The sequence below is a fragment of the Thamnophis sirtalis genome, unplaced genomic scaffold (assembly GCF_051295495.1).
Source record: "Thamnophis sirtalis isolate CommonGarterSnake01/CBP01778 unplaced genomic scaffold, rThaSir2_p1.2 scaffold_12, whole genome shotgun sequence".
NCBI lineage: Eukaryota > Metazoa > Chordata > Lepidosauria > Squamata > Natricidae > Thamnophis > Thamnophis sirtalis.
Window position 1 is genome coordinate 390,732 of NW_028261392.1, and position 53,854 is coordinate 444,585.

Sequence of the window (53,854 nt, forward strand, 5' to 3'; positions counted from 1 at the left end):
CACGCCCACCATCCTGGCTACCTGGACCCCCCTTTTCCCACAGATGCTGCTTTTCTGGAGTCACTGAGTCACCGAGAAGGATCCCCCGCCAATTCTCCTCTGCATCCAGTTCCTCAACCGGGACTCCTGCCCTTCTTCCATCTGAGGAAATTGTACTTTGGTATTAAAGACGTTGGACTGAAAATAGAACTTAAGTCACACCTCCTAATCATATTGCAATAAATGAAATCTTGCTTTCTTATTTATTTTTGCTTCATTGATCAGTTGATCTACTGATGCTTCCCTTTTCCGATGAACGTCTCGGTGGAAGCCCTTCGCATCTTTCACCCGCCTGGATCCATTCCCAGCCTTTGCTTCCCTGGCTCGTTCCTCCCGTCCTCAGCCGCCTGTGTCCGCCTTTCTCCTTGACCAGGCCCGTCTTTCCACTATGTCGGCTCTCTTGTCTCCGGATCTGCATCAAGCCCATTGTAACTTTGGGCGGTCACTGAGCAGATGGTCGTAACTCAAGGATTACCTGTACCTTTGCTTTCTTTCACCACTGTCATTCTACTCCTCTTTGCAGGCTCTTTATATTTTATGGCTTCTCCACTTCTTCTTCTTCTTCTTTTCCTTTTGCCGTCTCCAGATGTTACGACGTCTGCTACCCAGACCTTTCTCTTTTTTGTCTTTCTTATCCATTGTTTCACTCCAGGTGTTTTGGGATGCTGCTGTTATAATGGAGTGGTGATGTCATGCTCCATACCGTGTGGGGAAAATGCTTGTTTGGTGCGAGAGGCAGAGTTTTTAAAGCACTTTAAACGTGGCAGCCTTTATCTGGAAGCTTAGTTTTAGCTTTCTTGTTTCCTATCCAAAATCCCCGGGCTGAATTTCTGCAGTTTGCTACTGAATCTCAGCCCTGGATTCTCAGAGGCCTCCGGGGTCACGTGCAGCAAAAGAGCGACTCACTTCTCCCCTCTGGGATGAAACTAAAATAAATGAACGAACGAACCCTAAACTTTCCTAAACCATCTGGAAAAATTGGTCGGATGGAACAATGGGGGGTTTGGTTAATGCCTTGTGTGGAGAAACTCCCCCCCCCCCCGGTCTGTTTAGGCTGGTGGAATATCCGAGCGGGCCCTGATTTCTAAAATGATGGTGATGAACTGGGAATCAAACGAAGCTTAGCCTGTGCTACCCTCGCTTCTTTTCATGACATATTGAAGCAATCACTTACTTTATTGTTTCACAAGATCAAAATATGTGAATCTGGCCATATCGCGCCAGATGAAAAATATGGAGCGGGATGATGAGGAGGGGGGAGGATGGGCAGGTTTTTCTTTTGGCCCAGAGTCAGAAATTGTTTTGAGCTGGAGTTTCCCAGGGCAGGAAGGCTGGACGTGCCAATGCCTTACCTCCCATTTGCTACAGAAAGGCAGAAAGCAGGTTTAAAGTTAAGCCACGGGAAGGGAGGGAGGGAGGGAGGGGAGGCGTACCAAGCTTAAATTCAAGGGGCTCTAAGAGATGGGCTGAGGCCCTGGCTGTCAGAATGGTTGGGAGTGAGTGGAGGTCCGGTGGTCTGACCAGGCTAGGAAGCCGGGAAGCCAAAAGCACCAGGAGAGCCGTATTTGAAAGGAAACATTTCACCTCCTGAAGACTTGGGCCCGTTACTGAGGCAGTGATGCCTATCAGAAAGGGTGCACCAAAACTTCTTCCCCTGCGAGGATTTAAAGGAAAATGGTTGCCTTAAGACCAGCAAAGGTCTTACGAATTTTCAGTGTGGTTTTCTTAATTAAGAAATAAAAGACCAAGAGTCTTGCCCGCAAAGTTTGACCCTTCAGTTTGGGGCTGAAACTAGGAGGTCACATATGGCTTGAGGCTGTCCAGCTTTCCTCCAAGCATACAGAAGACCAGCAAAAATAGTCTGCAGACACGCAGTAACTTCTGACCTGCAGGAGATTATCTTAGTCCTTCTGACCTGGACCTCCGGGGATTGTAGCTTGCTTGAATCCTTCATGGGTCGGGATTAGACAGCTATCCCTAATAAAAGAAAAAGAAATTGAACACTGTTAATTCCTTGTTTGGAATGCTGGAGAGCAGAAGGCAGCTGGAAGTGCCAGAGGAGACCTTAAGCTCCTGAGATCTGCGCTGCTCTTTCTTCCAGAAACCCTGGTCTTAGGATGTCTGGGAAAAAAGCAAACAAAACATCTGCGAGGAAGAGAAAAATAATTTGTCTGGCAAATAGGCCATCTCACCCGCGGTGTCCCGTAAGTAGAACGGCCCTTCTCTTAAAGCAGAATTACAAATCCGAAGCAACAGATCAAATTACGCCTTCTACTATCCAAGGGTTCGGTTGGGAAAACATTCCTCGTGTTTGAAATAAGGCTTTATTTTCTTCTGAGTAATTCTATCGGTCCACCTTTTGTTGACCTATTTCAACTTTTATTTAGGATTTTCTTGTGACGGATGGCACAGAATAAGAGAAAATGATTCTGTTTCCATTCATGCCAACAACTAGTTGAGCGGTTCAGAAGACTGAGTTAAAAAGAAGGAAAGACATGAAGAGAGGAGAGAATCTGCCACTGAAACGATAATTGAGACCAAATCCACTTGGGTGCAGTTTGATCCCCCTTTGCGCTCTTAGTTTTTCCCTGGCAATTCAATCCTGATTTCACAAAGAGGATCTGAATGTCACAGCTTGTTCCTCGGTGGAAAGTCCTGACAACATGCGGTTCCTGCCTCCTGAGAGCCCTTTTACCACTGAAATTCCTTCAATGAACTTGAGTTGCACTTCTAGCCAGAAATTTTGCCACAGAATTGTTAAATTCCCAACAGTTTTGCAATTCCTTGTGGTGATCACACACACACACACACACACACACACACACACACACACACACACGGATCCATTGATGGATGTGCACAGAGTGTGCTATTTCTTCCTTAGGTTGAAGAGCCTGAATTTCAGTTGCAAAATATTAATGTATATGTAATTAATGTGTATCTTATTGAAATAGAAAGGCATGCATTTCTGTCAATTATAAAGGTCTTCCAAAATTATCTCCTTCACACATACTCACACTTAAATTGAATTCCTTTGCTGTGTCCTGAGGACCCCTGAGAATCTTTTAGTGTTGAGTCTGTATTCTTATTTTAACCTTGTGCCGAGGATGCTTCCTGTGGTTCCACCCTCCAATTTCATTTTCTTACCTATCTACGGTTCAGGTGAGGCCCTCTTGGGTAAACCTGTATCGGAAAACCTTCGGCCAGATCCGATCCACTTTATCGGACATGGGAAAAGACGAGGTTTCCACTCTACAGCCTGAACCTCAAGTAGGAATTATTTGCTTGCAGCAATTAAGCTACTCAAAACTAAAATGATTAGGGTTTTTTTTCCTTGCTACATAGTGTGTGGGTAAGGATGCTTAGAGAGGATTTTGGACTCCAGGTTCAGGAAGACATGAATTTTTGGTTCCTAAAGAAAATTCCTGGTGCCCACCGCAGGGACATGGCAAGACGGAGGGGGGGGGCTCAAGGGGGCTGGGACGGGGGCCGAGATGACATTCAGAACAGAATTCCTTTTGCTTACAGGATGTTCTGCACCCAATTTTTGGTCTCTGGAAAGGAAAACTCATGATGCTGCAGTAGGCGAAGGGCAGTGGGTCCTCAGAGGAAAGAATTTAAAAGTGGCCAAGCTGTGGTGTCTCCTTCTAATTGTGCCATGGTAGTTTCTAGGCCTGATTACTTGCATTCTATAAAGAAACAGAAGTCAAACCATACGTATAACAATAAAACTGAAAATATGAAAAGCTATAACTCCCACTATTATATGCTAGCTGAAATCTGGACAATCTTAGGGTTTATCCTCCCTGTATAAAAATAATTTCGTGGTCTGGTGAAATAACTTAAAAGGATCAATGTGGTTATACCTCCAAATACTCTTACCCGAAGCAGAAGTAATTTTTCATTTTATAAACTTCCCTTTCCTCATAAACTTACTCAGATTATAGGTCACCCATTTAAAATATCAATACTGGGCAAGGAGATGAGGTGCCACCGTGCACGATCAGGAGAATATTTACCAGACTGCAAAATCAGAAGGATGGAATCTCATCAAAGGAAGTTGGAAAAAAGTTGTTCCAAAACCCATTATTACAGACGCCCAACAACGTGGGAGCTAAGAAAGTAACCCTATATATAACTCCTGCCATTCAATCGGATGGCCAGTGGGACAAGCAGCTCTTCCTGTTTTCATAGGTTTAATAATATCTATTATTTCCTGAAGAGATAACAGTGCAGCAACAGCTCAATTATCTGTAATGTTTGGAAGAAGCGCATTATTTTAAAATTTATTCAGGGTCATAAAGTTGACAGTGTGTGTCATGTATGTGATTTATTAGTTGAGGGTCTGTTACAGACTTCTCCCTGAATCTTAATGACAGTAGAAATAATAATACTTTGTTGATGAGGTTTCATTTAGGAGGCTAATAAAGGATCAGACTTTCCACCTCACATCTAAGATCTGTGTCACACACTAGATTAAGTGTGTGTCTAGTTGATCCCAACTAGACAACCAAGTCTTAAACTGGTCTTTCCAACACTGCACCCATCACCACTGCAACTGAGACTATCCACATTAATACTGGTCCTCCTCCTCCTCCTCCTCCTCCCACCTTTCCCAGCTTTAGAGCTTCTCCAGAGAGCTGGATCTCCACATAATGTGCCCAAAATAGGATTATTTGAGCCTGGTCGTTTGTGCCTCTAATTAGAATTTTGTGTTGCTTTGTTTGATGAGCCATTCGTTTGTCTTCTTGGCTACGCACAACATTCTCCAGTGTCTATCCCAACCCAAAGTTGAAAAGCATCACGACTCTTTCCTGCTTCTGAAAGTCCAACTTTCCCATAAAGAATCGCACAGCCAAGGTGGCGCAGTGGTTAAATGCAGCACTGCAGGCTACTGCTAGATCAGCAGGTCAGCGGTTCAAATCTCACCGGCTCAGGGTTGACTCAGCCTTCCATCCTTCCGAGGTGGGTAAAATGAGGACCCAGATTGTTGGGGGCAATATGCTGACTCTCTGTAAACCGCTTAGAGAGGCCTGAAAGGCCTATGAAGCGGTATATAAGTCTACTGCTATTGCTATTGCTATTGCTGATCTTTGTGACTGTAGTTGCATCACAGCATAGAATAGAAACCCGTCTAATTTTACATGTCTTATCATATTGAGAAGATTGAATCTGGCAGATCCAAAATACTCCTGCTCAGATGTGTTTGCGTTGTAACGAGTACGACAATTAGCAGTACCTAGAACACCAACCTGAACATTTGGATGACCTAGGACAGGTTGAGACCCTGCTTATCTTTGTTCTGACATTATTCTCAGAGTAACAGGAAACAGTTCTGTGTTAAAAGTTGTCCTATTCTCGGGAGAATCACAGAAAAGCGACTTCAAGGCAGATCCGGCCTGTTTGAAAAATAGCATCTCCAGAACTTCTGAAGGGAACGAAATGGGTCATGAAGTGGCCCTGTGTGGCAAGAGAAAAATGTTCTGAAGGATTCTTTGAATTGGACCACAAAGACGGAGGGCAGGAGGGGAAAAGGCCCCTTGCAAAGCACACTTGGACTTTCTCCATCTCGGACCATCCTGAGGGACAGCAACCCGCAGCAGAGTCAGCCTGAGGTTTCTGCCCTGGGGGAAATCCTCGCCAGGCCCTCAAAGTCCCATCAGGACAATAAAAGAAGCCAAAAGATTTCGGACTCAGGAAGCACTGAAACAATGTCAGATTGTTTGCAAGGCCGCTTGGCATTGTGCTGCGGTGCTCGCGGCAGACTGAGTGGAAGCTTCCCAACCGCTTACAAAAGACTTACATCTGGTCCACTCTGGGGAGAGCGAGAATTTTACACCCAGGAGCCAAGCGGGATCACCTTGACGGCTGCCCTGTCTCCTCGCCACTTACTCCTCTCTTTTGCAGGATACAATTATAATTGTGTTTTTAGAGTGACTTCAGTGGCAAAGACTTCTGCAGCAAGAAACTATATTTACACTCGACATTCAACAAATTAATTTCCAAATTAGAAATTTCAGGAAGGCTCCTACTGGGGCTTCCTCCGAAGAGGAAATAAATATGCATGATGCCCTTAGAAGGGAAAAAGGAGGACAATGCCTTCATGTAAAGAACCCCTCCCTCCCTTTTCACATAATGCATAAGAATTTTAACAGAAGGGCCGAGACTCTGAATTATCGCTCTGGGTGTACGAATTATAATGAATGACTCTGCTACTTGCTCCCTATCAGAAAAACAAAACAAAACCACTTCACTTCCTCTCCCTTATTTTAAAATTATAATAAGACTGGCCTAATTTTACCTCAAGGCTGTCCTCAGTCACGTAACCCTTGTAACAATTAGAAATCTTTTCTCAAATTGTTGCCCTTTTCTGTCACCTTTCATTATACATTTAGAGGGGAATCTGGGCTTTATGATCTTTTCTGTATTTCCCATCTGGGCTTCTGAAAACTCAAGATGGAGCCCAGTTTCCACAAACTCTCTTTCCACAAGGACAGAAGAAAATGCCAAGAATGGACATTTTCAGGCCGCCTTTATTCATAACGCCAGACTTTCCCCAGGAGAAAAACCCTGTGAATGAGTGGGGGGGGGGGCTGAGGGAGAGGGGTTGGTCCAAGGCCGCCTAGTTTTCCATGCCTAGAGTGGGACTAGAACTCACCGTCTCCTGGGCTTTGGCCCACAGTCCCCCGGAGGCTTTCATGCCGCTGGAAGGGAAACGTCCTTCTGGGTTCGGCTCCAAGTGGGGGGAAAGAAGGGACTCTGGAGACACGGAGGCCGCTCAGGAAGGGGGTTTAATGGTGGACAGGACCACCAGGTGGCTTGAGCTCCTGGGCAGAAAAGGGGGGTCACCAGATGCTTCCAGATGTTGGGAGAAGAAGAAAGGAGAGAAAAGAGGGGGCTTGCTGGGCTTTTTATACTCTCTGTTCGGCCCCCACCTCTCCGTTTCCTGTTCCCGTGTAAGAAATGTATTCTGATTGGTTGTCAGACTCCCATGGGGCCATGCGGGGGCCACTCTCTAGGCTGTGCTTTGAGTCCAAGTTTGGTTGAGCATCGCTTCTTCCCAGGGGCCCTGCGGGGAGATGGGTAAAGAGCTAATACTACCATGCCTTAATCCAGTGTTTTTCAACCACTAGTGTGCCGTGACATAGTGTAAGGTGTGCCATGGGAAAAACACTTTATATATAGTCAATATAGGCACAGAGTTAAATTTTTGTAACATTTTCTAATGGTGGTGTGCCTCGTGATTTTTTTTCATGAAAAAAGTGTGCCTTTGCACAAAAAAGGTTGAAAAACACTGCCTTAATCCCATCATCCTGGAGCTGAAGGGGGAGGTCTTTGTTATGTAGAATAGACTGGCCCAGGCCTTTTAGTGGCCCATTGACAAAGGTGGGGGGCTATTAAGAGAGAGTCTGTTTCCTGCCTAAAAACACGTTTCTCCATTTCTGATCCAGGGAAATAGAATATTCTGCCTTTTCAATATTTCCCACGATATTTCATTTTTCTAAGAGAGGGATGGGTGCTAACTCCCTACAGTGGCTAAAGTGGGACTAGAACTCACCCCCTCCTGGTTTCTAGACTGCTCCCTTTGCCCCTGGACCAAACATCTTACAAATTGCTCAACTCCACGGGTGGCTCAGGTTGAGGAGCATTGATCTGGTCTCCTTCAGCACCCGGTGCCTGCGTTCCTCGTTCACTCCAGGCCAGCGAGTCTTCCCAATGCAGGAAAGGGGGATGAATTCAGCACCTTGACAGGCACACAAAGCCCCTCCACCGGGTGCTTCCATGTGTCCCTGCCTCCCGCCATGCCCAGAACAAGCGGGGAAAACCCAGGCCACCATTAATCCGGTCAGGAGAGGCAATGGGATAACCTGCCATCTAGTGGCCACATCTGGACTCTCCTGCCCAAATGGGGCGGCCTTTGCCTTCACAAAGGCCGTCGGCCGTTCAGGAGGGCTGTTTTCTTAAGGTATCGTATGACGAGGACTTTGGCCCAGGGTGCCTGAGGAATTTGGAAGACCTCCCGCAGGACTGGCTTTGCTGTCCTATTCCATCCCCTGGGGGTGGGGGGGGAGAGAATCTGGAGCCCCTTCGGAAGGGGAAAGGCTCCTGGCCTAATTCTCCTAGAAAGAAACGTCTATTGTGGAGGCCGGTAAGCTTCACTCGAGTGGCTGCAAAACAGAGAAATGTTTTCCATCAAAAGCTTTTGCAATTAGCTTTTTATTTACTTAAGCAATTGCTGTGCTAACCATGTTGTGTTAAGTTTTAACTGATTTATATGTATTCTAATTATGGTTGCCTGCCATTCTGCCTCACTCGGTGTTATCTGCGATGACCTCAGGTTGAAACAATAAACAGTGTGGCTGATTGACAGGGCAGAGCCGGCTCCAGTCGGGGCACCAGGGAAGAACCATGTCTCTGTGTTGGGGGGGGGGGGACGGGACCCTGTCTGAGTCGGCTGCTGCTGGCAGTTTCCCTGGGAATCTCTTCCTCTTCCTGATTGGGACGGAACAAGGGAAGAGAGAAGCATCTCCCATAAAGCACCACTAGATGGCAGCAAGCAGTTTCGAGGTTCTGCATTTCTCTGCTGCCATCTAATGCAGGGCTGGAGTTTTCCCACCCAAATATTGTATGCTTGAAAGAGTTTTGGGGGAGACAGCCAGGGTGTGGGTGTGTGTGTGCAGCTGTGTGAGTGGGAGGCCAGTGGTTCCTCCCCCTCTTCTACTGATTGAGCAGGAAAGCTGAAGAGTTACAGGGGAGGTCAGAGGAGATCAAGCCAGGCTCCGGACACTCACAGCCATCACTGAGGGGCAGCTGTAAGAGTCTCTTCCCTTTACGCTCCCTCTCGTCCTTAACTAAGCTGGGTGGGGAGGGGTCCCTGCACTCTTTGGGGAGCCCCATCTGTGGAATCTGCCTCCCGGTCCAGCAAATTCTGCTGATGTCCCAGAGCACCCGCAGGTTCTGTTCCTATCAACCCCCAGGCGGAATCCTCTCCTCCTCCCAGCTTTCCTGCCTGACCTGTGGGGTCCTCCTTCCTCCTCGGAAGCTTTGCTCGGCTTCAGCTCCACCTCTGCTGACTTCACCAACGTCTCCCTTAGCAGAGCAGCTTGTGGGTTGCCCTGCCAGGGCCTTTGATTAGGTGCTGCCACCTTCTCGGGAGACCAAAGTGGGAAAAGAAACGGGGCCCTTTCGCCTCCGCTGTCCTTCAGCCATTTCCCCCCGAGAGGCAGATTCTCTTTCCCTCTGGTTTTGAACCCATCTGAAGAACCGGAAGGACTTTTCGGTTCTTTGTAAACTTTATCAACCTTAAATCACCTTCAACTCTACCGTCGTAACCCCATCCCCTTGCTTTCCCTCTTCCTTGTGTCCTGGCCACCTGTCTGTCCATCCTCCTCCATGGCTGCCGTTTTTGGTCCTGCTTTATGACCTTCACGAAGCTCTAAGTGTAGCCATGTCGGCTTCTCCTGCTGACCTCCATTATTTGCCTTACTGTAATTGTTTCCAATTACTTCTCTTAATACCCCCCCCCTCGTCTCTCTTTTATTCTTTTGAAATTATTACTCAGTTTGGACTGTTTCCTCCACTTGTTTCTTCCAAAGAATCCTAATAATTATTGCTATGGGTTTATTAATCTCTGTTTCCTTGAAGTCCAAGTGGCTTTTAGCTGGCACTCTTTTTGATTGAAGCCACATATAAATTTAAGTAGCAAATAGATACATAAAATTCGACTATGTTCAATTTTATTTTCTCTTCGTACGTTGACTGCGCCTTCTGTATTGGTTAAGATCAAGTTAAGAGTAGTTGATCCCTTCGCGTCTTCCTCTCTCCTCTGAAGGATTTCCCATGTCTTGTGGGAAGGGGAGAGATTTTAGCTAGGAATTTGTACTTCCTGAATCTGCATCGATATCTGGGTTAAAGGAAGTGATAAATAACAATATCTGTTTGTGTTTGAATTCTCTTCCATGGATTTTGCTCTCTGTACTTTATCTACTTGTTTATCTAGCAAGAGTTTTCCCAACATTAAGTTTTTTTTAAAACATTAAAGCATTAGAAAAAGGCCAGCAGTGCATCGCAGAGCTCAAATGTTATGAAATGTCAATATTCTCCCATTCTCATGAATGTGCGAGTCTTGCAAATTGGGGGGTGGGGTGGGGTAAAAAAGTACATTGCCAATTGTGATCGGGGGGGATTAAAAAAAATACATTGCCATTTGTGATCAGGGGGGGGGGGACAGAGGTTGGGGGCCTCCTGGGCCCTACTTAGTATTGACCTAAATGTAAATATTTCTGACCAGGCATTTGTTGAATGCCTTCCGGCAGTCTTGGCCCTTCGGCCTCTGACCCAAGTAGAGGACGGGCGGAACTTCGCTGCGTGTCCAGTTCAGAACCAACCATTCTATTTTAAAGAGAAAAGGCAAATTCCTATGTTTTCAGGCCCAAAATTGGGTGAACTGATTCGTGAGACTTTTTGAAGTCTTATGAATTCCAAATCACGTTCCTCCCCCACTCCATGACTTCAGGGAAACATCTTCCGAGGGGCGTCGGAAGACGGGAAACTCAGCGGCAGGACAAGAGAGAGGCTGCAGTGGATCCGGGCTGCAAAGGCCTCCATCGTCTTTTGCAGGAACCTTTGCTCTCTTCGCTCTCTTGGCCTCGTCCGACACCTCCACCGCTACGTCCCCCCCCCCAAGGACATTTCAGTGGGGGAAACCTTTGGTTTCTGCTGACCCAAACTTTGAGCTGGAAATTAGGCCATTGCCAAACTCTTGTGAGTTGCGAGCGGGAGGTCCTCCGTGTATGTCAACAACAATTATGTGGTTGTGATGGAGACACGGGAGACCTTCCACTGGACACCACATTCTCCTTTTCAGAAATGAATATTTCACAATGTTTATTATCCTGTGACCAAACTGGGGCAGGGTGCTGAAATACGTGGCCGGTTCCTCCTCCAGCCGTTTGCATCGGAGGCTCCGGGAGGAAACTGTGAAAATAAGCAAAAACAAATAAATATTTTGAAAGGAAAAGTCTTTGGGTTTTGCCCTTGGAAGACCAACCCAGGGGTCGCAATGGCAGCATTGGTTACAGGGAACTAATTCATTGCAGATGCAATTAGCAGGGCTACAATTTTAAAAATCAATCCGCTGCTCAAGATAAAAGACCTTAAAAGTCTGATACCTGGAATCATTTGCAAAAGTAGCAAAGGCGGGACACACCGAAAATGAAGCATAAACAAGAGAAATAAACTGGGTGTGGAGAGAGCCTGGGGCCGATGGCTCTCCTTTCCTCCGCTTTGGCCACCCAAGGAGGCTGCCTGGAAGAAGGGCGGGGGGGGGGGGCTGCCTGCTTCTCTCACTGCCCAGGAAGCCTCCCGCTTAGGGCCACAGCTGGGACCGGGATTTCCGTTGCTAAGGCTGGCGGTGTTGAGTGAATCACACCCGATGTGGTGACCATTTTTGCCTTGGTTCTTGAGTGAGCCCGGCTTTGCTTATCAGAGGCCAACAGAGGTGGCGCAGTGGTTAAATGCAACACTGCAGGCTACTTCAGCTGACTGCAGTTCTGCAGTTCGGCTGTTCAAATCTCACCGGCTCAGGGTTGACTCAGCCTTCCATCCTTCCGAGGTGGGTGAAATGAGGACCCAGATTGTTGTTGGGGGCGATATGCTGACTCTGTAAACCGCTTAGAGAGGTCTGAAAGCCCTATGAAGCGGTATATAAGTCGAACTGCTATTGCTATAAAAAAAAAAAAACTGCCTCCCAGGACCCTCGGACGCTGCAACCCTTGTAAAGATACCTGAGGTTTGATCCCAGCAGTTGTAAGGGCGAGGAGAGCAACCATCAGTCACTTTGTCCAGGGCCGTTGTAAATTCAAACGGTTGTGGTAAATGGACGGTCATAAGTCAAGGACTACCTGCGTCCTAAGGGGCCATGGCTAATCCAGCAGGGCTCAGAACGGAAGCAGTGCCTGCGGTTGGCTTTGGCAAGAGATCCGCTGGTTTTCTTGCCCTTGAGAAGGCAGCCACAGGGTCTCCAGGCCATGCGGGAGCAGAAGCTGCCATGCGCCGGGTTCCTAGAAAGGGGACTCAGTAGAATTGCTACTCAGTGGAAGGAGAAAAGATTCCCCCCCCCCCCCGCTAGGAAAATGAACTGGAGTTGAATCCAAGAGTTTCCCCCACTGACCAACTACCAGCCAGGCCGGTGTTTCTCAGCCTCAAAACCTTAAGCGGCTTAGTCCTTAAAATTGCCGAGGAAAGATATAATTCCCAGGCTCCTCAGCCAGCGGCCGTGTCCCCCCCTGCAGGAGGAGGGTTCCCGGTCGCCCACTCGGCTTTCATTTGAAGATCTGTCTGGGGGTCTCCAGGAAGCAAACAGAGGTGAATAAGGAGGGTCCATTTAGGGGACGGATAAAAATATCCAAGTGCAGCTGAGCCATTAAAGTCAAGATTTTAATCCCCCACTGAGAATGTGGCTCGGAGCCATCTTTAAAATCTTCAGAGACTAGAAGAACATAGAGGGAAACCGTAGCTGTTCTGAAAATCCCTTCCCCTCATCCACTGGGGAACCTTTCCTGAAACCCCCGGTCTAGGACCCTTTCCATGCCAGGAAACACTGGGAAAAGGGGGAGCACCAGAGTGGTGACGCCTGGACCCCAAATTAAATTTGCCCTGGGCCACGAAGCGAAGGGGATGCAGAGGGGATGCAGAGTTCTTCCGTTGAAGGGAATTCCATTTTGTCTTCACACAGACTCTGCACGTGCTCATGTCCACCGGGTGTCTTCAGAAGGAGCCTGGGCAATCAAGGCTGAGATGGGAGGAGGGCTCATGCCAGCTCTATGATTGGCTGGTGGTAAGAAACTTTATCCTTCCTTTATTCATTTGGGGCTAAAAAACCAGAATCTCCACCTTTGGAATCAGTGGCGGAAGGAGGGCTGCCAACGTCTCAAGAGCCCTCAGCGCATGCAGCGACCTTAAATGCACCCAGAGGTCAGGAGGTCCAAGGATCCCGGGCTTTTCTCCTGCTTGCCCTGGAGTGGATTGGCTTCCTTTGGAGCCACAGTCTTCTTTGCTCAGATCCAGGACAGCCTAAGTTGCAAGGGGAGACAAAGTCACAACGGCCCCTTCGACCCCCATGCCTCCCTCCCTCCTCCTCCACCTCCTCCAGCCCTGCTTGGGACCCCGAGGGCTCCTCCTTTTCTCCTCACCCAAGGAAAAGGCTCCATCGCCATGCACAGAAAAAGATGCAGCCGCCTTCAACGTTGCGGCCTTCTTGGAAGGGCTCTGGGGAGGAAGGGGGCAGATGGAAGGAGGACCAGCCCACCTTGATTTGTTCTCTGCGAAGGCATCTGGGGGGGGGGGGGGTTTACCTCGGCTGCTCCTTCACCCGCCAGCCTTCTCCTGCACAGAGAGCAGGCTAAAGTAAAGCCTGAGTCTGTTTGTTCCCCAGATGTTGCTGCCAGCATTTTGCTGTCCAAACATCTGCAAGCCAAAAGCATCAAAAACAAACAAGCCAGGCCCCTTCGATGGATTCTAGAAGCAACGGGAGGTGTAATTCCTCCCTTTGTCCTTTTTCTTCAGCTGTGCAAACACGAGCAAGAGGGCCGTGCACCTGTGCTACCTGAGGGAGCCCACTTCCTGTGATGAAGCTGATCAGAGACCGGCAGGTAAGGAAGGAGGAGGAGGAGGCCCTCTTGGAGAGGAGCCGGCTGTCACCTGTCCACCAAGACGGTTGTTTCCTCAACATTGCAAAGGGAGCCAAGCAAGAAACAGCTGCTTTGGGTGAGGATCGGATGTAGGGTGGTGGGAGGTGCTAAAGGTGGCGCAGTGGTTAGGGTGCAGTACTGCAGGCTACTTCAGCTGACTGCTATCTGCAGTTCAGCGGTTCAAATCTCACCGGCTCAGGGTTGACTCAGCCTTCCATCCTTCCGAAGTGGGTAAAATGAAGACCCAGACTGTGGGGGCAATGTGCTGACTCTGTAAACCGCTTAGAGAGGGCTGAAAGCCTTAGGAAGAGGTGTATAAGTCTAACTGCTATTGCTATTGCTGAATGACAGGCTAGCAAGTTTGAACCTTTGGACACATTAAGTTCCCTCTCTGCTTTTGAAAGGACGCCTCTCTTTCCCCAGACTCTCAAAGGGAAGAGAGATCTCAGAGGGTTGCTATACCTGGGGTGGGGGGGAGAGGAGGGGGGAGGAGGAATGTCTATTGAGTCCAAACCAGAGTTGGACCTTTAGTAGATTCAGCCATGAAGCTCTCCAAGAAAGGAAAAAATGAATTGCTGTGGTTGGCGGAGAAGCCGGCTACCGAAACCCTGAGGAGTCTGGGGACGAAACACATGAAACGTTGCTGGGGTTGCATCTTCGTCCTGGGAACGAAGGATGTGGGAGAATCCTGGATGGGGAATTTGAGCCGTCTTCCTTCAGGGCCTGCTACTCCACAGCCAGGTGCCCCAGCAGCCAGCAAAAGCCAGCGAAGTCTTCGCCCTTTGAAGAGCCCAGGGAGGTCTTCGTTCTTCGCTCTCTTTTTTTTAAAAGACTGAAATACAGCCCCCTCCCCCCCTCACTGGACTGGCTTAGGCCCAAGGCCGGAAGTGAAGCCGAGAAGGTCCCAGCAGAGACGGAAGGAGAGAAATGGGCCCCCAGGATAGAAAAGGCCTTAAGAAAAGCATTTGAGTGCAGTGACCTTCAGCAACCTGTGAAAGCAGCTGACCCAGGCCGGCCCTCGTGCTTAGGCTGGCCCTGGCCAAGGACTCCCCTCTTCTTCCAAGGACTCGCCTGAGCTCTCGCCCACCATCATTCCAGAGAGAGACAAAGGCAGATGGAGCATCAGGCAGAGGGCAAAGTCCCAGGTTCAGCTGATGGGAAGCAGGTGCTGGAGGAACAGCTCCCCCCCCCCCCCCCAATATCCCTGCCCTGAACTCTCCAGGGTTCTGACAAGCACCAAGACACCAGCGTCTCACTTGGGCTGGCCTTGCTCTTCCCCAGCCGCCTCTTCACAACCGGCCCCCTTGTTGGGTCAGGAGACTGGTTCATTTTGCTTACTTGATTCAATGTTGAGGTTGCCCCAAAGGACTCTCGGGGGCTTTCGGTTCAAAGCAAAGAGCAGGGTCTTTTCAGCTACCAACGGACTCTGGTCTGCAGCTAAGATCCTTCTTTTCCCTTCTTTTGAGGTTTGTTCCCCTAGGATCCCTCCGTCATGATACGTCAAAGACTTATGATCCCCTCTCCCCGATATCCATCCCTCGGTTGCTTATGGATTCTGAGAGGGGATTCATCTGGTCTCGGAGATCGTAGGAAGCTCTTTCTTCTGCCTCTCTTCTCCTCCTCCTCCTCCTCCTCAACGGAGGGCTCCACGCCTGTCTTTTCCTTCCCCCCTTCCCAGGCCCTGGGTGGGATTCATGGGTTTGGCCCTTCTTTCCCTGTTGCCCTGATCAATAATTAAATACACGGCTTATTAAATAAGCGATTTAATCAAATAAAATAAGAAGAAAAATAATTAAAACAATAGTTTAATTAAAAAGGGAAAGGGGAGAAGCAAAACAGCAAAAAACTAAAATAAGAAACGATAAATATGTAATATGTATAATATATGTAGATAAAATGTGCACATAAAAATGTTCGCCTTAGAAACCTCTGAACGGCCAGAATAGGAGTTGAGCAGTTTTGCTGTCCTGGGGCAGAAAGAGGCCAATTGCTGAAGGCTCCACCCTCAGGAACCGTCCAGGCGTCCTGCTTAGCTCGGCTTTTGAAGAACCTCCGGGCCAGCCGAGGGCTGCAGCCCCCTTGGGCTCTCCTTCCACAAGGCCGGGGGGGCTGCGGAGAGCAGAGACCCACATCTGACCAGGCCTTTCCCTGGCGCCATTGGGGGAACCCGGCCCTTCCGCCTCTACAGATCCTTTTCTCCTGCCTGCTGCTCTTAGAGGAGACCCGGCTCCTTTGTATTTAGGGCCCTTTCCTCAAACGCCAACCGTTCAACATGTGTTGCCAAGTGGTGAGTGGATGACCTTAAGGGAGAAGGGAACGAGGTGCTGCCCAAGAAGCAGTCAGACAAGAGGAGGAAGAGCCCCCAAGGGCTTCATGGCCAAAGAAAGAAAAGGGATCAGGCAGTGAAAAGTGGTGGTGGGAAGTTTGTGCTTCGGACTTGCAAGACTGTGTTAATGTATCCTTAAAGCAGATTTAACTCATCTTCTTGTGCTTCCTGCCAGGGTCACACCAGAGGGCTAATATCTATTCAAGGTTCCACTTCAGCTGCACAAATCGGGTAACCACTAGATGGCAGCCAAGGGATTTTAAAAATAACCTTTAAATCTTTGCTGACTCCTAGTGGTCAATGAATAATAAAATTTAAAATGTTCAGTGAGTAATAGGAAGTATTGTGTTGTGGGGGTGGGGGACACAACATAGTGTACAGAACACACTGCATGCCAACTGAAAGAGGGTTTTCACCCAATAGTTGATGTTGGAAAGAACTGGAGTTCTTTTCAACTATTGAAGCTTTTTCCTATCCAATAATATACAAAAGGAACAAACAGTTAGATATGGTGAAATATTGAATGCAGAGGGTGAACTTAAATCTATGCAAGAGTTGAAACAAGAAGGAATAGGAATGAATTGGTTTTCATATGTGCAAATACAATCTAGATATGACAAAGATCGGAAAACGGAAGGTTTCTATGATAAAATGACTGAATTAGACAAAATGTTGACAGGTACTGATGAAAAAGTAATTAAAAATTATATGGACACTTACTAGAGGTTAAGTTAAAGGAAGAACAAGTTAAAGAAACTATGATAGCTTGGGGAGAGGAATTTTGGACTTGGGATTGAACTAGAGAAATGGCAGAAATTGTGGTCTCAAAATTATAAAATGACAATGTCAACAGCTTATAAGGAAAATTTGTATAAGGTGTTTTACAGGTGGCACCTACCCCCAACAAGAATAGCAAGAATGTTCAAGAACAAGTCGGAAAAGTGTTAGAAATGTCATCAGACACCGGGCTCATATTACCATATGTGGTGGACTTGCATAGAAGCTAAAAGATACTGGACTAAAATCCACACGTGGTTGGAGAAAATGATACAAAAACACATAGACTTTAAACCAGAGATTTTTTTATTGGGAATCATATCAGAAACATATAATAAAGATCTGAAATATTTGATTGTAAATGTTTAACGGCAGCTAGAATTGTATTTGCAAAAAAAATTGGGAAAATGAGAAAATACCAACACAGGAGGAAGTTATTCGAAAAATAATGGAATGTGCTGAAATGAGTAAATTGACATTTGAAATTAGAGAACAAGAAGATGAATAATTTTATAAAGTATGGGATTTGTTCCTGGTTAGATAAAAAAACATGGAAATGAAAAAATTTGGAGAAGTCTTTCACATTGTAAGAATAATAGAACGAGATAGGTGATATCATAAAGACATATTATTATTAGATTTATAATGATGCAATGGAATATATATATAGTTGTATTTGTGCTGATAAATAAATAAAGGGCATACCAGGGGTTGTGACACTAAATATATGTATGTATGTATGTATGTATGTATGTATGTATGTATGTATGTATGTATGTATGTAATCTCTAGAATATTTGTTTAAAATGAAGGAGTAACAATTGGAGCTGAACGTATGATCTATAATGATAATAATGTACCTATGAATACCTGATGGACCATCTGTGACCTCATATATCATTGAAAGCGGTGATGCACAAATGCTTGTAACCAAACGACATGCTAGATGTATATGTAATTGATGATGGTTTTATGTTTTATGCCTTGTTTGTCTTTGTCTGTCTAAAAATAGAAAACTTTTATACAAAAAAAACCAAGAACTGGAGTTTTGGTTAAGTGACCCACCAATTATGGGCCTCAGAGCATCACATTAAAACTGTACACATAGCAGCACAACGTACGCCATCCTCAGTGTGGAAGAAGAGCCCATTCTGAGAGCAGCAGGAGTTTTGACAGCTTCAGGATGGGGACTAAACAAGTTCTGCGGATATGATGGAGACCAAGGTTTTTTTTTTTCAAACTTGGCAAATTTAAGCTCCCAGAATTTCTCATCTCCCCTCGGCTTCCATCAACTGTGGGAGATGAAGCTCACATATCCTAAAGTGGCTTATTTGGGAAAAGCCTGGTCTACATCTACAACATCAGTGCAACTCAGGGAAATTGTGGTCCTTAAAAATGCCCTTGAAAAGGAATAGTGGTGAAAAATACACCGTCTTTTAGCAAAAACCGTAACGTTATCCTTTGAAGAAAGGTTTGTCTGTAGAGATCTGACACAGAGACATAAACGACTTCAAGGGCGAGAACACGGAAAACTGAATACAAACTTTATTAAGAAAATTAACAAGTGCTTACATACTTTGCAAAAATATATATTTACAAAAAAAGTTGCATGAAGTAGTTAATACATTTTTCTTTTCACAATGAAAAGTATTTTTCACATTATTTTGGGAAAACCTGTGGGCCTGCTAACTGGACCCTCCGTAGAACGATAGCACGAATCACTGCTTGCCCTGAAAACGATCCAGGTGTCAAAGCCGGATCTGATCTTCCTCCAGGCCGAGAGAGCCGCCTTTCCCTTAGGGAGTCCTCGCCGGGCTGCCTCAAGATGGGGCGGAGATGGGCCCCGGGGCCTCACCTGAGCCCCTCTTTCCCCTCTCTCTCACGCCTCCTTTCTCTCTCTCTGCTAAGCCACAGCAGGGCAGGAAGGCTAACTGGTTTCTGACGGAGGGATTTCGGAACTGCTGCCTGAGCGCAGCCGAGGGGCATCAGCAGGAACCCCTCGTAAGCATCACACGCGGCGGGACGCTCCCGGTGGAATCCGCGTGATTTCTGCCATCCAGCAATCAGCCGGTTTTTCACTTCCTCTAAGAGTCTGCAGAGGCCTCTGGCCTCCTGCAGTTTCCATGCCTTTTTAAAAATAGGGTTACTGAGATACCTTTGGGGGCATCTGGAATTTGAACCCTAACTCTTGTGTGTGTCCCTCGATGGTTTTTGAAAGTTAAATTCATTTTCTCCTTAGTAAAAGCGTATATTAAGAATAGGAAGTATTAATTAGCACTCCCAATATGTAGCATAGCCTCCAAAAGTAACACCTGCCCAGCAAGTTCCTGTTACTAACAGAATCCTCCACGATCCAAAGGAAGGTGGGACTACTCTCAGTTGAACAGCGTTTAGCTTTGCCAAAGGTATTTAGGAACATAGCATAATATGCGGAATACTCTTATTATTATATCCGGAAGCAGGTCATTGTGCGTGGAATGGGTAGGACTAGAAGGTTGTGAGTGTGTATGTGATGCGCGTGTGCCTGCAGTGTTAGATATAATTGAACCCCCAGCAGTCCACAGTGATACACCCCCTCCCAACGTCCCATTATTTAAGTTATTGCTTCTCCACCTTGTCAACTGTAATCTCTTTGGACTTCAACTTCCAGAATTCTCCAGCCAGTCATGTTGGCTAAGGAATTCTGGGAGATGAAGTGCGGTGATCTTAAAGTTGCACGTTGAAGAAGCTCTGATTTAAGTCATTGCTGGGCAATCTGGAGCTGCCTTGATAGCTACTGAAAGCTCATTGCATCTTTTATTTTGAGGGGGGGGGGATGCACAAAACTAAACCATACTAGCAAAACATCTTACGATCCTCCCAATAGTAACCAGCTGATGTGTCTCCTCTTTGGTACACTGAATTTGGAGATGGGGAAATATATCTGAAGAAGCCGATTAAGACTGGCGACCTAGTGCTAATTGGAGTTTATCTTTGGCATTTCAATTTGAACAAGAAAGTAAATATTTTTGCATTCTAGCTGCACTGAAAGGCCACCGGAGTCCTGAGTCTCCACTCTCGTATCCCGGATGGCAATTTGTTGTTGCTATTTGGGTGGTTAAAAGTGGGAGAAAAGATCGGGAGAACCTCTCTGTTGGCTGTGGTGCGGATTGTGTGAGGAGGTGCGGGGTTCCCTTTCTACGGGAAGGGAGGTGGCTGTGAAGGCAGCTCGTTTTCCATTTAATGTAATAAAGTCTGATTTTCAAAAGCTACTTTTTACCACAACTAAAAAAAAAATGTTCTGCTATTTGGTCCAGGAGCAAACTCCACAGGGCTCACTTGTAAAAGTGTTTATAATAATTCATAGTATCCTAGAAATGATTACAATAAAAAATCTTTTAAGCTTGTGAGACATAAAATTTGGTCGCTTACGGCACAGATAGGGTTCCCTGAGAAGAAATAGAAATATCCGCCATGCGCTCCTTCTCCCGATTCTGAATGTGGAGACCGGAAATCCTTCTTTCCATCTCTCTCACTCTCTGAAAATTATCTTTTGGCTGCCTGGAGGCCTCCCTCGCTGCCTGAAACCACTGTAGCAGAAGACAGCGTTGGCCATCACACACACACACACACACACACACACACACACACACCCTTTGAATGATTCTCCCCAAAGTCTCCCCCCTCCCCCCTCCTCTCCCATGCAAACGTATCAAGGGGTCACTGCCCGGATTCTGCACAGCAGAAGAAGAGGATTAATGCTCTGTTCATACAAGTTGCTGCTCTTGAAGTTAGTGACACAAAAATAAAATTAAAAAAAACCAAGCGGTTCCTGCTACATCAGACGATATCGGCAAAGACAAGGCGTTTCTGTGCAAATAAGGAACTCGGGGGGGGGGGAGGGGGGCAAGCGTGGAGCCTCGGGGGGCGCCGAGAACTTCACCGTGGAGCCCTGAGCCCGAGGCTCTCCTCTGCCGAGGACCGGGGGGGGGGTGCTGGTGCCTGGAAGAGGGTGCTGCGTACGGAGCCATTTCCTACGTGGGGGACGGAGGGATCCGGCTCCTACGGAGAAGCATCCCGCAGGCAGGCAGTGCTGCTCCTCGCTTACAGCTTGACTCTCCTGTGGGTAAAGAACAGAGGGGGACTCCATCAAGCCAGCTCTCCACGGGACGAGGTCGGGGCTATCAAAACGAACATGCCAACTCCAGGCCCACCCGGGGCCCCTCGGCAGGAAGCCAGCTTGCCACCCCCATTTACAAAACAGGAAGTCGTTGCTCGCTAAGGTCGATTCCAATAGTGTTCATAGTACAAAATCAGAATTAGGCTTGGGAATATCTTAGGCCCCCTTTAAGTTGTTTTCTGCTGCCTTTCCAAACTGGAGGGCTTCTTTACGGAACCTTCTAGATCTAGCTATGAAGACCCCCTCCGAGCAAACAGGGCCAGTGCACGCCAGGAGGGCAAAGTGATGCATGAAATCAAAGCGAAGAGTCTTTCATGCCTTCCCATCTGGCCAAGCGAAGACCCTCGGCTGATCCTGGCTGGGGCAAAAAACTAAGATAAGCAGCGTTCGACCTCTTGTAGGTGAATGCAGGGTGAATACTGGACTCAAAGTAGCAGCCCAAAAGCTTTCAAAAGGAAGCTGCTTCCGTATCTAGAAAACCATCTGGATGTGTCCTTCAAGTCAGCCCGAAGATGTGCTCAACTCAACAGAAGTTTCTACATTTTGGGAGGTGGTTTCAACTGTGGATGAAACCCGGAAGGAGTTCTAGCCTGACGGGACACCTAATTACAACAGAGAACCAGCACAACAACAGGGGCCTTTCTGGGAAGGTAGCAGAGAACTGAATTCTAACCGTGGCCAAAGTTTTATTTCTACCGCTTGCTAATTTTAAGTTCTGAAGTATCAGACATTTAATACTGAAGTATTAAAATTTTAAGTGGGGAAAGCAAAGCTTTTCCTTTGTTGGGATTGGACTTTGTGGTATCCTGGGTCATTAAAACAGGAGTGCTTGCCTGCCTAACCTCCCCCCCCCCCCACACACACAATGGGAGTCCAATGTTGAAGGCAACAAAGTTCCAGGGAGGGAGAAAGAGGCTCCTGGAGCAAAGAGAAGAAACTGCAGAGAGGAGAGGAGAGTTTCTGCCTGCCTAGCTGCTTCCTGGAAGCCCTCCTATCGACACGGCTCGCCTGGGACCTTCCTCCCACGGAGCAACACAAGGCGGCTGTGCCTTTTGCCTGAGCCTCCCGATTCCTGTGCCAGGGAAAGGCCTGCCGAGCTCAAGTGGAGCCGCTTGGATTCCCTTTTATTGCCAGCGCTGCTTTCTCACTTGACAAGGAGGGTTTGCGGTGCAACGGACACAAAGCTGAAGAATAGCAACAGCACTTAAGACGCACACACCGCTTTGCAGTGCTTTTACAGCCCTCTCTAAGCGGCTTACAGAGTCCGGCTGTTGCCCCCAAGAATCTGGGTCCTCATTTTACCCACTTGGGAAGGATGGATGGACGGCTGAGTCAACCTTGAGCCGGTCAGGATCGAACTGCTGGCTGCGGGCAGAGTCAGCCTGCCATCCTGCATTCCAGCCACTGCGCCAGCAGGGCTCTTCACAATATACAGGATAACAGTAGAGGAACCATGGGAAGCTAATTCAATGGCAGCCAAAGAATCTTAACCTAATACCCCCCCAAAAGCACCACCCCCTCCTCTCCCTCCGTTCAGGGGCAACAAGCATGAATGCGGTTTACTTGGATTTTTAACCCACGACTGCCTGGGAAGAAAGGACGTTGTCCTGAGCAGAAAAGTCCCTTTGACATGAACTAGCCGAAATCTGTTGATCTTGGTGCAATCTCATTCCCCTCTCTGAGACTTGCTAGGCCAGGGGCTTCCTTAACTGGCCTTGTAGATCCCTATTAACGTTATTTTGAAATACGCAGCTGACTTTTTTGCATCTTTCCAGGCATGGCTCCCTTGTGACCTTTATTTTGGAACCCTGGGATATGTCATAATGGAGGCGAAACAGATACGCTGGCCCGCCTGGGCCGTTGGGGGCCCTGTTGAAGTCAGTGCAGCCCCAGAGGCTGCCAACTGGATCACAAGGGCAATTTGGAAGCGGGGGGGGGGGGGGGGGGAGTCAGCAGGTGCAGTGATAGATAACTCTTATCTGGGATTCTAAATCAGTCCTAAAATGTTCAGAAGCCGAGCCAAAGGTTTGAGCAGTTGACCCTTTCCTTCTGCTCTGCCTTACGCCCGCTGTCATTCAGTTGGGCTGTTTTTAGTGGGACTTTTTGGAGCATGAAAAGACTCCGGGGGGGGGGTTAAACACCCACCAGAGTCCTGCTGTCACCCTCTTGGAGTCACAGCTTCACAAAGGGCTCCGGGGAAAAGCGTCAGTCCCAACGTTTTCGGGATTTGCAGAGGTTGATTGGCAGCTCCAACTGAACAGCTACGAGGCCAACTGGGAGTCAGGTGTAGGAAAGGTTGACAATCCCCTGTTGCTCTGAGCGGCAGGACAAAGTGGCTGGGACTGTGGAGCAGGGGAGGTGAAACCATCCTCCCCTCTCAGCCACCGTATTGGGGCACCCGCTGTGTGGAATCGGCCGTAGTCCATGGGTGCCATCTGCATTATTTGGGGTAATAGGGGTACTGCTCTGGGTTGACGGGATTTGGGACGGTGCAAAGGGCGTAGATTAGGAGACTCCCCAGGTCACTTCCAGCCCTCCAGGATCCATGGGACGACAAATTAAAACGGAAACTGGTCAGCCCCAAAACAACCTTTATCCAGTATGCAGCTATTTAATAACACAACTTAAATAGTTTGGTTTAGCACGACCAAGAACTGACTGTGGCGCTTTCAGCTAGTTGTGGGTCGCTGAATCTGTCTTCTTGGTCCCCTGCACCCACAACATGGAGAAGAAGTAAGAAAACAGGCAAAAGAGATTAGTGAGCAGTGAGCTGATATTTTAGCAGGAACCTTCAAGACTTCAAAATAAGTCTTGAACTTCCCAAAACTGCATCCTTGCGACAGCCTGGTTAACACAAGAAGAAAGCTGAGAAGATGAAACCACGGACGACAGCCCATCTAAAAAAGCATAAATTTTATTATTTAAAAAGCATTTTTTAATAAATCCCCATATACAGTAGGGCTTTTATAGTATTAAACTAGCCACTTTTTTGCATGTACAGTGCATAATACATGCAGTACACTGTTAGAGCAAGGGAAAAGTAGATAGGCTGCTACATTAATGTAGATTTAGATATTCGTGTTACATCTGGCCACCTGTGGGCAAGGATGCCTTGAAGCAGCCGAGAGAGTTAAGTGGAGAGAGGGGATCTTACTTGGGGTTGGCTTGAAATGTGGCCTTAAGCAGAGAGGAAAAATAGATCTCCGGGGTGCATGGGGCGGGGGGGGGGGTTCAAAGGCTCAGTTCGGCAAGGACAGCTATGGGGCCAACTCTTTTGAAGTCCAGCGCCTACAAAGACCCTGGTCGTTCCAGTAAAAACATTCATATATAAGGTTGCTGCCAAGAGGCTACCCTCACTGCATCTGGGGTCAACGTCTTCCTTCAACTGCTGGAAATGAAAAGCCTGGATGAAAACATATTTAAGCAGAGACCCTCTGAACAGATCCGGGAGCACAGGGATAAAGAGCTTCCAAAACTGGCTCTGGGGCAACTTCAGAAGAATGGGCAAAAAAGGTCCAGGAAATCTGGTGCGTGACATTCACAAGTCCTCCACTTGTGAGGACTACTGTGGGGTAACCGATGGGCACCTTGTCACCTGGTCCACCTGAGTCTTATCTCTTTTGGCCCCAAAACTGAGAATCTCTCTTGGTGACAGACGTGAAGCAGCCTCCAAAAACTGAGCTGAAGCCAAGGCCTCAGTCTCTGCCCATCACGGTTTCCCCCAGGGGGGTTTTGTGGCGAGGCCTTTAGGATTGCGGCTTACTTTTGAAAGTATTTCTCCAGGTACTCCTGGATCCACTTTAACTTGGAGTCGATGCAGATCTGCTTACTGCTGTTTTTCAGTCTTGCGCTGCCGAAAAATAGGGGAGAGGAAAAAAAGAGAGAATAGAAAATAAACTCGCGTACATAAACCAAACCAGAATTTGCTAGTTCAACTTTTGCGACAGGGACAATAAAGGCATCTGCTCCTTATAACATTACACAATGAAGGAAAGTTTTTTATTATTATGGTGAAATTAAAACCATTAAAAACATTTGTGGCCGTTACCACAAATTGACACAAAGCAGCCCTCTTGAGCGATAGCTGGGCCACCTTCAAACCAAGGTCATGGTGGCCGGAAGTTAAATGCCCCCAAAGCTTTTGAGTTGCCTTCGGGAGGCGCGTGGTAAGTTACACTGTTTTTATTTCCATTTGGCCAATTTGGGAAATTTTGAACCTCTTCCACCCTCTCTATGGAAAAAAAAACTCCTTATACAGAGCGAAGAACAATAGGGCATAGTTTTGTGAGTGACACTTCTGGCTGCTAAGCAGAAAACGCCGGAGAAGGGATCTCAAATGATCATACTTTTTGGAGGTGAACTGAAAGAACAAACTCAACAACATTTTGTACTCTCTGACAGCAACAATATTCAGCAACTCTGCAATGGGAGAAGAGCCTGAGAGTCAACGATTGATAGAGCAATGTAATTGCTTGTCTGAACTCCTTCATTGGTACCAAACCATCTTTAACAGACAAGCACATCTAGATGAGTAGACCAAAAGAGCTTTTCTGAACCCCTAGCCCAGAAAAGGCTATTTTCAATGGAAATTTCAATCTGCTGGTTTCCTCATCACACGAAATACCCTGAAAATAGGTTGTTCCAGCTACAGTGTCTCACCAGTGAAGTGATAAGGGAAGTCCGAAACTGCTTTTTGTGTTAGCCCCACACTCTATAATGAGTGCTTCATTACGCTGCAGGAAAGCCTTTCAGCAGGACACGTAATTAATCTGTCTTGCTTAATCTTTTCTATTTAGCAATCCACGTTCTCAGGCAGAATTCCCTTTATAAACAATATAAGCAGAATACAAATCAATTTCCAAAACCTATCAGTTGAAAATGCAAATATAAAACATTTCATTTTCACATACTTTTCTCTTTCCCAAGAAAGTGTATACTTTTGCTTCATTTCAACCACATTTAATGGTAGAAGAGAAAGAAGTTAATTATAAAGCTTCTCTATAAAATCACCCAAGTTGAAGTACTTATGACCAATTTTAATTTTTCTTCAAATACACAACCATGCTTATAAATAAACTGTGGCTCTGTTTAGCATAAGGGAAGCATGTAAGGTTTCGCCCTCTCTTCCTGTGTGGTTTTAACGTTTATCTTGTTTATATTAGAGGGATGCTTTAAGGGGAAAGGATAATGAGGATAAAGGAGACGGGTTCTTCTGCATTTTGAAGGCCCAGGATGGAAGCAGGATAACAAGGAAGCTCGCGCTTTTGAGCTCTGGTGCTGGAGAAAATTCCTGGTGATGCCACAGGCAGCCACAGAAGTAAACAAAGGGGTTGTTGAACAAATCAGCTGAAAGAGTTCTCGTTTGAGACACGGATGACTCGGCTCAAGCGATCCTACTTTGCTCAACTCTCGTGCTGGGAAGGGTGGAAGGAAAGGAGGCCAGCATCAAAGTCCCCGTGCCCAAATCATGAGCATCCAACCGACCGACCGTGGGGATGATGCTGGGGATGATGCGATGGCCAGGCCACTCACAAGTTGTAAACCTGAACAATCGCTAAACGAGAGGTCGGTAAGCGAGGTCTAGAGAACAAAGGGCATAAAGCCACAAAACCCATCCCGCCTGAAGGACAAATCCAGCCCCGAGAACAACTTTTCTACTTCCCCACCGTCAGAACTGATCCTGCCAGAGCTGAGCCTCGAGGGCCCTCTGGCAGACTGCGGAAGGGCACTGCCCTCATCACCCAGGCACACTGGATGGGCAACTGGTACCCTGAGGTTGGTGGCCCTGCAGATGCCAAGCTGGGCCCAAGAGATTCAAAGCAGCGGTTCCCCACCACCACCGGTGAACTTTGCCTCTTTTGATCCGTGGGAACAAAAACCCCCGAGGACCCTCTTAGTCCGGGGACGGAGGGTCCCCAGGAGATCAGTGTTTGCAACCCCCGAGTGCCAGGATCCTTTCCTTGCCCGCTGCCCTTTGCACTGCGTCAATCACCAAGCCCTCTCCGGTTCCAACCTCCGCGACTTCTCAGGTCCCTGCGGACACCCAAATGGTGCCGCTTTTTAGGCTCCGGCCTCTTCCACACAAACACCGTTATTTTAAAATCCCGAAAACAGGAAACCTGAGGTGAAACCGAGGAGGCCGTGTTCTTTCGGAAAGCTCCCTCAAACATGTTTGCCAATTTTGATCCATTCTGCCATTAAATCTGCCAAACAAAATTTACAATTTCCTCCGTAAAAGAAGAACAAAACCAGAACTTAGCATATTGGAAGAATTAATCTGCTCAGAAAAAAAATGGCTACTCCTGACGGACGTGATCCAGTTCTGTCAAACCGGTAAACAAAAGGAAAGTAATGCCTTATTTCCAATTAAGAGTCGATGGGAGGCAGGGCTCGGATTTCAAAATCACAATTAGAGACTAAATTGAATCGAGGGGCTAATCTGAGGTAGAAAAAGTCATTTTCTGAGTTTTTAACTCAGGGTTTGCTAACTTTAAGGCGCCGGCTGGGGAATTCTGAGAGTCCTAAAGACATCTTAAAGTTGCCAGAGTTGGAAAAGTCTCATGGCCTAAACTAGGGTTTCTCAACCATGGCACCTTTAACATGGGTGGACTTCAACTCCCAGAATTCCCCAGCCAGCTGTAGTAGGCTGGCTGGGGAATTCTGGGAGTTGAAGTCCACCCATCTAAAATTCACCAAAGTTGAGAAACCCCAAGGCTAAACCACCCATAAATTATAACTTGCTGCCGAGGCGTAAAACTCTTCCTCAAACAGATGCAAGTACTTATGGATTTGTTTTTATAGCTGCATCGTTTTTATTTCCCAGAAGACCCAGGATAGTTTACAAAAGGAGAATTATAAATGAAAAATAAAACAAAATCATAATACAGTAAAATAGAAAATAGCAGCAAACACAACTGAATCAGGAACCCACAAGATAAAAGCTAAAAGAAAACAAGGCTTCCTGGAGGCCTCCAAAAATAGAAAGATTTGCCCACTGGGGCCGGCAGAGGCTGCAAGAAAAACGGGGCCACCAGGCACCTTCCAGGCCATGAAATCGGATTCTGAAGGCTCCATTCTAATTTGCTTCCATCAAGTCTGTTCCTTGTTCTTTTTCTTTTTCTTAAAAAAAACCTGTTTCATATAAAACACACCTTGAAGCACAAATGAAGCATTCAGCTGACATTACCAAGGATTAACCTGCAGACTAGCAGAGAAGCATCGTTTACTCTATTTTTACAGTAAATAGAGCAAAAAAGAGCAAAAAGCGAAAGAGAGGAAATATTACAGATGTTAACCACAAACCCTCATCATTATTCACGAGGGAAAAAACGCATGCAAAATAAAATACAAAATTTTCACTGGAACAGCGACAGCAATTGAGCAACATTATTGGCCATTACCAAGACTATAATTTTCCCATGCAGTTCATTTAATCATCTTCTTGAATTAGACCTAAATTTCTAGGCAACACAAAGCATTTATGCCAAGGAGCCACAAGGGGGCAGAAAAACTTCTCCTGTCCCTTTTCTGATAGTTTTTTTCTGTTTACATTCAGGAAGATTTCATTGGAGTTTCATAAAAAGCAGGAGGATTCGGGTCTTTTTTTAAAAAAAAAAGTGGACCGCTGAACTCTCTCCAAATCTCAGTCTCCGCTTCCGCCATTTCAAAGACAAAGACCGTTTTTCTAGACTTAACACCATTCTCTTTTCCAGCTAGATTAAAATCACGTTTCCTAAAAACGCTGCAACCCAAAATAAAAATCATAGCAATAGTAATGTTTTTAAATCATAAACACCACTGAAAATAAACGGAGTGCCCTCAAATTTCACAATAGCTGGAGGGAGGAGGAGAACGTGCTAATCGGATCTAGAATGAAAACTGACCTGCTTTTCCACTCGGACACTAGTTTACATCTTTTATTGCAGACTAATTAAACAGCGTATCTCGAACTCGAGGCAGAGCGAGCGAGCGCCGGCCTTCTGAGGATGGAGCCCCAGTGCTTCCGACCGGCATCCCAGGTGTGCGAAGGAGACACTTACATGACCTGAAGGGGGCATCCAGGGACGGTCAGGATCTTCAGGTGCTTGATCTGGGACTTGGAGACGTGGCTCTCAAAATACCTGCAAGGGCACCGGTACGTCAGGCTGATGGGCTTCCCTGCAGGGCAGAAGAAGAAAGGAGGCGCTCAGGTTCCCTGCCCGACGGGCACAGATAATCCCAGCCCTTCATTCTGGTTGATGGTTTTTAGGAGACAAAAGTGGGGCGAGAACCTGGAACAGGCATTAGCGGGTTTTTTAAAAGGAGCCGGCTAATTGTCCTGGCACTGGCGGCGATTACCCAAGATAAAGGGGGCAGCTGAAAGGCACTTGGCCTCCCCAGTGTTATTCCTGCTAAATAATTTGACCCCGGGGCAGCATGAGAAGGCAGACAAGAAAGAAATCGCAATGCAACACCCCCCTCCCCACATATGCAGAGCCTCCTGGGCAGGGAGGGAGGGCCAGGGGAGGGGAGGGGGGAGGGCTCGCTCCAAGTTTGCAATCACAAATCTTATGGGGGGGCGGCAATTACTGCAAACTGGGCTGCAGGTAGAGAGGTTCAGTCTCACTGCCAATTAGTTTTCGGGGCAGCTGTGAATGTTTGAAGTTTTCACCCCCTTTCTCCCCCCCTCCCTCCCCCCAGCACTGGCAGAGGAATCCTGATGGTCCCAACTTCATCATCAAAGATAGGAGGGATACTCTTACAAGTCGGTTTCTTTGAACAAGGAATCCTTAGGAGCTGCTCCTTCGCTGCTACAAGCGCATTGGAAGCGTCTTCCTCCTGTTGCCTCGTGGCAGAAGCAGCAGATAACCGGTTCCCCCCACGCACCACCCTTATCAGTCAGAAAACCTGGCTGGCTTTAAGGTCAAAGGAAGGAGGAAGGAATTCCTTAGGAGAGCCCAAAGCTACCAGCAGCACAAAGGAGCCCAAGTGAACAGAAAAGTCTTGGCAATAAGGCAACATGCAACAAAAGAGAAACACAGAAGCAACGGAGAGTATCTGGCAGCCCAGGAGGCCAGAGAGATTGCAGCGTTTCCTTATCTACGGGGCAGGCAGCCTGTAGTTGCTACGTAAAAGAAGCTGCTACAATGTGAGAAGCAGCTGCCTGCGACCCACAACGAAAGCCACGGGGGCGTTGGATGGGGAAGCGTGCGGCATCGTGTCATTGCACGAATAACACAACTGGGATTGTTCAGATCAGGTTGTCTTCAAAGCAGGTCACTTCATTATGGGCTGCACTGGATGCCTATGAAGGGATTGCACAAGGGGGTGGGGCTGGAATATGTGTTAAAAGGGGCGCAGTGTGATGATTAGAAAGATACCTTATAAAACGCACAATAGATTTTGTCCGGAAGGGCATTTTCTGAGCTCATTGTTTTTCCAAAAGAGGAGGAATTGGGGGGGGGAGGGGGGAGGAGATCAAACCAGAGACAGAAACATTTAAGCCTTGGCCTTGGTTTCCAAAAACTTTCTGAACATCCTGATAACTCTCCTCTAAACTCTCCCGTGAGCAAGGGGTGTGATGGGGTTTAGTTTAATTTTTATTAAACTAAACTAACAGGCCGATGCGAACAGGGGCGCTGCTGGCCCAAATCAGGAGAAGAGAGCCACCATGCCGTTGTCAATGGCCCTGGGGATGTGGGGTCCGGCTGCAGGGGCCGCTCTTTTGAAGGGAAACAGGGTCCTTCCGTGAAGCAGGTGTGCAAAAGCCCCCCTGGGGGATGCGAGAGCCTGGGAGGGTCTCATTTCCAATGCAAGGGGGGGTCTGTTTTGTGGTGAAACAGGACAAGCAGGACAGGGACCCATTTGTGGTGTAATTCAAACAGGGATTTAAGAGGAAGTATTAGGTCTCCCCAATCAAAAACAAATGTTGCACATCAGCCCCTTGGATTTGCCCCAATGCTGGAGCTTTCCAAGGCCATTTGGAGTTGCGATTCCTCCCCTCCGAGGTATTAAATACGTTTAATACGTTTCCCTCCAGCTTGCAATGCTCTGCAAATTTGATAAGCATCCTTCTGGTTCCATCCAATATCGAGCTGCTTAAAGGGAGCCTGGCAAAGGACCAGCCCCACCTGGTATTCCCTGCTCCCTGGGAACAGATCCTCAAGCAGATGCAACTCCAACACGTTCACATCCATCCATCTCTGACACAAAGACATTATGGGGGGGGGGAGTGTCCGACTCTTTGCTGACAACAAGGTGGGCCAAATTCCTTCTTCCCCGGTGGCTCTACCAAGCTCTGAACGTTAGGAGGAGTTTATGAAGGTGAGCTTGGTGCAACTTACTGGCTCCTAAGTTGGCAATGCTCTGCCCTCAAAAGCTTGGCCAACTCGATTGAGCTGTAGCTCCCGTCTTCCAAAACCCTGGTCACCCCGGCCTCCTCCTTTCGCTTCCTGGGAGCCAACGGGGGGGGGGGAGGCAAAGGGGCTGCTCCTCAGCAAGGACACCGGGAGTCTTGTCACCTGTGGATGCTCAACCGTTACTTACAGCTTGTAGCTGTTGTCCCAACCTACCTTGCAGGGTTATAAGGACAGGAGTAAATGCGCTGCCCTGGGCTGCAAATAGATAATATTTCTTGGTTTGGAGGGTTGAATTTGCTAAATGGGGGTTCTTGCAGCGCTTTGATCGATCTGCAGCTCTCTTTGCCTCCCTTCAATCATGCCAGGAATGGTTTCTCTTCCAAGGAAAAGAAATCCAGGCAATGCAAATGGAAGTGTCCAAACAATTCCGCCTTTCCTCGTTTTTATTTTCCCTCCCCTTCTATACCTTCCCACAGCACCCTCCAAAAATTTCCTTACCTCTTCTGAGCTTTACCTTTTTTTGACTCCAACCTTGCCATCCTGCTACGGGTTTAACCCCTTCTAGTCCTTAGTCCCTGCGTCTATTTCCTTGTGATTAATCTATTTGAATATGTTAATAGCGCAAGGAGTTTTAAAATTTAATAGACAATAACTGAAGATATCCAACCTAACATCTTACATTAAACCTTCATGATTTGGCTAATGCAAGGGACCCACCCTTGGTCTGGGTGTGAAGATCCCTGGGGAATCCCTTGGAGCAGGCATGGAGGGCTGGTTTTACCCAATGCCCTTTCTGGCTCCCCCCCCCCCCCCACAAGGCATGCATACCTCTCTGAGCCACCTGCGCCCCTGGGCTTAAGAGGAGCAGCCCAAGGAATAAAAAGAAGGGGTGCACTGGATTCATCTCCAAACTGAATTATTTTTAAAACCATAGAGAAGCACCGATTGTCCGTCCAGATTGAAAAAAATGTATCCTCTCAGTTTGTTCTCTAATGCAACTTTGAGACATGCAAACAATTTTCAAAACATGGAAGAATTTAGCCTTTCGATACATGAAGTGGGCTGCAGATAGAAAACAATGGGACACCCTGGAGCTTCTCTCAACCTTAGCAACATCAAGACCTGTGGACCTCAACTCTCAGAATTCTGGGGGCAGAAGTCCAGAGATATTAAAAGAAGCGCAGCTCTGGAGTGCCAAACTTTATACAAATCTTTCTTGCACCTTTCCTCAAAAGCACCCCCCCCTTTATAGTTATGCAAAGTCTTTTCCACAAGGACCCAGCCAGATCCTGTCAAGATGAACTCTTCAGAAAAAATTTTGGATTAATTAAGGTAACAAGAAGCAGCCCCGTATTTAGTCCTCTTTTCTTACTGATAGAGTATTATTCAGCTATTTTTCCTAATGCCTAATTTCCTAATGAAAAGAAAAGCTCCTTTGGAAAAAAATATGCCTAGAGAAGCAATGGCTCATCCATTGTTAGGGAAGGTCTAAAATTAAGGATGTAAGCTCATGCAACTTAATCATAATTATAGCCTCCGCTGGGTTGGAAATCCTGTGCAATCAGGATTCCCAATTTTGCAGATTACAAAGTTAATCAGACCTTCACAAGGGGAAAGACAAAGAGGGAAGTGAAGGAGGGGGCAGAGGGGGGGCAAGAGAAAGGTGTGAAATGCTCTATCTGTGTGCGACCTATTAAAGCAGGTCTGTCTATTTGCAGGATTACACAGTTGTGGTATATGCTCTTCTGCACATCCAGAAACACCTTCTTGTGAATCTTACTGAAGCACCGCACAACGCTGGAGTGTGGAGTGTAGCTTTCTTGCTCCATAGCTAGAAGAAGCTGGAGGTGCAGAATAATTCAGGGAACAGGACTAAATGTTATTAGATTCCTCTCTAGAGTAAGAAGTTGTGGTTCTACAAGTCACATTCAGCCAAAAAGGACATTAAAATCGATTCAGTAATGTATGTATGTATGTATGTATGTATGTATGTATGTATGTATGTATGTATGTATGTATGTATTAGCATTAGCATTGTATATTTGTCACATATAACATAACATTGAAAGTGGAATCATTTTTAAAGGTTGTTTTATGATGCAAACCATCTGCAGACCAAAGAATATTTACGCCTCCTTCTTTCAATCTTGTGCTTTTTATCCTAACTTGGTGAGAAGGTGAGGCACAAGCCACCTCCAGCCCAAGTGAGCCCCTCCAGGGGGGAGAGTGCCCTCTTCCCTGCTTCTTCCTCTCTGCAATTAAAAAGTGGGAGCCCAGGAAGGAGCTTTCTCATCTATCTTCTACAAAGGGTGGATCTAAAATCCAGAACTGATTGATCCTCCGCATTAACCTTGAGGAAATCTGATTTGCCCCGTTAAAAACATTTTCTCCTAAAACTCTAAACACGCCCCTCCCCCCCTTTTTGTAGGTCGGAGCTGGCTCTCAAGCTGTGCCCCTACCACATTTCCTGAGGGCACCCATGCAAAGTCCCTGCGGAATAATGTAGACTGAGGAGGAGGGGAGGAGGAGACCGCTGGCAGCTTCAAAATAACTTCATTTTTAAGCTGCCATCCAGAGCAAGAAATGGAAAGGAAACTTGGGTATCTTGTGTGCAGGTGTGAACTGAAATTCCTCCCAAGAGCCTCCTGAGTGAAGCCGTCTCCGTGTTTCAGAAATGAACATGGATCTCAGCTGGAAGGCTGAACCACCTTTGACCGGGACCCCTGGAAGACCCTCCCCTGGAAGCAGGAATCCTCCAGAGTGAGGGGGAAAAAGGAGTAGAAACAGAGCTGAGGGAAAGAAAAGGGGAATAGAAAGCAAGGGGAGGGAGCCTCGCTGAGAAGCCTCCAAGCTGCCCCCTAACAGTCCTGAGACCCAGAAGAAAACTCTCTGGAGGGGAGCGGCAGGCAGAGAGCTCCCACCCTTTCTGAAAGAGGAGCCCGATCTCTCTCTCTCTCACACACACACACACACACACAGACACCCACAGCAGGGACCCCCTGCGCCCCACAGCAGAAGCGCTGGAGGCTTCCAGGGCAAAGATGCCAACTCTTCCCGGGGCCATCGGGGTCTCTGCCTGATGCCAGCAGGCCCACAGACGGGCTCCAAACTTTTATCTTTGCGGGAGAAGGGACCGAAAGCCCCCTCCTCTGCACCCCCAACCCTCTTTCTTCAGGGGATTTGGGGGGGGGGGCTGTGGCGGAGCTTTCTGGGCAGAATAAGGGGAAAGTCGGGAAGCCAGGAGCCCCGCAGAGGCCGAAGCACCGGCAGGCCAAGCGGCTCCCTCCACCCGGTGCCCACCTAGAGGAGGCGGGAGCCCCGCCAGGCACTTTCTGCCCACTTTCCCGGAGAATCCGCGCGCCCCTTTCGCTCCGGCGCTCAGCAGTCCCCGCCGGAGCAACGCGGAGTCCAGCGGCTCACACACACCCCGGGCTCCCCCTGCGGGCTCAGCCGACCCGGCCCGGCTCCAGCGCTTCCCTCGCTCGCTGCCCCTTCGGGGGTCGCCGCAGCGGAAAGGCGCCCAGCGGCTTCTCGGCCCACATCGCGCGGCTCCCTCCCCGCCCGCCTCCCATTCCCCCCGCGGCGCCCAGCCTTTCCACGCGGGCAGCCCCTGCCCGGGGGAGCCCGAGAGCCCCGCCGCCGCCGCCCGCCTCCCTCCAAAGCAGGCGCGGCGCGTGGCGGGGAGGCGGCGGTGGGCGGCGGGAGCGGCGCGGGGGCTCCGGCGGGCACTCACCGCGGGTGCCGTGCAGGGCGGCGAGCAGGAGCAGCAGCAGGAGGGCGAGCGGGCGGCGGTCCATGGCGGAGCTGGGCTGCGTGTGGCCAGGCGAAGGAGAGCCGCTCTGGACGGCCCTCCGCCCGGCCGGCCTCTATAGAGGCTGGGGGCCCGGGGGAGGGGGCTTCGGGGGGCGGGGAAGGAGGCCGGGGCGGCTGCCTCCACCAGGACCCTCCTGCCTCCGAAGGGGCGGGAAGGCAGCCAAGCCCCCCCCCCTCGCCCGCCCCCCGCCCGCCTTCCCCCGACGGCTGAGGAGCCGGCCCGATGCCTCCCCGCTCCCCCCCTTCGGCTTCTGCTGGCGCTGCTGTCCCGGCGGCCGCCTTGAACTTCGGGGGCTCCTTGCCAGCCTCCGCCGCCCCCCCCTCGCAGCGTCCAGGGACGGAGCGGGGGGAGACCCAGCGGGGAGCAGCGCTGCAGCCCCCTCCCCCCCCGTGGCTCCCTGCGCGTCTCCTCTGGGAAGGGAAGGCGGAGCGGATCCCCGGTGGGGGCCGGGGGAGGTCGGGGGTCGCACTCCGACGGCTAAGGAGGCGCAGGGCTGGCTTGGGGCGCCCGGCCTGGGAGGGCGAGCCACGGAGCGGCTGGAGGGAGCCTGGGAGTCGCAGCTGCTGCGCCCGGAGGCTCCCGCTGCCAAAGCCCCGCTCGGCCCTGCGCTGCGTAAAGGGCCGCGGAGGGTCTTCACCCGCCGCCCCCCACCAGCCGCCCTCCGCAGCAGCCCCGGGCTCCGACTCCGGCCAGCCCGGCTTCCTCACGCCCTCCCTCCCTCCGCAAGGCCCCTTTCTGGCACCCGGCAGCCTTTCCCCCCTCAGCTCCTAGGATTCCCCAGCAGCTCTCTGGACGTTGGGGGAATCCTGACCACTTTTCAGAAACCAGCCCAGAATTGCAGCCTTGGGGGGGGGGGCAAAGGTCATGCATGCTACACGGTGGCCCCTTTCATTTGGAGGCCTTTGGTGAGGCTCCATGCGTCCCTGTGGCAAGGAGAGGATTCCGGCTCCCTGTAGAAGACTTTGGACGCAGCCAAAGGGCCCATTAGAAGCCTACGAACCCATCAACCAGAGCCAGTTTGCAGGTAAAGAGGAAGGTTATTCTGTGGAAACCCCTCAGGTCTCCCTGAGGTTGAGGCTGGTATCCACCTGCAGACCTCTGGGCAGCGGAATGGGGGTGCTTGGCCAAGGCCAGCCCCCCCCCCCCCTGAGATGCCCCACTGGCCACCTCTGAAGAGAATCCAAGGACGAAGCTATTTGGGGGGGGGTGAGAAAGACTAAGGCTTCAGGAAGAAACCCCAGAGGGAAAGAGGGGGCTTCTCTCCTGCTTAGCTCTTCTGTGGGAGCCAAAGCTGGCTAGCTACTGGTCTCTAGGGAGGAGATGCAAAAATTGATCTCTTAGGGGAAAAATAGCAGAATTATTCTTATTTTTTGGACTAATTTTATCCACAAATGGGAACCTTCTGTCTTGTTGGGGTACCTGGAACTTCACGGAGGGCTGCAGAAATTGGGCAGAGCCATTGATCTCAAAGAGGGGTGGTTTTCCTATTAAGCCCCCTTGCTGAGATGGACCAGGAGAGTGTTCTGAGCAGATGACAAAGGGGCCTGATTCCAGGCAGAGAAGGAGGAGGAGGAGGAGGAGGCCCTCCGGATGGACTCTCGGCCATGACTTTGCCTAGGAGGGAGCCAGGAGAGAATCTGCACAGACCGCAAAGCACGTCCCTTGGGAGAGAGCAGATGAAGCGAAGCTCCCCCTTCTCCCAGTGGGGAGGGAAGGGCCCCCCCGTCTCCCAGTCATGGAAAGGGAGTCCGTGGAAGTGGCTTCGGTGCAGATGAATCTAATCAGAGTCCAGTCCTGGAAGCCAGGAATTGAAACCAGAGAATCCGAGGAGTCCCAACAATGGGCCTTAAGTGATCCAACTCCAGGCAAGCTGAAGGATTTGGCAGGCCCAGGCTGAGGTGGCTGTAAACAAAAGGGAACCAATTAAAGGGGGGGGGGAGAGAGAGAGAGACGGAGAGTCTTGTTTATATAGGATTTGGGGGTCTTAAGCACAGAATTGGTCTGGGAAATGGTCCACCTATTTGGTAGCCCCCCCCACCCCAGCCCCCCAGAATCACAATGATGGAGATCACACATGAAGCACCTTTGTGCAAGAGTGCCAGAAAATGTGAGTCATCATTGGTTTAACATGGCTGGAAATGTGAGCACCTCTCAGTGGTGAAGAATTTGGGGAAACGTTGGGGGGAAATGGCCATGGAGTCAAAGCACAGCTAACCAGCGCCGAGCTTTCCTTCTCTGGAGCCCAGGAGGAGATGCATTTCTCGGTTGAGGATCATCGCGCAACAAGTGACTAGAGGCGGCAGGGAGGGACCTTTTCCAAGAGGGACCATGGTCTTCCTGGTGGAGGCTGGGCAGGAGAAGGACTTCCAAGGGCCCCCTGTGCTCTCCGCCGAGCAGCCTTGCAGAAGGGGTGAGCGGTGCTCTAAAAGCGGGGATTAAAATTTGGGCAGGAGGAATTCAGAGGGATCAGGTGGAAACGCCCGTCCCATTGTCTGTTTGCACACTCGACTGTTCCACAAACACCTACAGACTTTGCTGCCTTTTGCGTGAAGGTTCAGGAGAGGCCGAGGAAGAGCCACCGGGGCTCCTGCTGAAGGAGAAGAGAAGCTGGTAGAACCTCAAACCTTGCACTGATTTGCTGCCGTTTAGGAAGGGCTGCAGGATGCAGAACTGAATGGAAAGACTTGGGAGCCGAAATGCTCAATGGCTCCATCTTAAATGCCTGCCTCACAACGTGGAATGTCGGAGGGGCTGACAGAATTTGAGCCGGGAGACGGAGGGGCTGTGGTCTTCAAATGAAATGCCTGGCGGGAAGGAGCTTACGCTGGGCAGGATCCATTGGAGGAGCATACATGCGCCTCTCCAGAGGAGAATGCGTTAGGGGAAATGGGGAGGGGGAGAGGGTGTGTGAGACTTCTGTGACCCCCCTGGAGCTCTCATCCGAGCTGTTGCACCCTGCAGTGGTGGAAGGAGTGGGGCTGGAGCAGGGGTTCTCCTCCTAACTCTCTGGGCCAGGTGAGGAGAACCCTTGCTGATCCCCCTTGGAATGAGGCTGTGGGGCCCATCAGCTCCTTTGGGCCTGGCCTTCATGAATGGGATTATGGGCAGGGGTTATTTCGACCTCATAAGACCATATCAATGTCAGCTACAGCTTCCCTTTCCTGTAAGGGGGACGGAAGGGCATCTCTGAATAGCCCCAGATTGCAAAGGCCTGGATGGGGTAGAACCAGCCCAAGGCAGGGAAGAGATTCCACGCGAGGGTTAGAGAAAGGCCTCTCGTTCTCTCCCTTAAGAATCTGGCTTGTGGGCCCTCCTGGGTCCAGACTCCGGGCTGGCACCCTTTGGCCATCAGTGGACACTTAGCGTGGCATCTGCTAGGGGCACTTTGAGGACTGGCGGTTAATTCTGATTTTCCTATGGCCGCGTGGCGGGAAAGAGGCCGCTGGAACCGAAGGAAATCCTCTCTTCATTATTTATTTATTTAATTAATTAAATGTATTGGCCGCCCAGCTCCAGTGGGCTTAGAATATATTACTTTGCTTACTCAGGCCTTTTAACCGTTTAAACTGTTTAAAATTTAATTATTTAAAGTGCATTGTTTTATTGCTTTAATAAAGTTTTAAGGTTGTTTTTACTGTAATGATATTTCTGTGGCTTTAATTGCATTTCTTCAAGCCGTCCTGACCTGTTAAGGAAATGGGCAGCAGGCCAACATTCAAAATAAATAAATGCGTAAGAAATGTGGCTGGAGCGGATATCAAGCCTGAAGAATCTTCCCAGAGAAAAGAGAGGATTTTACCTGCAATTCACAAGTTCAAAGGTTTCTTCAGTAACAAAAATTCTTCTCCCTTTCAGACCGAGCTCAGATAAAGGACGGGGGGCTTGGCTGACGGGCATCAGACAACAGGATTTTTTTTTAAAATGCTGAATTTAAAGCTGAAGAAGCTTCTTGGATGCGAAGCGAAACGCCTTCAAAGAAAAACCAGGAAGTCCAGTTGCCCCTTGAAAAGAAACCACCTTTGGGTTGATTTTACAGGTCTAAAGTCACCTCCTGAGCTCTTGACCTGTGGGTCTTCTGCCTGAATCTCCCCAGACCTTCAGATTTCCTCTAGCTTCTCTTCTCCAGGCAGACGGGCCTCCCGTCCCACTTGAGAAGTTGGGGTCTGCTACGCAGGGCTTCCCCTTGGTTCCCATCGGGGGCTTTGGAGTGGAGCCCGAGTCTCAGAATATGCAGAATTCCACCGTCTCGCTGCAAAGGGGACCCTTCGGGCTTCCTCTTCCCAGGTAGACAGTCCCGAGGCTGATGAGATTGAGGGGCCCTTGGTTGGTGCTCTCTGAGCATGCCTGTTTTCTTGCAGACATTTCATTACCAAACTAGGCAACATCATCAGTGCTTGTTGATGACACTAGCGCTGCTGATGACGTTACCTAGTTTAGAGTAGTGAAACCTCTGCAAGAGAGCAGCCAAGGGCCCCTCATTTCAACCCTGAGCTACAAATATTCTCCTTTGTTGTATATAGAGTCGGTTGGAAGTGGAGCAAAGCTCAGTAAAGCATTGAAATAATAAAAGGCAGGTATTTTAGCTCAGGAGCCCCGTGCAGAAATAAATGGAGGGAAGGGAAGGGAGCGAATGGGGAGAAGAGCTGGGGATTGGACCACTGCATGCGTGGAAGACACTGGAGGCCTCTTGATTGACAGCCCAGCTGAAGACTTCATTTGAAGGGCCTGCTAGTAGAGAGGGGAAATCAAGTCTCCTCCTTCCTCCTCAGCGGGCAGCCTAAGTGGAGATCTCAGCCCTTGAACATCAACTGGGAAAGATTCAGAGCCAGTTCCTGGAATGGCGCAACAGCGCCCCCTACAGCATCTAACTGAAATTGAGTTTCTCCAAAGGGGGAAAAGTGCTCAAATCATCCCAAGTCTCCCCCCGAACTGCAAAAGGGAAAGAGGACTCTGCACCTTTATCTTTTCACCAAAAGTCACAAGGAAAGCAGCCAAGGGAATATTTTTATTTTATTTTCCGGCTCAGGTCAGGACATTTTTTCAAGCCATATATAAACTCAGGCGGAAATCCAAAAGCCGCCTCAAAAAGGAGTTTCTTCAGCCGGTCCTTATTCCTCATCCTCGGCCATTGGAGATGTGGGCACAGGGACCCCCAGAGTGGCAGGGCCAGCACGGCCGCCTGGGGAATTATTGTGGGGTTGACATCCGCACACCTTAAAGTAGCCCAGGTTGAGAAGCCCTGAGCTAGGCTGACAATTCTCTTTCGGTTTAGAATTCCGTGTGTACAGTTGTTGCTTTTTTATATTTTAACGTATAATTCCTTTTTTTTTTCTGGGAAAGAGGCATTTGGCCTTCCCTGGGAATCCCTCCCCTGAACGCCTCCGCGTCAAGTCTGCCTGGTTACACAGCTCTCCGGATCGAGGCAAGCGAGGTGTGCGAAGCTCCCCACCTCCCTCTCTCAAAGCCTCTTCCTGTTTTGCTTTGGGGTGAAGGGAGGTTCAGGGGCTGCCCCTCCTGACAGCTTCTTACGCGGAAGGGGCCCTCCAAGAGGGCCTGGAACGATCCCCCCTTCCAGATAGTAGCACTGAGACAGAATAAGGAGTTTGTCCCCCTTGTAAGAACGGCAGCTGATCATATCCTGGAAGAAAAAGGGGAAGGGAAGACTTGAGTCACTTAGGAATTAGAGAAAAGGATTGGCAAGAGGTTTGTGGAACTGCACCAGGGGAAATCTGAAGGTTTAGTCTTGTTGGAAGGGAAACGTCCTTCTGGGTTCGGCTCCAAGTGGGGGAAAAGACACTGGAGACATGGAGGCTGCTTGGAAAGATGGTTTTAATGGTGGACAGGACCACATGGCTTGAGCCCTGAACAGAAAAGGTGATCCCATGCTTCAGTGTTGGTGGAGAAGAAGAGAAGGAAGGACTGAGATGCTGAAAGTCCCTGGTTTTATGCCCTCTCTGGCCTTTGATCTTGAGCTTGTATTCTGATTGGTTGTCAGACTCCCATGGGGCCATGCAGGGGCAACTCTCTAGGCTGCATTTTGAATCCAGGTTTGGTTGAGTTCTCAGATGCCATGTGGGGAGTTGGGTAAAAGGGCCAATATTATCATGCCTTAATCCCATCCCCCCCAGAGCTGAAGGGGAGAACGCTTTATTATGTAAAGTGGACTAGCTTGGCCTTCTTAATGGCCCATTGACAAAGTGGGGATGAGCAGGAAGCTAAAGGGAGCTATTCTGTCTTTTAAAACATGTTTCTTCCTTTTCACATCCAGAGAAATATTCTGCCTTTTCAATATTTCCTAGGATATTTCATATTTCTGGGAGAGGGCTGGGTGATAACGTCCTACGGTCTGTTAGGAAAAAAGCCGAGAAAGGCAATATATTTAGGTACCTCTCGTCTTGCAGTATTATTGTGTTCGATTCTCTTAGGTTGCAGAAACTCGGCTTCTCTGAACATCCTTGTTAGTGGATTCTGACTCAAAGGTTCCCAGTTCACCATCAGGGGAAAGAGAATCTTCAGCCAAGACCCACCGAGCTGACCCAGCTGGACCTTAGCAGAGGTAGAAGTGAAACCTCCGAGTTCTGTCTCAAGAGAGGGGGGGGGATCATGTCAGAACGTCCCATGCAGTGATCCAAAGGAGGAGATCACGAGAGATTAAAGGATTATTGACGCAGTAGAATAATTTGTGTATGCTAGCAGCCAGTTGTTGCGCAGAGTTTGGTTTGATCTGGTGAAAGTGATTTGCTTCTACCATTAAACCAACAGTGTGCAATTTCTGCTTTTGGTTTGTGCATTTAGAAATGTTTGCTTTCCTCTCTATGTAATGTATATTTTGATAGTCGGACTATAATTTTTGTTGAAACAAAGCTTGTTAAACTTTGGATGGAGGCAGACACGTTGGATATATTAGTCCAAGGCCTGCAGCTGGGGCTTGACTCCGAGACAGATTTAGCTTGGAGTTGACTGCTATGACAGCTGCGTAAAATCCTCCCAGGACACCATAAATTTGGAAAAACCTCCTCAGGATTCCAAGAGAATTTCCCCGTACGGCACTGCTGAGTAGGTGGAATCAAAACGTGAAGGTATCAGCAATTGCCCCTCACAATAACTCGACAGCTTCACCAGTTTCCTTTAAGATACTTTATTGCAGAATCAAGTAACTGCAAAATATGAAGAAATGTTTTAACAAGCCAGGAACCTGATAGGAGTATTTAGATTCAGGCTGTGAGTTTCCTTTTTCCCCCTTTGCAGGCCGTTCCTTGGGCCCTCCAGCTGGTCCGTGTTTAGTGAATGATTCATTCTGATCCAGGGACCTTCGGTTCTCACCTTCCCGGCTCCAACTCTTGCACAGGGAAGGGATAGAAACACTGGAGGGCTTGACCACAAATTTATAAATTGCAGGCCTTTCCAGGAAGCATGAAATAATCATGACGGGGGGTCTTAAATTACCATGCAAATTGCTGGGAGATAAATTCTGCCAACGACACACGGGCTCCCCCAAAAACTCCCCTCTCTCTTTCCTGAGAATGGCTGGAGAAGATGGAGGGCCAAAGGATGGGCATCTGAGGCCACCGAGAAGGGCAGAAAGGAAGGAACCACACAATGCGGGAGTTTCCTGGCACTGAGAATTTGCGGTCAGACTTTGGAAGTCCAAAAACCAAATTTCAGGCCGGGGAGAGTTGAGAGCAGGAGAACTGGGTGAGTAAAAGAAGTCAAGAAACAAATGGAAACTCTTTCACAGAAGGGTGAGATGAAAGACAGCGGAAGAACCAGCCGGGATGAGCAAAAGGCAAAGAACATCCTGAGGCTTTCCATGCAGGAGACGGCTGGGGACTTCAACTGCTGGATCGGGAATTCTGGGAGTTGGAGTCCACAGATCATCAAGGGGCCATAAGTCCCGTCCCCCCCCCCCCATGTAGGAGGTAAACAGAGGAAAGTCTGGGAAAGTGGTGTCAAGGAAGACTTGTGTTTGGAATGAGTTAGGATTCGGCAAGGATGTCACAATCGTCAACAACAACAACAACAACGTCTTTAGAGTTGCTCAAAAATAAAAGGAAGGTGACTCAGAAGACCAGGATAACGGGAGAAGTGTCCGTTTTGAGGGTCAGAAAAAACCTATTTATCGTGGGACCCCGAAGACAGTTCCTGGCGTCTGGCCAAGTTATCCAATGTTTGTATTCCCACAGCTTCCTTAACCAGGTGAGTTAAAGACACAGCAGCTGTGAGCACACATCATACAAAGCTCAGGCTATTACTACTATAAATATATTATTAAAACTCCCGGTTCCGTTTGTCTGTTTGTAATCTTCAATTAGGGAAAATGGTCCATTGTGGGGCAACCATTTATGAACCGAAATACTTGAAATGAACATAAGTTTTAACTTATTTTTAATGCGGTTTTTAAGCTATGTTTTTATTCATGTATTTACATGATTTTATGATGTTGGTGCAAACCTTCCAGAGTCTCATAGGTTGAGATGGTCAGTGCAGACATTTAACAATAAATGATTATCCCAGATTTATTGTAATCAATGTCTGCAGATCTTTCCATTTATTCTAATTTTCCAGATTTAACGGTTGGCCTTCCATTACAATATGAAGTGTCAACATGAATTGAATGTAAAATAAAATCTATTAAACTATTATGAATTTTTATATGCATTCTTTCACATCAGTAAATGATGATTATAATGATCCTGGGATATTAATTTGGTAAAAGCCAAGGCATATGCAGCCAGGCTGTGGGATTTATAGGTTCTAATGCCATAATTGGAATGGAGGGAACTCCGTATTATAAAAGCAATTTAAGGATTCCTAGTATTGTTTCCCTGATTCCATTAATCATCTCCAAGGGTAATTTACTTGGTCAACTCGAACATTTCCATACATTGTGAGACTGTGGGAAGTTTCAAAGGGTCGCTCCACTTTGATGGAGTTTCCAAAAGGCTCTTCTTCTCCTTCTCCTTCTCCCTCTCCCTCTCCTTCTCCTTCTCCTTCTCCTTCTCCTTCTTCTCATGAAGCAGCCACCTAGTCCACATGATCACTAGCAGATGTTCCTCTGGAACAGATCTCGCAATTGAAAAAGACATCATCTTCCTCAGGGTGGAAAAAGTCATTCCAAATACAAGTAAACCTGGGCACCTTTCCCCCCCCCTGTCATTTTTGTGATGGGTGCCAAAAAAGGTAAACAACCCCCAGGCCCTCCTTTCCCTGTCCAGGCAGCCGATGAGCCTAAAAGGAGATTTTAACCCCCACACTTTTACCTTCCCCTCTTCCCCCTTTTCCCCCCGAATTTCTTCTCCCCCAAAACACCCCTGCTCCCTCTCTCATCCTCGGACTTTCTCTCTTTTGCACACACAGACAATTCAGCACACGTCATTCAGAGACACACTCATACACCAAACTCACACAGACACACAAAACAGATTCCTGTTTTCTCACACCCCGCTCATTTTCTTCTTCCCTACACACAAACACATACTCACTCACAGACAGACAGACACACAAACACTGTTTCTCCCACAAAAATCAAAGGCTTCTTTCGTTTTCTTCTTCCTAATCTGGGAGGGATCTTGGTGGTTTTGCTTTGTTTTCTTTCCTTGGCTTTTCCCCAACTTTCTGGAGGATTCAACTATTGAATTGTACTTTATTGGGGAGTAGTTCAGGGTTGAGGTCAGGGTTGTGGGTTTTGGGGGTTTTTTGTGCAATGTGCTGTTTCTATAAGAAGGCCTGTGAAGGTTGTCTGGATCTGATGGCCCCATTTTGTGTTTAATTTCTGTTTACTCGTACAGGGATCTTGGTGGCATTTTCATCTGATATGATACCTCAGGGTTTTGTTGCTGTTGCCCCTAACCTTATTTTTGGACTAGAAGCCATTGTGGCTTATTTCATGGTGGTCGCTAAACATTTGAGGAGCAGCAGCAATATGGAACGATCCAGCAAAGATAACTGACACGGCCAGTAAACAGGATTCAATTCACTCCTCAAGGAAGACTGGAAGGTTGATTATGGTGATATATATATGTCTGCTTTTGGTCCATTGGTAGAATGCCAGCTAGTTCGAGAAGCAGGGAAGTTTCCGTTGACTGACAGTAGCGCCAAGGCCAGGGCTGCCCACGAGGGGTGGTCAAAGGAGGCAAGATGCCAACCTGTGGGATTTCAAGCAGACCATGGCAGCTGCCCTCTCGACCCTTTTCTTAACCAAGATTGAACATGGTTTGATTGGATACTTCTACGTCACAGATGGCGTCAGTTCTATTTATTTCAAAATCTGCTATTCTGTCCACAGAGCTTTAAAATACATTTAATAAAATGATAAGGTATTTTCACAACTATAGGTTGTAAAGTTATTAAAATGATGTATTTAGCTAATAGAGCCCCCGAGGCTTAATGTAAGTTTAGGACAGTAAAACTCCATGTGTAGATTTACAATTAATTGATTTTATTTGTACAAAAAAGCCTGTAGACTATCCCAGCTATAAATGGGGTTGCAGTTTATGGTTATTAAAATTGTACTTGCATTTTTGTGTGAGTTACTCATTGTTTTCGCAATGGGTCTTATGAATAAAACCCAGATAAAAACGGTGAAATCATGGCTTTCAACACTAAGATGTAACAATAGACGATATTTTTTTAATGCTTCCTGCTTTTGAATGTCTCGCTTTCCTTCTAGGCAGCGGATAAGTAAGGCCGAGTATAAAAATAATGCATATGTTGAAATATGGAGAATGCTAACTGATTTCGTTCAGTAGTCAGCATTATTAATTTTAATTGAGCTGGAATGAAAAAGACTGATTTTTAAAAACATTGTTTAGACTGAGCATACTGCAGTATCACAATACGCTGATTCGTCCAAAGATTAGGCAGAGAGAATAGATTCCCCTTGATTGTTTTCTCTTAAAGAATATGTGGACAAGAAGGGGGAAATTTCTCTTTAATATTTGTAAATGATCATGACTTTAGATATTTATTATTTTAATTTTCTTGTTCACCACCAAAGCCACTTGGTCGTGAGATGGGTGGCTCTATAAATTTGATAAGTAAAATAAAGATAATAAAATTTTCCTGCTGCTGCTACCATTCTACTTAACTACAGCTGTGCTGCTTCCAGAATGGAAACTGCCGATTACCTCCACTAGACCGATACAATCGCATCGATTAGGCCTCCTCTGAATTCCATCATCCAGCCAGTGTAGACTGGCAACTACCCGGAGGAGAGTCTTCTCGGTGGCTGCTCCGACCCTCTGGAACGAACTCCCCGTGGAGATTCGGACCCTCACCACCCTCCAGGCCTTCCGCACCGCTTTAAAGATCTGGCAGTCCTGGCTGGCCTGGGGTTAAGATTCTAACCCCATTTGAATTGTGGGACTGTTGTGTTTTCTTTTTTAATATGTTGTATTTTCATGTTGGAACATTGTTTGTCCTTCCCCCCCCCCCCCTTTTGAACTGTGAGCCGCCCTGAGTCCCCCCAGGGAAAAGGGCGGCATACAAATAAAGGGGAAACAAAAACAAAACAAAACAAGAAAACAATTAGGCCTGGACATACGGATGAAAGTGGAACTGAGTTGATTTATCAATTGCAGTCAGGAATAATAATCCCAGCAGTGGCATATAATAGGGATCATTTTTAATTGGGAAAGCAACGGTCTAATTTCAGTTCCTCTGTTTATAAAAGGTGGCATGTGTTGGCTGCAGATAGATTAGAAAATATTGTTAACCAGAAAGGAAACATGGAGGTTGTGGTGCCTGAGGAGCTGTGGCAACGCATTGTGCATAGAATTTAAGAACAAATTATGCTACTAATAGGAAGGAGAAGGAAAGGAAAGCAGCAGCAAGGAAGATGGACTCAGAGTAGAAGCCACGGAAGACATGAAGGGTTAGGGTTAGGTTAAGGACAGATTATCATGGAGGAAACCTATCCATGTAGGCCTGGGGGGGACAATTGATTTCCCCAAGAAGCTACATGAGAAACCGGGACTTTTTTGGGGGGGGGGACACATGTAAACTGGGGGGAAGGGGGAATAGCAGTCGCCTTGAAAATTAAAGCAATGCAGTTTTATTGCGTCCATGGCATACACCTATTTACATTTGATTTATAACTTCTGATTGACCTCATGCATGCCATGCAGGGACAGCCAAAGAACCAGATGTGACCCGAGGGGGGGGGCATAAAATGCCCAAGTCTGATGTAATCATTAAGGGCACATCATTACAGCACATAACAAATGTATCAAAGCCAACACAATCCTATGCTGCATAAACAGAGGGATAGAATCAAGACCACGTGAAACGTTAGTACCACTTTATAAGGCCACTTGGTAAGGCCACACTTGGAATAACTACATCCAGTTTTGGTCGCCATGATGTAAAAAAGAGGTTGAGACTCTAGAAAGAGTGCAGAGAAGAGCAACAAAGAGGATGAGGGGGTTAAAACATATGAAGAACGGTTGCAGGAACTGGATAACTGAGAAGAAGGACCAGGAGTGGCATGATAGCTGTCTTCCAATGCTTGAAGGACTGCACAAGGAAGAGGGGGGGTCACCTTATTTACCAAAGCACCTGAAGGCAAGACAAGAAACAAGGGACGGAAGCGAATCAAGGAGAGAGTCAACATGGAATTAAGGAGAACCTTCCTAACAGTGAGGACAATGGACCAGTGGAACGGTTTGCCTTTTAGAAGTCTACGGGCTTCATCACGGGAGGCTTTTAAGAAGAGATAGTCACGTGTCTCAAATTGTATAAGGTCTCCTGCTTCAGCATGGACTAGAAGACCTCCAAGGTCCTTCCAACCCTGTTATTCTATTACTTGAATAAATCCATATGTACAATATATGTCAAAAATCCAATGCCAAGTAAGGATAAATCTTCATGTCAACTTAGTCACCCTAACGCATAAGTACTGTACATACGACACGTTTCCACTCTGCATCTCCTCCCCAGATTCTTATTTATTAGCTCACAAAACCACTTTTGTGTACAAACACTCATCCCACAACTAACTACTAATACCAGCATCTGCCAGATTAATTTTAAAGTAACTTTCTGGAGAAAGCAGAATTGAAAGCAGAAAAGACATTCTGAAGGAATCAGAAAAGTCAGGAGACACTTAAAGAGCTTCATGTTTAGAATCTGCTTTTAATGAAAATGTAATTCTCCCCTCCCCCCCCCGAAAAAAACCCCCAAAAGAGCGGAGTCTAAATTGAAACTGTGCATTGTTTAAAAACCTGGAGGTAAAAGGAATCGTAAAGTCATAGAAAGTATATACAAGTTGGAAGGAACCTCAGATGTTATTTGATCCAACTCTCTGCTCGGCCCAGGAATCTGCTCAAACTTCCCAAGAGGTTTGTGATTTTGTCTTCCAAAACAGTCTTTCTCAACCTCAGCCACTTTGAGACGAGCGGACCCAAACTCCCAGAATCCCCCTGCTAGTCATGCCGTCTGGGGAATTCTGGGGGTTGAAGTCCACTCACTGCTGCAGAACAAGGAGGATCTGCTTTTCAGTTGCAAGGATTCTACCTGGGGGTTTAAGGCGGCTGTGAGGATAAAGTGGGGAGGGGGAGGCGGTGCAGCAAGAAGCCCCCTGCCAAGAGAAGGCAGGAAATGGGATCCCAGCCCTTTGCGATGCAGAGGTCACCACCCCACCTTCTAGCGGGGTCCCCCGGAGGAGCCTCTGGGAGAGGCGAGTTTTGAAAGCTTGTCATCGGGAGGATTTCACCCCCATCTGCTCCCATCAGCATCCCGGCTGTTTCCCAGATCCCTCAACTTCTTGGCAGCCCTCCTTTCTCCCATTCTCCCCATCCAACTCTCTTCCGCACCCAACATCGCCTCCCCCCCCCCTCTCTCCCCCAGCGGCTGTTTACAGCTCTGTGGTTTCCCGTTGGGGGAACCTGGAGGTCTGGCGAGGGTCTTGTGAAACTGGGGAGCCTCCCAACAGTCCTGCGTGGGGCGTCTGGCAAAGAGGCAGAAGAAACGCACATCCTCCTTCTCCTTATCCGCTCTTGCAGATCTGCCGTCTCCTGACTCTCAACAGCCGCAGAGGCTGTTAGGCCTCCCTGCCACCAGCCCGTTTCCTGAGGGGTGCCTGGGTGGGGGTGGGGGTGGGGGTGGGGCGGTATTTCCCTGCCCTTCTCAGGACCAGGCCCCCTCCTGCAGGAAAGCCCCCCCCCACCCTTGGAGACAGAGGAAGACGGGGGAGGGCTTTCCCCCTTCCCTGGTGGGGCCGTCAGCCACAGCCCCACGGCCCCCACAAGGCTTGCCACCCCCCCCCCCCGAGACGCTTGTGCTGCGAATGGGCTGCACGACATTGATGGGATTGAATCAGCTCCCGTCCATCAGGCCCAAAGCCATTTCCCCCCAAAAGTGCAAAAACAGGGCGCCTCGGGAGCCCCCCCCCCCTTCTCAGGGCTTCCAGGAGCAAAACAGAGTCTTCGCTCACTGCAGGATCCCATCTGGGTCGGTCACCGGGACCAGGGATCTGCTTTTGGACTCATGCCGGAGGCCGTCTGCAGGGAAACTCCCTCTCCCGGTGACCGACCCAGATTGGATTCTGCAACATTATCCCGGAAACACGTATATTCTCCTCCACTCGTCTTTATTTAATCAATTTATCTCCTGCCCTTCCTGGACTCCGGGAGGCTCCCAACAACATAAAGGCAGACCTGAAAACATCACGGATGAAGGTTAAATAAGTTAAAGAGCAGAATACAACTGGGAGCGGGTGGGGTCTTCTTTCGTCCACTAACTACCTTCAGCATGGAATGCCTCTCCTCCGCCCCCCAGGCCAACCTACAGAACCCTTTCGGAAGGGCAGGAGGGCCCAGGTAGAGCTCACCTCGAGGGACACAATGTTAATCTAGAGGACGGGAGCCACAGCAGGAAAGGCCCTGCTCCTCCTGGGCCTTCCTTGGCCGATGGGGTCCTCGGCAGGCCCCTTCCCAGCAGAAAGCGGGGGAGATCCTCCTTGCGCTACAGCAGCGTTTCCCAGCCTCACCCGCTTTCAGATGGGCGGACTTCAACTCCCAGAATTCCCTTGGGGTGAGACGGTTCCTCAAGTAAGTAGGAATGTCCCTTTGATTTACCTAGGAGTCCAGGAATCTGCATCAGAAGGTCATCGTTGTCCTCGCGTTATGGCATGTAGACATCTTGGGGGAAATGTAAATGGACTTTATAAGAGATTTCGTGTTTTCTTTTACACTGGTTTAAGCACATACTGTATATCATGTTTTAATATCTTGTTTAAGTGCCTCTCACTTCTAACAGGGGATTGTAAAACACCAGCAATCCCCAAATTTATCTCACCTTTCTGATCTCCAGCAGTTCTACAGTTGTGGAAATTGCTCTTTGTATGTCCATGGAGCGTGAAAAGGAATGGGTTCCAAAAATATGCCTGCTAAACATTCTCTATTGGGAGCCGTCCAATAAACCATGATAGCATTATGGTCTGTGTTGAATAATGCCCCTTCGTAAGCAATATAAAAATATCTGCTAATCTGGGAAATACAGATATAAATTATCTTCAGGAAAAAAATACTTGGCCGTCGGACCCAAAAAAAGAATATAACAATCTACAGCAATATACAAACAGTGATATAAATAAAAGTTAAATTCCAAGAGCATTAACTTTTTTGCTTTTTGCTTTTTTCCAAGCTTGTCTTTGGGTTGGTTCTCATTAACTTTTCTTAAGCTGCGTGGAATCCAGCTTTGATTTTTACTTTTTAAATGGTTAAGCTGTTTATCTGATCCTTCTGGTGGAGAGAAATATATTCTGGCCCTTGGAGCTATTAGAATTCCAGTATAATGATTAATGGGGGAATAGCTGTGAGCTGCTGTATATTTATTCCCAAGCTTTGTGTTTTTAAGTCACTTGAAGAAGTTTCTTTTAATTTGCAGCCCTAAATCATTGGAAACCCTGAAAGCAAAATGTTAGGGCAGCCTATTCGGATCAGGATCTCACCCTGGACAATTAAAGTCATCCAGAGGAAACGGACTCAGAGCGTAGAGTCAGGGTCCCGTTTGAGGTTGACTGAAGTGGAAGGAGCAGCAGGAAAATTGTTTCCAAGAACTTGGGAGAAAAATGAATGAAGCAGAAAATGCATCGCTTGGAATTCATTTAACCACTTTGCTCGTCTGATTTAGTCAACGACTGTATCCAGGTGTTCCTTGACTTACGGCCACAATGGAGTCCAAACTTTCTGTTGCTAAGCAAGACAGTTGTTAAGTGAGTTTTGCCCTATGTTAAAACCTTTCTTCCCACAGTCGTTAAGTAAATCACGGCAGCTGTTCAGTGAGTAACCCCGTTGTTAAGTGAATCTGGCTTCTCCATTGACTTTGCTTGTCAGAAGGTCACAAAAGGGGATCACGTGACCCTGGGACTCTGCGACTGTCATAACTATGAACCCGTTTGCCAAGCATCCAAATTTTGATCAAGCTGACCACGGGGATGTTGCAATGGTCGTAAGTGTGAAAAACAGCCATAAGTCACTGTAGTTTTCACTGAACGAATGGTCATAGGTCAAGGACTCCCTGTAACGGTTCACCAGATCTGTTGAAGTGTCTACTTGGCCAGCAGGACACTTGCCCCATCGTCCCCTCCGAGCATCGCCTTCATACCATCCGCAGCCTTTGACTGAGGCAGCTTTAAGTGAGCCTCACCTGCGCCAGGCGACAACCAGCACTTCCGCCTTAAACCAAGACTATTCAACATCTGGGAGGCTCTGCCATCCCTTAGGCGGGAGAAGAGGCCACCGCACAGTTGAGGGCAGGAGGATCCTTGTGGGGGCTTATTGACCTTCTCAGAGGACTTGGCTGGCCCAGTTCTGCCCTTCAAGAGCCGAATGAAGAGGAAGAGTTGGGTCCCCTACAGGTTACATAGAACCCCAGGGCTGGAAGGGTCCTTGGGGGTCTCCCAGCCCACTCCCCAGCCCAAGGCAGGAGACCTTCCACCATGCCAGCCAGGTGGCTCTCCACTCTCTTCGTGGAAACCTCCAGCGATGGAGCCACCGCTACTCTGGGAGGGAAGCCCTTCCGCTGGCTCATCGTCCTGACCATCAGCCCAGGGCTGGAGTAGTGAAACAGTGGAAGGATGAGCGGTGGCTTTTGCTTCTCCCCCACCCACCCACCCCCACTCAGCAGCGTGTCAAGCGGACGCAAGGAGAGCAGGACTGGGCTGGCAAAGGAGCCGCCAGAATTGTTTTCTGCTGACTGGAGGTGAGGGAGAGAAGGCGCCTCAACCCAGCTCAGACTCCGGGCAAGGCAGCAGCTGGGGAAAGTCACCTAAGCCGCGTCCGTTGGGGGTGGGGGGGTTTATATCTGACCAGTGAGGGGTAAGCGGGGCCCCCCCACGAGCATGAAGGACGTCAGGACTTCTTATTTCTTCCCCACCACCCCCCCTCCCGTTCTTCAGCTGGGGAAAGAGTTGAAGCAGTCCCTCCTTTCTGGCCCCCTTCCCCACCACCACCAAAATGTGCAGGAAACAACATCTTGGCTCAGCCCAAGGTTACAAGGCAGGGGAGGGGGGGCAGAAAAGTCAAGATGGCAGCCACAAATAAAGCCGTTTTTGCAGACATCTGGACTTTCTGAGCCCGGGGCCGATGTCTTCTGAAGGCCCGCTGGCGTCTCCAGGGAGGGGAAGAAGAGGGAAGTTCTTGGTGAGAACACAAAAATCCTTCCTAAAATCAGCTAGATTAATAACAGCCCAAGTAGATTTAGACACTTGGGAATAATAATTATAAAAGTTAGAATTAGAAATCGGCAATGTAATCATGACCTTCGTCTATGGCCGATCAAAATTCTTTGGGTCATTCTTCCTCATTAGTGGGGAAATTAGCTGTGATTATTCTTCCTTAAAATTGCCAATTTCATGATCTATCATTTGATTTATTTCTATACTTGTACATAATTATAAAAAGTCTAGGATTAAGGGTATCATAATTAAAAGTACATAGAGGTGCCAATGGAGATACCAAAGCTGAAACATTATTTGGATAGTTTTTAATTAAAACAATTAATTCGATCTTACTTAAACCAATTAAAACATTGTTTGGAAAGACACAACTGAATGAACATTAGACTTGGCTGAATGTTTGGGCTACACACCCCTGAGAAGAAGAGGTCCGTTTCCATTATCACAAACCTGTATTTACAACTTACTGTATCTTAGAAGTTTATAAAGGAGGGAGATGAATACTGGCTCCTAATCTTTAACATCTTCCATGCTTTAAATAGCTGGATACTTTGATTAATTAGTGAAAGAATGAATTGGAGATTTGAATATCAATGGGGAAAATCTACCTCTACATTTTACATAAGAATTGGCGCCAGGTTTCAACCTGGCTCAAATGAATCATGAAATAATAGAACTTTTACCTCCCTTTACAGCAAGTCCCTTTTGTATTTTTATTTCTTTTGGTTTTTTTTAATCTATATATGTATCTTGGATTAATGTAGTTACCTGATATTGTTTGTTAAAATAATAAAAGTATATTTTTAAAAAATTACATTTAGTCTCCTGTTAATATTATCAGAATCTTGACAGTGCTGTAAATCTAGCCTGAGTTGAACGAATACCAAGAAAAGTATTATCATTTATAATTATCAAGGTTAAAGGCATGTAATTGGAACCTATAATAAGATCATTATCTGCCTTGAAACAGAGCATAATAGAAGGTCCTACAGAGACCCAATCATTGCGTTTTATTCAGGTTCCCCACCATTTTC

The 53,854-nt window shown here is 47.9% G+C and overlaps 1 protein-coding gene across 2 annotated transcripts; it reads right to left on the reverse strand.

The window, feature by feature from the left end:
• Window positions 1-19,926: 19,926 nt before the first annotated feature.
• CXCL12 (C-X-C motif chemokine ligand 12) lies at window positions 19,927-35,212 on the reverse strand. 2 transcript variants are annotated; one of them, XM_087726259.1, is made up of 4 exons: window positions 35,063-35,212; window positions 29,032-29,149; window positions 24,756-24,842; window positions 19,927-20,932 (listed from the first exon to the last, which is right to left on the reverse strand). In XM_087726259.1, the coding sequence occupies exons 1-4, from the start codon at window positions 35,124-35,126 to the stop codon at window positions 20,917-20,919; spliced, it is 285 nt and encodes a 94-aa protein (XP_087582385.1). In that variant the 5' UTR covers window positions 35,127-35,212; the 3' UTR covers window positions 19,927-20,916. The 2 variants fall into 2 exon arrangements, with proteins under 2 accessions (XP_087582385.1, XP_087582386.1); XM_087726260.1 differs by lacking the exon at window positions 19,927-20,932 and having other exon boundaries at window positions 24,591-24,842.
• Between the last annotated feature and the right edge of the window lie 18,642 nt (window positions 35,213-53,854).

What these genes read in the sequence shown, in the direction of transcription:
- CXCL12 (XM_087726259.1), bottom strand. Translation starts at nt 35,126, where the DNA reads ATGGACCGCCGCCCGCTCGCCCTCCTGCTGCTGCTCCTGCTCGCCGCC. An exon ending in CGCCCTGCACGGCACCCGCG is followed by an intron (nt 29,150 to 35,062) that starts GTGAGTGCCCGC and finishes TCTGCCCTGCAG; the next exon opens with GGAAGCCCATCAGCCTGACG. An exon ending in GGATGCCCCCTTCAGGTCAT is followed by an intron (nt 24,843 to 29,031) that starts GTAAGTGTCTCC and finishes ATTTTTCGGCAG; the next exon opens with CGCAAGACTGAAAAACAGCA.